General features: G+C 42.1%; 1 protein-coding gene across 3 annotated transcripts; it reads right to left on the bottom strand.

Annotated features, from left to right (window-relative positions):
• Positions 1–9,116: 9,116 nt before the first annotated feature.
• On the bottom strand, positions 9,117–49,152 carry LOC110537713 (uncharacterized). 3 transcript variants are annotated; one of them, XM_021623994.3, is made up of 13 exons: positions 48,691–49,152; positions 26,238–26,409; positions 22,992–23,172; positions 22,480–22,546; positions 18,008–18,335; positions 16,402–16,505; positions 16,194–16,242; positions 16,058–16,088; positions 15,624–15,666; positions 15,267–15,371; positions 13,009–13,078; positions 12,796–12,853; positions 9,117–12,437 (listed from the first exon to the last, which is right to left on the bottom strand). In XM_021623994.3, exons 1-13 carry the CDS (start codon positions 48,693–48,695, stop codon positions 12,400–12,402), a joined length of 1,251 nt encoding a protein of 416 aa, XP_021479669.1. In that variant the 5' UTR covers positions 48,696–49,152; the 3' UTR covers positions 9,117–12,399. The 3 variants fall into 3 exon arrangements, with proteins under 3 accessions (XP_021479669.1, XP_090048848.1, XP_021479668.1); XM_090192722.1 differs by lacking the exon at positions 48,691–49,152 and adding an exon at positions 31,766–31,873; XM_021623993.3 differs by lacking the exon at positions 48,691–49,152 and adding an exon at positions 31,611–31,792.
• Between the last annotated feature and the right edge of the window lie 20,262 nt (positions 49,153–69,414).

Here is a 69,414-nt window from a genome sequence, read left to right as displayed (position 1 = left end):
TCACTGCGTAGCGTCACGTCCAATGGCCAGTGTCCAAGCTAACGCACGCATTCATTCTATCTTGTGGATTGAAATAAAGTTTATTTTGGTTGCATATGGCCTTGACTATTCACCACTGGCTATTTTACTAAGATTTATAATAGGATGGCGCCAGAGGAAATGGTGGACGTTTTACCTGACCAATTTGACTATTTTGTGTATTTTTGGGGGGGCTTAACTTCACTTAACTTTTTTGAAAATAATGTTTCCGCCATCGTTTCCTATGACCGAAAAGAGCTTCTGGACATCAGAATAAGAACGAGTCGGACCAGGCCTAAATCCCCGACACTCGGAGGAGGAGACGGCGCTATAGAGGCCGGTGTGCAGGATAACTGACCAGACTACGTCGGAGAGTAAATAAATAGCCTCTACCCTCCAATCTATTGGTGAATGTGCTGGAGAATAAACTGGATTAGCTCCCTTCAAGACTATTCTATCAACTTGATCTGAAGACCTATTCTATCAACTTGATCTGAAGACCTATTCTATCAACTTGATCTGAAGACCTATTCTATCAACTTGATCTGAAGACCTGTAATATCCTATGTTTCTCAGAGTTGAGGCTGAACAAGGACATGGTAAATACAAATCTATACAGGACAGAACGGCTGCGTCGGGAAAGCTCAGAAGCGAGTGTGTGTGTCTCTTTGTTAACAACAACTGGTGCACAATCTCTACAATTAAGGAAGTCTCGAAGTTCTGCTCGCCTGAGCTAGAATACCTCATGATAAACTGTAGACAGCACTATTTACCAAGAGAGTTTATCTATATTTTTCTTAACTGTCTATTTACCATCACAAACTGATGCTGGCACTAAGACCACTCTCAACGAGATGCATGGGGTCATAAGCAAAAAATAAAATTCTCACCCAGAGGCGGTGCTCCTAGCATTGACTTTAACGCAGGAAATCTGAAACCTGTTTTACCTCATTTCCAAGAGCATCTCACATGTAGACTTTTCTTTCCCTCTGGTGGCACATCACCGTTACTCCACACACAGAGACACATAAAAAGCTTTCCCTCATCCTCTATTTGGCAAATCTGACCATAACTCTTGCTTACAAGCAAAAACTCAAACAGAAAGTTCCAGGGACGCACTCAATACAGGACTGTTTTGGTAGCAAAGACTGGAATATGTTCTGGGATTCATCCGATGGCATTGAGGAGTTTACCACATCAGTCTCCTGCTTCGTTGGTAAGTGCATCGCTGCCGTTGTCCCCACAGTGACCGTACTTACATATCCCAACCAGAAGCCATGGATTACAGGCAATATCTGCAATGAGCTAATGGCTAGAGCTGCCACTTTCAAGGAGCGGGACACTAATCCAGACGCTTATAAGAAATCCCGTCACGCCCTCCGACGAACTATCACAGATTACAAAGGGAACCCACCCACGAGCTATGCACGCTTTTAGGCAAGCAACACTGAACTATGCACATGAGAGCACCAGCTGTTCCAGACGACTGTGTGATCACTCTCTCCGTAGCCGATGTGTGTAATACCTTTAAACAGGTTAACATTCACAAGCCCACAGGGCCAGATGGATTACCAGGACGCCTTCTCAGAGTATGCACTGGCAAGTGTATTAACTGACATTTTCAACCTCTCCCTGACCCAGTCTGTAATACCTACTACAATGCATTCGGAAAGAATTCAGACCCCTTGACTTTTTCCACATTTTGTTACGTTACAGCCTTATTTTAAAATTGATTAAATCGTTTTTTTCCCCTCATCAATCTACACACAATACCCCATAATGACAAAGAAAAAACAGGTTTTTAGTACATTTTGCAAATGTATTACAAATAAAAAATGGAAATATCACATTTACATAAGTATTCAGACCCTTTACTCAGTACTTTGTTGAAGCACCGTTGGCACACCTGTATTTGGGGAGTTTCTCCCATTCTTCTCATCGGACCCTCTCAAGCTCTGTCAGGTTGGATGGGGAGCGTCGCTGCTCAACTATTTTCAGGTCTCTTCAGAGATGTTTGATTGTGTCACGTCCTGACCTTAGTTCCTTTTTTATGTCTCTATTTTGGTTTGGTCAGGGCGTGAGTTGGGGTGGGCATTCAGTTTTGTTCTATGTTTTGTATTTCTGTGTTTGGCCTGGTATGGTTCCCAATCAGAGGCAGCTGTCTATCGTTGTCTCTGATTGAGAACCATACTTAGGTAGCTCTTGCCCACATGGGTTTTGTGGGTAGTTGTTTCCTGTTTTGTGTTGTGTAACCTTGCAGGACTGTTTCGATTTTCGTTGTTTCACTTTTGTAATTTTGTATTCAGTGTTCAGTTGTAATAAATTTAACAGGGACACGTACCTCTCTGCATTTTGGTCCGATCTTTCCTATTCCTCGTCTGAAGAAGTCGACAATAGTTACAGATTGGGTTTAAGTCCGGGCTCTGGCTGGGCAACTCAAGGACATTCAGAGACTGGTCCCGAAGCCACTCCTGTGTTGTCTTAGCTGTGTGCTTAGGATCCTTGTCCTGTTGCAAAGTGAACCTTCGCCCCAGTCTGAGGTCCTGAGCAAGTTTTCATCAAGGATATCTCTGTACTTTGCTCCGTTCATCATTCCCTCGATCCTGACTGGTCTCCCATTACCTGCTGCTGAAAAACATCCCCAAAGCATGATGCTGCCACCATGCCTCACCGTGGGGATGGTGCCAGGTTGCCTCCAGACGTGACACTTGGCATTCAGGCCATGGAGTTCAATCTTGGTTTCATCAGACCAGAGAATCTTGTGAGTCCCCTAGGCGCCTTTTGGCAAACTCCAAGCGGGCTGTCATGTACCTTTTACTTAGGAGTGGCTTCCTTCTGGCCACTCTACCATATAGACCTGATTGGTGGAGTGCTGCAGAGATGGTTGTCCTTCTGGAAGTTTCTCCCATCTCCACAGAGGAACTCTGGAGCTCTGTCAGAGTGACCATCGGTTTCTTGGTCACATCCCTGATCAAGGCGTTTCTCCCCGATTGCTCAGTTTGGCCGGGCGGCCAGCTCTTGGAAGAGTTTTGGTGGTTGCTAACTTCTTCCATTTAAGAATGATGGAGGCCACTGTGTTCTTGTGGATCTTCAAAGCTGTAGACATTTTTTGATACCCTTCCCCAGATCTGCGCCTCGACACAATCCTGTATCGGACAAGTCCTTCGACCTTATGTCTTGGTTTTTGCTCTGTCATGCACTGTCAACTGTGGGACCTTATATAGACAGGTATGTTCCTTTCCAAATCATGTCTGTTTTTGTTTTTATTTCATTTGCAAAAAAAATTTAAACCTGTTTTTGCTTTGTCATTATGGGATATTGCTTGTAGATTGATGACATTTTGTTCATTGTTTTTGAAACCAGTGGACAGCTAGTGAAAAATGCGCTCTTGCAACATCTGCATAGGCTGATCCCAGCCTACTGAATAAAAGTGGGGCTTTTATTGCTCAATCTAATTCATGAAGATAAAAAAAAAAATCCATAGGCCTAATGGACACATGCTCAAGCTCGCACACTTTTGATTGACTTACAGGGGCAATCTGTAGTTGCTATCTATTTTAGAATGTATAAACTATATATATATATTAATGTAAAGATAATTTAACATTAGAAAGCAATAGGTTAGAAGAAGCCTACATAACCAACCCATAAAGTAAAACTTTACATCTATATATAGCCAGCAATTTAAACTTTAACATTGATTTATCCTGCAATAGATGTTGTACAATTGGTAACATATATTTTTGTATTTTTCTAATACCTCTTAAAGGGAAAATAATCTAAAAATAACTGAATGTAATCAGATTACGTTACTAAATTTGGGTAATCCAAAAGTTATTTTACTGGTTAAAAATTTGGGCAGGTATCTAGTAACTATAACTGATTACATTTAGAAAGTAACCTACCCAACCCTGAACGGAGATTTTCCGCGGTCCGGATTGAATCTATTCCTAAAGGACAGGTACAACAATATCTGTTGTATTACAACCAGACCAGGTACAACATTGAAGTTAAGATAGATAAACAAGATATGCAAAATAAACATTCTCTCACTGTCAACTATTTTATTTTCAGCAAACTGAACATGTGTAAATATTTGTATGAACATAAGATTCAACAACTGAGCCATAAACTGAACAAGTTTCACAGACATGTGACTAACAGAAATTGAATAATGTGTCCCTAAACAAAGTGGGGGTCAAACTCAAAAGTAGTCAGTATCTGGTGTGGCCACCAGCTGCATTAAGTACTGCAGTGCATCTCCTCCTCATGAACTGCATCAGATTTGCCAGTTCTCACTGTGAGATGTTACCCCACTTTTCCCCCAAGGCACCTGGAAGTTCCCAGACATTTCTGGGGGGGAATGGCCCTAGCCCTCACCCTCCGATCCAACAGGTCCCAGACGTGCTCAATGAGATTGAGATCCGGGCACTTCACTGACCATGGCAGAACACTGACATTCCTGTCTTGCAGGAAATCACGCACAGAACGAGCAGTATGGCTGGTGGCATTGTCATGCTGGAGTGTCATGTCAGGATGAGGCTGCAGGAAGGGTACCACATTAAGGAGGAGGATGTCTCACCTGTAACGCACAGTATTGAGATCGCCTGCAATGACAACAAGCTCAGACGGATGATGCTGTGACACTCCACCCCAGACCATGACGGATTATCCACCTCCAAATTGATCCCGCTCCAGAGTACAGACCTCGGTGTAACACTCATTCCTTCGACGATAAACGCAAATCCGACCAAGAAGAGCACTTTTTGCCAGTCCTGTGTCCAGTGACGTTGGGTTTGTGCCCATAGGCGACATTGTTGCCGGTGATGTCTGGTGAGGACCTGCCTTACAACAGGCCTACAAGCCCTCAGTCCAGCCTCTCTCAGCCTATTGCGGACAGTCTGAGCACTGATGGAGGGATTGTGCGTTCCTGATGTAATTTGGGCAGTTGATGTTCGGATGTACCGATCCTGCGCAGGTGTTGTTACACGTGGTCTGCCACTGCGAGGACGATCGGCTGTCCGTCCCGTCTCCCTGTCTTAGTACGGACATTGCAATTTATTGCCATGGCCACATCTGCAGTCCTCATGCCTCCTTGCAGCATGCCTAAGGCACGTTCACGCAGATGAGCAGGGACCCTGGGCATGTTTCTTTTGGTGTTTTTCAAAGTCAGTAGAAAGGCCTCTTTAGTGTCCTAAGTTTTCATAACGGTGGTTTTAATTGCCTACCGTCTGTAAGCTGTTAGTATCTTAACGACTGTTCCACAGGTGCATGTTCATTAATTGTTTATGTTTCATTGAACAAGCATGATAAACAGTGTTTAAACCCATTACAATGAAGATCTGTGAAGTTATTTGGATTTTTACGAATTATCTTTGAAAGACAGGGTTCTGAAAAAGGGACGTTTCTTTTTTTGCTGAGTTTAGCTGCAACCAACTTAGTTTTGCCTGCTTTCTGATACAGTTTGGGGTCCATTACATTCACTACCAAAGGAACAATCTATCTTGAATATGGGTGGCTCATTAGTTGTGTAATGCCATCATACCTTGTCAATAGACTGTTACAGGGTAAGGAAACCATTGTCATTTTGGAATTTGGGTGAACTCTCTCTTTAATTTATCCAACTGGACCAGCCTTCTACTGTATTAAGTTGTGGCCAAAAGTTTTGAGAATGACACAAATATTAATTTTCAAAGTCTGCTGCCTCAGTTTGTATGATGGCAATTTGCACATACTCCAGAATGTTATGAAGATCAGATGAATTGCAATTAATTGCAAAGTCCCTCTTTGCCATGCAAATGAACTGAATCCCCCAAAAAACATTTCCACTGCATTTCAGCCCTGCCACAAAGGGACGAGCTGACATCATGTCGGTGATTCTCTCGTTAACACAGGTGTGAGTGTTGACAAGGACAAGGCTGGAGATCACTCTGTCATGCTGATTGAGTTCAAATAACAGACTGGAAGCTTCAAAAGGAGGGTGGTGCTTGGAATCATTGTCCTTCCTCTGTCAACCATGGTTACCTGCAAGGAAACACGTACCATCATAATTGCTTTGCACAAAAAGGGCTTCACAGGCAAGGATATTGCTGCCAGTAAGATTTCACCTAAATCAACCATTTATCGGATCATCAAGAACTTCAAGGAGAGCGGTTCAACTGTTGTGAAGAAGGCTTTAGTGCGCCCAAGAAAGTCCAGCAAGCGCCAGGACCTTCTCCTAAAGTTGATTCAGCTGCGGGATCGGGGCACCACCAGTACAGAGCTTGCTCAGGAATGGCAGCAGGCAGGTGTGAGTTCATCTGCACACACAGTGAGGCAAGGACTTTTGGAGGATGGCCCGGTGTCAAGAAGGGGAGCAAAGAAGCCACTTCTCTCCAGGAAAAACATCAGAGACAGACTGATATTCTGCAAAAGGTACAGGGATTGGACTTCTGAAGACTGGGGTAAAGTCATTTTCTCTGATGAATCCCATTTCCAATTGTTTGGGGCATCCAGAAAAAAGCTTGTCCGGAGAAGACAAGGTGAGCGCTACCATCAGTCCTGTGTCATGCCAACAGTAAAGCATCCTGAGACCATTCATGTGTGGGGTTGCTTCTCAGCCAAGGGATTGGGCTCACTCACAATTTGGCCTAAGAATGGTACCAACACATCCTCCGAGAGCAACTTTTCCCAACCATCCAGGAACAGTTTGGTGACGAACAATGCCTTTTCCAGCATGATGGAGCACATTGCCATAAGGCAAAAGTGATAACTAAGTGGCTCGGGGAACAAAACATTGATATTTTAGGTCCATGGCTAGAAAACGCCCCAGACCTTAATCCCATTGAGAACTTGTGGTCAATCCTCAAGAGGCGGGTGGACAAACAAAACCCCACAAATTCTGACAAACCCCAAGCATTGATTATGCAAGAATGGGCTGCCATCAGTCAGGATGTGGCCCAGAAATTCATTGATTGCATGCCAGGGCAGATTGCAGAGGTCTTGAAAAAGAAGGATCAACACCGCAAATATTGACTCTTTGCATCAACTTCATATAATTGTCAATAAAAGCCTTTGACACTTTTGAAATGCTTGTAATTATACTTCAGTATTCCATAGTAACATCTGACTCCGGGATGCTGGCCTTCTAGGCAGAGTTGCAAAGAAAAATCCATATCTCAGACTGGCCAATAAAAAAATAAAAGATTAAGATGGGCAAAAGAACACAGACACTGGACAGAGGAACTCTGTCATAGTTTTGATGTCTTCACTATGATTCTAGTACAGTGTATACATACACAGTACCAGTCAAAAGTTTGGACACACCTACTCATTCAATAAAAACCCTGGAATGAGTATGTCCAGACTTTTGACTGGTACTGTATGATTTATAAAAAATATCTCCTAAATTTAGGGCAGACACTTCAAAACCTTGTTTGTTATGATTTATTTTCTGTGTGTGTTTCTATGGCCTTTAGTAGTATTTTTTGTTATACATAAAGGGGTTCTAAAATTCTAAATCAAATAGCTCAATGATCCGTAATATCTTAAAATAATTCCATATGTCAGTTTAGCACCCCCCTCCTCAACAAAGAAGCACTGGGTAAGTGCAGGCACTGGGTTGGAGGCAATACAGAGTTTGGACGGATTATCACCTGTCACGCAGCGAGGCTGCATGCTCCTCAAAAAGTGGTTGTTGCATGGAGTGAAATAACCGGAGTAGCCTGAAAAACTTGCATATAGATGCTTCCCCCCCCCATGTCCCTGCCCATTTGATAATGGACCATTCTAAATCTAAACAAATGTTACATATTAGTAAAGACAAGATTACATTTAGAATAGTGAAAATATGATCAGCTGATGAGAGAACAGCGTATATCAGTCACAACTAAAGTTGCTAAATAACTCTGGATCTAGCATATAGGACCGGTTTCAAATGATCACTTTTATGCTCAACATAACCACTTCATTTGCACACTTGCGCGGGGATGGGCAAAATATCCTATCTATTTTATTCAGTCAAGTTCAATTATATTCTTCTTACTATACAATCATATCATAATCATAATGGCACTTGTCTGCTAAATGAACAAGCCTACAGCATGGGGCATAGCCAGATAACATACAGTAGGCCAACTCATATTCTGCTCCTCTGAAAAACATTTTCTTCATATCAAAATGTTTCTTTAGACCTACCTAAAATGAATAATGTATTGAAATCAAATGTATTTATATAGCCCTTCGTACATCAGCTGATATCTCAAAGTGCTACACAGAAACCCAGGATAAAACCCCAAACAGCAAGCAATGCAGGTGTTGAAGCACGTTGGCTAGGAAAAGCTCCCTAGAAAGGCCAAAAATGGTATTCATTGTGATGGTGTATATTAAATTGATTGTTCAACTTTTTAAATGTAGATGTTCCAAAGGCGCGCATCAGGGGCTTGTGTGCATGGAGGCCTGGCGATGGTAAACGTGTTTATGTTAATGAATAATGCCAATTACCGCAACACCGGCAGTCTTTCGCATGACAACCGGCTGACAAAATTTCATGACCGCAACAGTCTCGCCACATCAACATTGTGGAGAAGAAGGCGCAACAGTGCCTCTTCAACCTCAGGCGGCTGAAGAAATTTGTCATGGCCTCCAAGTCCCTCGCACACTTCTACAGATGCGCCATTGAGAGCATTCTGTTGGGCTGCGTCACTGCTTGGTACAGCAACTGCTCCGCCCACAACCGCATGGCTCTCCAGAAGGTGGTGCTGGCACCCCAACAAATCACCGGGGGCACGTTGCCTGCGCTCCACAAAGGAAGGCCAAGAAGATCATTAAGGACCTCAGCTACCCGAGCCACAGACTGTTCACTCAGCTACCGTCCAGGTGCATCAGAGCTAAGACAGAGAGATTAAAAAACTGCTCCTATTACCAGGCCATCAGACCATTGAACAGAAATCACTAGCCCTCTACTAGGTGATGCACACACACACTCACACAAAACACTGCATATTCTTGCGGTATATAAATGGTGTGCATTCAAGTAAATATAACTGCTACTATGAAAACTGTTAAATACATCCCTAGTCTCTCCACCCACCCAAAACAACAGATGAGACAGACAATAGTTTAATACAAGAGCTGTATTTGACCAGAAAGGCAACTCCAAACAGGTGTCTTAAAGGCATTTTCTCTCACAAATTTCAGTGTAAATATCATTCTTTCCAATAGAAAATCACCCTTAATAAATCCAAAATAACAATTATAATATATCAAAAAATACATCCAAAATATGTTCCATTGTCATTACCACAGTATTTCCAATGGAAATAGAAAACCATATGCAATTTAAGTACTATTATTTTTTGCTTAATAACAAAGCTATTCGATTGTAAGTGTGTTCAGGTGACGAGGCAGAGTTGCATTAGCTAAGATTGGCGTCTCTCATGTTAGCTGCCACCGAAGTATTATTAAGTACAGTACCTTCAGAAAGTATTCACAAACCTTAACTTTTTTTCTTCACATTTTGTGTTTTAGATTATTGTCCTGCTGGAAGGTGAATTTGTCTCCCAGTGTCTGTTGGAAAGCAAACTGAACCAGATTGCCTGTACCTAGCTCGATTAAGTTTATTTTTATCCCCCCAAAAAACTAGTCCTTGCCAATACAAGCATACCCATAACATGATGCAGCCACAACCATTCTCGAACATATGAAGAGTGGTACTCAGTGATGTTGGATTTGGCCCAAACATAACACCTTGTATTCAAGACAAAAAGTTCATTTCTTTGCATTATTATTTGTGTGCCTCACTGCAAACAGAATGTATGCTTTGGAACATTTTTTATTCTGTACAGGCTTCCTTCTTTTCACTCTGTCATTTAGGTTAATATTGTGGAGTAACACTATCATTGATCCATCCTCAGTTCCCCTCCCATAACCGTCATTTAAAATCACCATTGGCCTCATTGTGAAATCCCTGAGTGGTTTCCTTCCTCTCCGGCAACTGAGTTAGGAAGGATGCCTGTATCTTTGTAGTGACTGGGTACACTATCCAAAGTGTAATTAATAACTTCACCATGCTCAATGGTATATTTTATTATACCATCTACCAATAGGTACCCTTCTTTGTGAGGCATTGGAAAACCTCAGTTTTTGTGGTTGAATCTGTGCTTGAAATTCACTACTCAACTGAAGGACCTTACAGATAATTGTATTTTTATTATACCTTTATTTAACTTGGCAAGTCAGTTACATTGGTCTGCAACTTTCTGTGGTGCTATGGCTGTTACCACAGTGACAAGATGGCTGGATAGTGGCTGTGGCAGCATATTTAATCTTTATTTAAACTAGGCAAGTCTGTTTAGAACAAATTCTTATTTACAATGACGACCTACACCGGCCATCACCTGGATGACGCTGGGCCAATTGTGCCCTGCTCTATGGGACTCCCAATCACGGCCGGATGTGATACAGCCTGGATTCGAACCAGGGACTGTAGTGACACCTCTTGAACTGAGATGCAGTGCCTTAGACCGCTGCGCTCTGTAGGGTACAGAGATCGGGTAGTCATTCAAAAATCACGTTAAACACTATTATTGCACAGAGTGAGTCTATGCAACTTACATGACTTGATAAGCAAATGTTTTTCTCCTGAACTTATTTAGCTTGACATAACAAAGGGGTTGAATACTTATTGACTCAAGACATTTTCGTTTTTCATTTTGTATTAATTTGTAAAGAAAAATTCTAAAAGCAAAATTCCACTTTTTACATTATGGGATATTGTATGTGGATCAGTGACATATCTACATTTTATCCATTTGAAATTCAGTCTGTAACGCAACAAAATGTGGAAAAAGTCAAGGGGGTGTGAATACTTTCTGAAGGCACTGTATCTTTAGAAGATCCTACACAGTCAAGTACAAGTCCCTGGACTGCACAGTGATACGTTGCAGTTGCCTGAACTGCAGCAGAATCATACCAGGTACAGTCCCCAACCTGCTCCACTCCTCTTTTCTTATGTGGCGACTAGAAGAGTAGGCAGCGTTAGGAGATTAGAAATAGAATGGACAGAACAGGCATAGGTCTCCATGTCATTGGGGAATGGATATGGTTGGCAACCTATTGGATGTGCTTCACAGGGAGATAGGAAATGTCAGGCATTAAAGTGCGTAGAAAATATTTAGTCATTCTTTAAATAGATACAATTGTTCATCTAACATCCAATCAACAATTGTTCATTGCTTTTAGAGGACAATGCCCATTCTAATAATTATGTTTCTGTGTCCAGGTGGCAAACTGTCATCATATCCCATATCGACCCCTTGCCCTATGTACTTGTGGAGATCTGAATGGATGAGACTGTCGTAAGTAATATGGTAATAGCTCCAACTTGCGCTGATTGGCTGAATGACATTTTTCCATATTGCTTACACCAATCTTCTCACATCTCTACTAGTGAGGCAGAGGTTGCAGGGGCTAGGGGTTGTTTTGGGATTGGGCCCTTTTGTCATCTATAGGTGGTCTGCTGGGGTTGTCTGTGCTACATGGAAAAGTGGGCATGGTAACTGGAATAGGACCCGGTGCAGACGGTCCTAGCTGATATGCTTCCGCTAATCACTGAGGTGAAAAAAAAACAGTTGATGTGAGGTGTAGCCAGAGCTCAGAGGACAACCAGTATAAAGTGGCCCCCGGGGTGAAGTTTCCCCTTGGTAGAGATCTAGGAACAGGTTCCCCGCCTCTAATCCTAACTTAACCATTAGTTGGGAAAATGCAAAACTGACCCAAGATCAGCACCTTACTTTTAATAGCTGTAGACAGACAGACAGAAATTTAACCAGGAGAACTCCCTTATTGTTGCGAGCTGGGATTTGTAGTTCCCTGACTGCTCCTGGGTAGTACAGAAACTACAGAGATAGGCTTCATGTGCGATTATCCTGATTCACAGTGCCCCCCTGTGGTCAACTACTGCAGTTCATTACAAAAATATACCAAAAAATGTACTTCTGCTGCAGCGACCAAAGTTAGGTTGACTTTTAAATGTGCAACTGTTGGAAATGTACTGCGTTTCGATGGTGTGGTCGATGATATTCCCTGAATTGTTTTCTCTAGTGAAGAGTAAGGCCAGAAATGGACACAGGTAAGATATGGGAGTTGACTTGGGAGGTGAGTAGAATAGAGTAAGGTAGGCAGTGATGGCGGAGCAAGAGAGGCACAGCAAAGCTCTTGAAACGAGAAAAATAACGGCAAACAGAATTTCGGAAGAGTGCCGATTGGTACAATCCTAAACGTATAGGTATGTGGTGAGTAGAACACTGAGGGAGAACAGCCTGAACAGTGCAGGAAGCGCATGATCCATCCACCCCTCCCCACCATCTTCTGTCCAGGTGCCAGTGGATATATGTTGAGAGACTATACTGGGTCTCTCCTCTGCAGCTCCTGGATAAATGCTGAAAGAGAAAGAGGGGGAATTAGCGAGAAAGAGAGAGGCTCCAAAAATCCTCACATATTGTCCGAACCTACAAATTATTTATTTTAAATACCTCATGGATTAATAATATTTTCTCAATTGTCATCATTACAAATCATATATATCAGTATGACTTATTCTGAGATATGATTTGTAATAATGAGAATTGAGAAAATAATATTAAACCAAATAAATAATGTGTGTAAAAGGTATATAAATATACTGCAGTGGCTGGAGCAAAAATGTATTGTGATTCTTATTGACTGTACTGTTAGTAACAAAAAAAGAAAACGCTAGGGAGTGCTCCTTGAATGGGACGGGCCAAATCAGGAACTTACCCCCGATAATTTCATCTTTCACTTTATGGAGCTCTTTTCTCACTTCCTCAAGGATGTCCTAAACACACAAATCAAAATAGTATTATCTGAGAATGATGCCAATAGATTGTCTTTATCCACCATTAGTAGAGGAGCAATGGCCTCCTGTTATGTCTAGTCTACATGACAGTAATCCTTTAAAGACAACATTAACAGGTCAAAGGTGGAGCTTACCTGTTTGATTCTCTCCATCTCTGTGTCTTCACTGCCTGTGCTGGCAGTGGTGTTGTTCACTGCCTTCATCCTGTCAGAAACAGATATAGACCGAGAGGAACGAGATGGGAGTGAGAGCGATGGGAGGAGGAGAAAGTGAGAGAGAGGAGCGAGAGCGATGGGAGAAGGAGAGTGATAGAGAGAGGGAAGCGAGAGCGATGGGAGAAGGAGAGCGAGAGAGAAAGAGAGCAAGAGAGAGGGGCGAGAAGGGAGTGAGAGCGATGAGAGAAGGAGAGCGAGAGAGAAAGAGAGCAAGAGAGAGGGGCGAGAAGGGAGTGAGAGCGATGGGAGAAGGAGAGCGAGAGAGAGCAAGAGAGAGGGGCGAGAAGGGAGTGAGAGCGATGGGAGGAGGAGAGCGAGAGAGAGAGGGAAGCGAGAGCGATGGGAGAAGGAGAGCGAGAGAGAGCAAGAGAGAGGGGCGAGAAGGGAGTGAGCGATGGGAGAAGGAGAGAGAGATGAGAGAGAAACAGGTAGAGAATGGGGGAAAAAAGGATTGAATCGTGGGACAAGATGGGCAGAGAGCGGGAGGTCAACAACAAAGACCGAGGATATGGAAGCTCGGTTTGGCCAAAAGTGGCGGTTTGTTACGCTCCCGAGTGGCGCGGTGGTCTAAGGCGTCACTACAGACACCTTAGTTCAAGTCAAGGCTGTATCACATCTGGCCGTGATTGGCAGTTCTATGGGGCGGTGCACAATTGGCCCAGCGTCGTCCAGGTTTGGCCGGTGTAGGCGGTAAATAAGAATTTGTTCTTAACTGACTTGCCTAGTTAAATAAAGGCTGCCACGGCTGCTATCCAGCCATCTTGTCACTGTGGTAACAGCCATAGCAGACCAATGAGGAGTGGATAACACCCCTCTGCTGGTCTTGTACAGACATAGAAACGGAAGTATTTTCAATCGTCAGTGTGGTGTGACTTTGGCTACATTACTTACAATAGTTTTTTTCCAACTATGTACTAGTACACCAGATTTAACTTATCATAGCCACTTATCTTGAGTTAATCAATTTTGCTTCCAAATCTGAGGGGGTGAGACAATTGTTTGACTTGAGAGAAGCCTCATTCCAGAAACATACCCTAACCTCTTGGCACTTGATGTTGATATGAAAGAATTGGACTGGCACTATAAACAATATGGTAGTTGCCCTACCTTACCCTCTGATAGGCTAAGATTATTTTTTTATTTACCATATTGCTTTTCCAATCCCTTCAAATCTACACCAATGCCTAGGGCAGGTGTAGGCAACTAGATTTTTGTTGGGCAAATGGTTGGGAGCCAGAAAATAATTATAATGTGTACATTGCAAATTGACCACAACCAAGCCCCAAAAGAGATTGTATTTGAAAATAAAAATGTCATACTTTGAATACATTGAGACCCAATCACATCTCTTTTTGTAATTGTGGGAATACTTGGGAACAGATTTCCTAAATAAAACTCCGTGATTTTTGGGGATTTTATTTGTTATACCAAAAATGAAAATTCCCCCCCCAAAATAATAAATATATATATATTTTTTGTGTGTGTGTGGGGGGGGGGTGGGCAAAATAAATCACTTGCGGGCTTGTTGCCGACCCCTGGACTAGGGTGTATAGAGGGTTGTTTCTGGGCTAGGCCTTGTCATTAGCAGGAGCAGGACAAACATGCTGTTGACTGAAACCATCTCTTGCTCTATTTTTGTGACCCCTTTTTTAAATCTTAACAAGACGGAAAAAGACAAAAACAGAGAACACCAAATACATGACCAGGCCTTGAGGATTGCTAGGACCTAAAGCAGAGTGTTTCTCAATCCTGGTCCTGGAGAGGTGCATATTTTAGTTTTTGCCCTTGCACTAAAATACATACAATCAATCATCATTATCAAGCCTTTGAATAGAATCCGATGTGTTAGTGCTAGGGCAAAAACTATAATGTTCAAAGCATTGTGTTGCTTAATCCCTTGGCACAAGAGGCCACACGTAGCACACAGGGCTATTGGTAGTTCCCTAGTGGGACACCCCAGGGTGAAGTTTCCCCTTGGTACAGATCTAATATCCGCTTCCTCTCCCCAATCCTAACTTCAACCATTAGTTGGGGAAATGCAAAACTGACCCAAGACCAGCGTCTAGGGGCAACTTCACCCTACACCAGTGGAGTAGCTGCGGAGAAGCTGCAGACAGACATGGAGCGCCAGCATTAGGGTCTAGGGATAAGGGTAGGGTGGGGCAAATAGGGTGTACCTGGGCAATGGGGCAGAGGATGGAGAAGGGGGGGCAGGAGGAAGAGCAGGGGTGGTGGAGGTGGGGCTGCTCTCCTGCAGCTGGGTCTTGGTGGTTGAGTTAGTCCTGTTTGAGACATGCAAGATTCTCTCAAAACACAAAACACGCTCTCTTTACAGAGGTGGGATAGAAAAATATTGAATTTGTGCCCGTCTAGTTTTGTCCTCCCATAGTACACATAAAAAACAATTATTGTAGAAAAGTAATAAACAGGGGGGGAGGTGAACTGGGCTGTGATTTCCTGCACCACAGGTACGAGAGACGAGAGTGTGGTGGTGTTAATTGTGTTGATGTTCAACTGACCAGGGAGCTCCCTACCTTGGAATGGTGGCTGATTTCTCCCACGGTCTCCTGAGGCTGTCTGTCACGGCAAAAGGAGATCATGAGAATTATGAATCAAAGAATATATATGATATTTTAGTCAATAAAAGGCCAACAAATGCTTCACAGCTCAAATCAGACAAAGGAGAGGAGAACATTCATATGAGACAAGAGATCTGGGTTGTATTCATTAGTGCACACCGCAGAAAAAAAATAAAAAATAGCAACAGAAAACAAAAATGGGTATGCACATGGGAGTTGTTTCTTGTTGGACAAGTTCAGCTAGTCCCTCCCCATTTCGGTGCATTTTTGTTCATTTGGTGGTGCCTAATGAATATTTCTTGAAAACATATGCTTTCTGGAATAGCCTCCATGTGCACGCCCACTCAAATACAGAAGGAGTGAATGAAGACTTCAGCGGATCTACTCACCACCTTGGCCTGAGGACTTTGAGGAGTCTTCCTAAAAGCATAAAATGACATTGCTTCATCCCTTTAGCACAGTGTGACTTGACTTGCAGCTTACACACACACAGATTTATTATGAAATGATTTACAATAGACTTACATTGCTGGGCACATCCTTCTTTGCGCCTGGATTATCTGACATTTTCTTCCTGTATAAAAAGACAATGAAGACAACAGCTTAGCCTCTGCAATCTTACACACGCAAAGCCATATGATCGTAAGCACACACACACACTTGACAAACACAAACACTCATCATACATGTGGGGCTGGAAGAGTGTGTAACAAAGACTAAGGCAGTGGCTCACCGTCGGGCCAGGATGGCACTCATCTCCCCCATCAGATTTCCTCCCCCACCACCACCACCTCCTCCTCCTCCCGATGGAGGGGGTGCTGCCGCACCATCATCCTCCTAAAGAGATAAACAGGCTCTTTCAAGATTCATTTTTCCCTTCCTTCTTTAAGGAAATCACTGATCTGACACACAGATTTGTGAAAGATGGAAACCATGTCTTCACCTATCTCCACTCACTTACAGACCAGTGATTACCTCAAGAAAGGGAGGAAGGAATGAAGCATTGGAAAGGTGTCCAACTCACTGAATATACAACAATGTTGTAACGAAAACAGGAACTATTCTGGATTAGTGATTAAGAAAAACTTGAACGGCTATTTAGGAAATAAGTATTCCTGGTCTCCAAAGCTTGGAAGATGTAACATAAAATTGATCAGAAATACAGACACCTCACAAGAGTCCGGGCTCTGGCTGGGCCACATTCAGAAACTTGTTCCGAAGCCACTCCTGGGTTGTCTTGGCTGTGTGCTTAGGGTTGTTGTCCTGTTGGAAGGTGAACCTTTGCCCCAGTCTGAGGTCTGGAGTGCTCTGGAGCAGGGTTCCATCAAGGATCTCTTTGTACTTTGCTCCGTTCATCTGTCCCTTGATCCTGATTTGTCTACCAGTCCCTCCTGCTGAAAAACACCCCCACAGCATGATGCTGCCAACACCATGCTTCACCGTAGGGATGATGTCAGGATTCCTCCAGACGTGACACTTGGCATTCAGGCAAACAAGTTCAATATTGGTTTCATCAGAGCAGAGAATCTTGTTTCTTATGGTCTGAGAGTCTTTAGGTGCCTTTTGGCAAACTCCAAGTGGGCTGTCACGTGCCTTTTACTGAGGAGTGGTTCTCCCATCTCCTCAGAGGAACTCTGGAGCTCTGTCAGAGTGACAATTGGGTTCTTGGTCACCTCCCTGACCAAGGCTCAGTTTGGCCGGGCAGCCAGCTCTAAGAAGAGTCTTGGTGGTTTCAAACTTCTTCCATTTAAGAATGATGGAGGCCACAGAGTTGTTGGGGACCTTCAATGCTGCAAAAAAAAATTTGGTACCCATCCCCAGATCTGTGCCTCGACACAATCCTGTCTCGGAGCTCTACGGACAATTCCTTTGACGTCATGGCTTGGTTTTTGCTCATACATGCACTGTCAACTGTGGGACCTTATATAGACAAGTGTGTGCCTTTCCAAATCATGTCCAATCAATTGAATTTACCACAGGTGGACTCCAATCAAGCTGTAGAAACATCTCAAGGACGATCATTGGAAACAGGATGCAGCGGAGCTCAATTTCGAGTCTCATAGTAAATATAAAAACTATTCAGAACCTAAGTGCAAACTTTTTCTAAAAACCTGTTTTGGCTTTGAAAATATGGAGATGGTCGTGTAGACCAGCAGAATTGAAAAAATATATATTTTAGACTAGGTTTGGAGCGATAAACTTCCGGGCCGGTAGCGCTCCATGAACAGGGTTGGAGTGCCCTGCGTTAAACACTTCTCCAAGCCTTGTGAGATCTGGTCAAAGGCGCAGTATGACTGCGATAAATGTAACCTGGAAAATGGCCATGACACTGGTCTCACCTTGGCCGATTTGCGTAGTTTGGCTCCTGCTAGGGCTGCAGCTAGTCCCCCGGGCCCTCCGAGACCTCCTCCATCGCCCCCTCCCCCCCCTCCACCAGACTGAGGTGGGGCAGGTGGGGCCCCGGATCCAGGGGGTGGTGGGGGGCCAGGTGGGGGTGGGGGGCCAGGTGGGGGTGGGGGGCCAGGTGGGGGTGGGGGGCCTGGGGGAGCTGGGGGGCCACCGGGGGCAGAGGGAGGAGCAGGCGGGGCTGCAGGGGGGATGGGTGCGGCCGGTCTCTCGTTCTCCAGCCGCTCTCTCTCCTGCTGCTCCTGCCTCTGCAGCTCCAGTCTGCGAGGGGGAGACAGAGTTCTTTATAAAATAATGTTCACAAACAAGTATAAACGCAGGGACACACAAAAGGTGAGACACAATGAGAGATCAGTCTATTGTAGGTTAGAGTGTGTTACTGTAGATTAGTGTGTATACAGTATAGTAGATTAGAATAATATGTTATTTAGCAAACACTTTATTCCAAAGTAACTAACAGTAGTGCATGCATTAATTTTCATTTAGATGGCATCAGCAGGAATTTAACCCCCTACCCTGGTGTTGCAAGCGCCCATGCTCTACCAACTGAGCCACACAGGACCTGATTGTGTTAGCGTCAGTATTAGGTTTTAGTGACACCTAACATGTTTGTTCAGACACCAGTTTATACCAGTCTGGTCTATCCCATTATCAATGACCAGGCGACACTCCCCAGTAAACCTGTATATTCAAGGTAGAGGACACCTCAAATGGAGGACACAGCGTCATCTCAAATGGTCAACTATACCTGGCTGGCTCATGTCATAGGTTAAGCAGGTCTCTTCTGGTTCCTTGCAGTGAGGAGGATTCTCAAGTCTATTACCATGTCTCTTGAATGGCTAGCTTTCAGCTGGAATATAGTCAGAGTCTCTTATATTGGTTAACGCCGGTTTGCCTGTGTTTTCCTACCTCGATTATCCTGTAATGGCTTTGTTAAAAATACCATTTAGATGCCAATATACAGACAGGTTTCAAACACATTTCTCATTTCAATAAATCTTCTTTATGTTAATAGCTCTAACACCATCCCTTCAGTGACTACATGAAGTGTAATCCCCTGTGGAACCAAATGTAAATATATGTAAGAAGTAAATATGAGTCGCAATTCAACGGCTCAGACACGAGACGTATGTGGCAGGGTCTACAGACAATCACAGATTACAAAGAGAAAACCAGCCACGTCACGGACACCGAAGTCTTGATTCCAGACAAGCTAAACACCTTTGCCAGTTTTGAGGATAACACGGTGCCACCGACGAGGCCTGCTCCCAAGGACTGTGGGCTCTCATTCTCCATGGCCGACGCGAGTAAGACATTCAAGCGTGTTAATCCTCGCAAGGCTGCTGGCCCAGACGGCATCCCTAGCCGAGTCCTCAGAGCATGTGCAGACCAGCTGGCTGGAGTGTTTACGGACATATTCAACCTCTCCCCATCCCAGTCTGCTGTCCCCACTGCTTCAACTTAACTAAATGACTATTGCCCCATAGCACTCACTTCTGTCACCATACAGTGCTTCGAGAGGCTAGTTAAGGATTATATCACTTCCACCTTACCTGACACCACTTCAATTTGCTTAGTCATAATAGATCCACAGACGATGAAATCGCCATCGCACTGACCTACCCCATCTGAACAAGGAATATCTACGTCAGAATTCTGTTCATTGACTATAGCTCAGCCTTCAACACCATAGTACCCTCCAAGCTCATTATTAAGTTTGGGGCCCTGGGTCTGAACTCCGTCCTGTGCAACTGGGTCCTGGACTTCCTGACAGGATGCCCTCAGATGGTGAAGGTAGGAAACAACATCTCCACTTCACTGATCCTCAACACAGGGGCCCCACAAGGGTGCATGCTCAGCCCTCTCCTGTACTCCCTGTTCACCCATGACAGCGTGGCCACGCATGCCTCCAACTCAAATCATCAAGATTGCAGACGACACAACAGTGGTAGTGCTGATTACCAACAATGACAAAACACCCTACAGGGAGGAGGTGAGGGCCCTGGCGTAGTGGTGCCAGGAAAATAACCTCTCCCTCAACGTCAACAAAATGAAGGGGCTGATCGTGGACTTCAGGAAACAGCAAAGGGAGCACGCCCCTATCCACATCGATGGGACCGCAGTAGAGAAGGTGGAAAGCTTCAAGTTCCTCGGCGTACACATCAATGGCGATCTGAAAATGGTACACCCACACAGACCGTGTGGTGAAGAAGGCGCAACAGGCGCAACAGCGCCTCTTCAACCTCAGGAGGCTGAAGAAATTCAGCTTGGCCCCTAAGACCCTCCGAAACCTTTACAGATGCACAATTGAGAGTATCCTGTCGGGCTGTATTAATTATTTTTTTTACCTTTATTTAACTTGGCAAGCCAATTAACAACAAATCCTTAATTTCAATGACGGCCTAGGAACAGTGGGTTAACTGCCTTGTTCAGGGGCAGAACGACAGATGTTCACCATGTCAGCTCGGGGATCCGATCTTGCAACCTTTCGGTAACTAGTCCAACGCTCTTAACGCTACCTGCCACCCCATCACCACCCCATCACCGCTTGGTACAGCCACTGCACCCCCTGCAACCACAGGGCTGACCAGAGGGTGGTGCGGTCTGCCCAACACATCACCGGAGGCACACTGCCTTCCCTCCAGGACACCTACAGCCTCCGATGTCAAGGACATCAACCACCTGAGCCCCAGTCTGTTCACCCCCCTATCATCCGGAAGACGAGGTCAGTACAGGTGCATCAAAGCCGGGACTGAGAGACTGAAAAACAGCTTCTCTCACAACCATCAGACTGTTAAATCGCCATCACTAGTCGGCTACCCCCGGCTACTCCACCCTGCACCTTAGAGGCTGCTGCCCTGTATACATAGACATGAAATCACTGGCCACTTTAATAATGGAACACCAGTCACTTTACTGATGTATACATACTGCTTTACTCATCTCATTGGTACACTACCTTTCAAAAGGTTGGGGTCACTTAGAAATGTCCTTGTTTTTGAAAAGCCCATTCCTTGTCCATTAGAATGACATCAAATTGATCAGAAATACAGTGTAGACATTGTTAATGTTGTAAATGACTATTGTAGCTGGAAACCGAATATCATTAATGGAATATCTACATAGGCGCACAGAGGCCCATTATCACCAACAATCACTCCTGTGTTCCAATGGCACGTTGTGTTAGCTAATCAAAGTTTATACTTTTAAAAGGCTAATTGATCATTAGAAAACCCTTTTGCAATTATGTTAGCACAGCTGAAAACTGTTGTGCTGATTAAAGAAGCAATAAAACTGGCCTTCTTTAGACTAGTTGAGTATCTGGAGAATCAGCATTTGTGGTTTCGATTACATGCTCAAAATGTCCAGAAACAAAGACCTCTCTTCTGAAACTCGTCAGTCTATTCTTGTTCTGAGAAATTAAGGCTATTTCATGCAAGAAATTGCCAAGAAACTGAAGATCTCGTACAACACTGTGTACTACTCCCTTCACAGAACAGCGCAAACTGGCCCTAACCAGAACAGAAAGAGGAGTGGGATGCCCCGGTGCACAACTGAGCAAGAGGACAAGTACATTAGAGTGTCTAGTTTGAGAAACAGACGCCTCAAATGTCCTCGACTGGCAGTATCATTAAATAGTACCCGCAAAACACCAGTCTCAACGTCAACAGTGAAGAGGCGACTCCGGGATGCTGGCCTTCTAGGCAGAGTTCCTCTGTCCAGTGTCTGATCATTTGGCCATCTCAATCTCAAACAATTTAATACATTTTAGAATAAGGCTGTAACGTAACAAAATGTGGAAAAAGTCTAGGGTTCTGAATACTTTCAGAATGCACTGTATATAACATTCTATTTGTTGCAAGAATTTTGTAAAATAATTATAGGGTATTGTGTGTAGATGAGTGCATTTTTAATTTATTTAATCCATTTTGAATTCAGGGTGTAACAACAAAATGTGGATTAAGTCAAGGGTAGGAATACTTTCTGAAGGCATGTTTATTCTGTTCATTACTCTTCTATCTGTAATGCTCAGAATTATAGGCATGTGAACTGATTGGGATGGATTCAGTCTACAGTCTAGTCCAATATTCTGTACTTGTTGCTGGAATTCTAGGGGGCAGCGTTTTTAGAACGGTCTATCTATACTGAGCATTGTGAGTAAAAACGTTGTGAACATCATTTACCCTAGCAAAATTTAAATAAGTATAGAGACCTATACTTAAAATACACTAATTACCTACTAAACAACAGTCAGATAGGCAATAGCCAAGTTCCCTTTCACCAGTCTTAGTAAAACAAAAAAACAACACTTGCAATACTTTCATCTCCCCTCTGCTGACAGAAACCAGACCTACTGCACCCCCCCCCCCCCCCCCCCCCCCAACTAAAATCATGTGAATGGTACCTCCTCTGTTGCTCCAGCTCCTCTGGGGAGGGTCCATTCTGGACAGGGCGAGGGAGAGAGGAGTTGCCTGAGGAGAGAAACTGACTGAGTGAGTGAGTATTTTAGCAGTTCTGTTAAAAAAACTTTACAAAATGCATCCTTCCCTTCTCCTTCTGACAATAACTAACACCATTAGATAGATTAAAGCTGGAATCCTTAATGGTGAAACTGCCAAGTCCATTTGCGATATTACAAAGAAGTTATTGCAAACAGCAACTTTTTTTCCTCTTCTCTGACATCATTGCATGCGCTATAGAACAGCAGAATATATACTGCAATTTGTTTAACCATCGACAAAAGCGGTGGGGCAGACAATGGCGCTGTTTCACCTACTGCAGATTAAATCTTTAAGCAATCCAATCCGTGATTGCAGCGAGAAACAAAAGACAAAAAGGAACCAGGACAAAAAGTACCATTTCTTTTGCAAAATGTTTTTTTTTCTTCAATATTTGATCCTATATTATAGATCCTACCCGAGTCAGTGAGTGCACTCAGCACCTCCAGGGCATGCATCATGCCGTTAGCGAAGAGAACGGCTTCCTCCTTGCTGCCGAAGTTCAGCCCCCACACCTGCCGGGCTTCCCGCCACTGGTGGAAGTTGGGTGTAGCCTGGTTGTACTTCAGCCTCTTGTCGATTGGGCAGTTGATCACCACCTAGGAGTGTCAAGCAGGAAGTAAAAAGGCAATGAGAAACTACAAGTGGAATGACAGTAGGCGTTCACTGTGAGAATGTGTGTGTGTGTGTGTGTGTGTGGAACCTAGATTGGTCTTTATAGCCTTTGAATTTCAAGATCGTTCCCCTCACATCCCTTTATGTTCATCTATTGCTATTTGTCGGATTATACATGTTGGTGCAATACGTGTATAAATCCCCTCTCTGTGGAACCAGTGACGCAGAGGTGCATTAAAAAAAAACAGGAGCCTTTAGTGAAACTGAGCTACTATGTTAGGTGAGGCGAAGTCTTGTGCTACTAGTGTGGACCCTCCATTGCCTTTCCAAAGCAACAGATATTTTGAAAAAGATGCTACGCTAGGATACGTTTAACTAAAGTAGCCTTTAGGTTAGCAGTGGTGTAAAGTAATGAATAAAAAAATCATTTGGAAGTACTACTTAAGTTGTTTTTTGGGGTATCTGTAATTTACAATTTATATTTCTGACAACTTTAATTCCTCTACATTTCTAAAGGCAATATGTACATTTGTAATAATACATTTTCCCTATTAAAGCATCTTTACTTTTACTCAAGTTTGACAACGGAGTACTTTTTCCAACACTGTACGTTAGGCTTTGTTAGGGCTCTCTAATGCTACTGTGGGTCTTCCACTACCCTAGTGTGAGAGGAAGGCATTAGCTCGAGAGCAGAGGTAGTGGCACACAGTAAACAGAAGTGAGATAGGGAAGACTGAAAGAAAGAGGAAGACAGCTGACACATGAAGCCCCAACAATACTAATGAGACTAATCTTGATGAGCAGAGATCCCTCATCAATCTAAACACAATACCCCATAATGAAGGTTACTTATATAAATAAGGTATTTCTGATAGTCAAGGGGTCTGAATACTTTTCGAAGGCACTATATAGAGTACCAGTGAAAGGTTTGGACAAACATACTCATTCAAGAGTTAGAATAATAGTGAAGACAACAACCTATGAAATAACACATATGGAATCATGTAGCAACACAAAAAGTGTTAAACAAATCTAAATCTATTTTATATTTGAGATTCTTCAAAGTACAGACCCTTTGCCTTGACATCTTTGCACACTCTTGGCATTCTCTCAACCAGCTTCATGAGGTAGTCACCTGGAATGCATTTCAATTAACAGGTGTTCTTTATTAAAAGTTAATTTGTGGAATGTCTTTCCTTAATGAGTTTGAGCCAATCAGTTGTCTTGTGACAAGGTAGGGGTGGTATACTGAAGACAGCCCTATTTGGTGAAAGACCAAGTCCATATTATGGCAAGAACAGCTCAAATAAGCAAAGAGAAACAACAGTCCATCATTACTCTAAGACATGAAGGTCAGTCAATGCGGAAAATTTCAAGAACTATGATGAACTACTGGCACTCATGAGGAGCGCCACAGGAAAGGAAGACCCAGAGTTACCTCTTCTGCAGAGGATAAGTTCATTAGCGTTACCAGTCTCAGAAATTGCAGCCAAAATAAATGGACACAAATAAAAAGCCAATACTAAATTACACCAATAATAAGAAGAGACTTGCTTGGGTCACTGGACATTAGTCCAGTGGAAATCTGTCCTTTGGTCTGATGAGTCCAAATGTGAGATTTTTTTTGGGTTCCAACTGCCATGTCTTAGTGAGAAGCAGAGAAGGTGACAAGATGATTTCCGCATGTGTGGTTCCCACCGTGAAGCATGGAGGAGGTTGTGTGATGGTGCTTTGCTGGTGACATGGCCAGTGATTTATTTAGAATTCAAGGCATATTTAACCAGCATTGCTCCCACAGCATTCTGCAGCGATATGCCATCCCATCTGGTTTGCACTTAGTTGGACTATCATTTGTTTTTCCAAGAGGACAATGACCTAAAACACCTCCAGACTGTGTAAGGGCTATTTGACCAAGAAGGAGAGTGATGGAGCACTGCATCAGATGACCTGGCCTCTATAATCCCCCGACCTTAACCAAATTGAGAAGGTTCACGATGAGTTGGACCGCAGAGTGAACGAAAAGCAGCCAACAAGTGCCCAGCATATGTGGGAACTCCTTCAAGACTATTGGAAAAGCATTCCAGCTGAAGCTGGTTGAGAGAATGCCAAGCCTGTGCAAAGCTGTCATCAAGGCTAGGGGGGCTGCTTTGAAAAATATGAAATATATTTGGATTTGTTTAACACTTTATGGGTTACTAAATGATGCCATATGTGTTATTTCATAGTTTGTAGAATAATAGTGAAGAAATCAATGTAGAAAATAGTCAAAATAAAGAAACTCTGGAATGAGTAGGCGTGTCCAAACTTTTGACTGGTACTGCATATACACACACACTGTATTAGTGGTGGTCACCAATATGGAATGTCCATATCGATATCAGTTGCATTTTTCCATTTGATATCATATGGGAATGTACCCCCTTCTGTGACGTATACTGTAAAATGCGTTTGATCTTCATTAGCCAACATATTAGTCGGGTCGCGACTGATCTTGATGAGACACCGTAGTTGTTGCAGCGTGGTTAAACGTGGTCTACCGGTTGGATGTACTGCCAAATTCTCTAAAATGATGTTTGAGGTAGCTTATGGAAGAGAAATTAACATTAAATTCTCTGGCAACAGCTCTGGTGGACATTCCTGCAGTCAGCATGCCAATTGCATGCTCCCTCAAAACATGAGACATCTGTGGCATTGTGTTGTGTGACAAAACTGCACATTTTTGAGTGGCCTTTTTTAGTCCCCAGCACTCGGTGCACTTGTGTAATGATCATGCTGTTTAATGAGCTTATTGATATGCAACACCTGTCAGGTGGATGGATTATCTTGGCAAAGGAGAAATGCTCACTAACAGGGATGTAAACAAATTTGTGCACAACATTTGAAAGAAATATGTTTTTTGTGCGTATGGAAAATTTCTGGAATACTTTATTTCAGCTCATGAAAAATGAGACCAACAATACATGTTGCGTTTATATTTTGCTCTGTCGATTATTAGACAGTGCATCTTAGGAATCTCTTTGTTCATGGTGTGTGTGTGTACACTAGTTACCTGCTGGTCACCCTGCATCTTGCGTCCCACCACTCGGAATGTGTTGGCTACGGGATTGTGGTAGATCTGGACCCTGCTGAAGGCCTGGCCCCCCTCACCCGCCGGCACCCAGCGCTTGTTACCATCATCATACTGCATGACCGTGGCTCGCACCTGGCAGATACTGGACTCACTGAGAAAGCAAGAGAGAAGAGAGGGAGGGAGTTGAGAGAGAAACAGGGAGAGTGAGAAGGGGAAGAAAGAGGGTCCGGGAGGCAGAGGAGGAGAGTTAATTCCCTGTTTGAGATGACTGAATTAACACTAACAAGATAGTCCCCATTACCCCACGAGGAGTGCAATGCACAACTGTGGACATTGCTTTGTTGTTCACGTTGCTTTATGGCACAAAGATGAGGAAATTCGAGATGGCTAAAAGAGATATGCATTACACAAAGCAATAATTTTAAAAATAGAGATATGCTCACTTCTGCCTTTTTAGCACCCTTTTTTTCCTATGAAAAATAAATGTGACCAGAAGTAACACGTTACCCAAATAACTGAAGCTGAGGGAAATTAGTTGAGTGGGATGAGCTCTAGTCAAACGCGACACCACTAGGTCTATTACAGTGACTGTATTTGCCCTACATCGACAGTCACCAGTCAAATTCAACGTGACCGCTGAGTCACCGTAACTAGGCTTCTCCAAAACTGCGCTCTGATGCCACTGATGGTCATTAGTACTACTTGCTAGCGGCCAGTCGCTAATGGCCTGGTACTCAGTGCTCTATTGTCCCTCTAATCACTCTGACAGCAACGCAAATGGAATCAAAAATCAAATCAAACACTTCATGAGAGCCCTGGCATTCGGGCATTTGAGCGGAATAGGACACCCTGCTGCGCAGCGAGAGCCGGCTCCTCATAGCTGGTTCCCCATGTTGAGCAACAGTTATAGTCCTCTATAGGCCATGCAATTTCCTGAAACAGAGTTTTGATGACCTCTTAAAAAAAGAGGATCCCATCAGCTTTCTATAGGCTAGGCCTACTATATTTAATTCTCAACTTTCTTCAAATTAAGCACATTGCTTCGTGTTACAACCGGAGTAGATAGCCTGGCTGGCATGAAAATGAACCGCAGGAAAATAATCATCCATTCTCTATTCAAGTGCAAACGAATGACATGTATTTACCCCCTGCCCCTGTATAACACCCCCCCCCCCCCCCACCCCCACACACACATTTTTTTGCGGCTTTTTCAACTCAGTCAAATGCATCGTGGAGCCTAGCCCAATGTTTTGATAAGGTTCTTAATAATACTAGTGGCCAATTAATTCTACCCGTAATCTATAAACCGTAATCTACAGGCCTAGGACCCCTGAAACAGGGTACGAGAGCCCATAGCCTACAGAGTGAAACTTGTTCTTATTAGCCGAGTCATTGCTCAATCGCGTGTGAAAGAGTTGACTGGCCACTATTTAAAAGAGGATCCCAGCTTTCTAGTTCTGCTATATTTGTATATTCTTACAATTAACCACATTATTCTGCTTTACAACTGGTGCAGCCTTCCTGGCATATTAAAAATTTAACTGCAGGTAACCTCCATTCACTATTTGAGTGCAGACTGAAAAATAATTCCACACAAACTGTATTATCTTAGACTATAGGTAAAGACCAGATTCAATTGAGAATATTCTGAAAATATTATCAAGTGCTTGTCAAATTGTGAATGAGACACTGATGAAGTGTGTGCAGCCTGCACAAGAAACCGAGCAGAGCTCATGCCTTACATGCAACTTTTTTCAAATCATCATTCGAGTTGCATCATGCAGCCTTAGAACCCTAAGGTTTGTATCACAACTAAAGTTGCAACGAAATTAAAGCATATAGGAGGACCTTTCAAATGATCACTTTGTTAACAGCTCAACACCGCACTCCCTCGGAAATCGTTTGGGAAAAATATCCAAACACTGCATTCCACAGTAAAAATCTCATACCAAACGGACAAGCATGGTGGTGGTAGTGTGATGGTTTTGGGATGCTTTGCTGCCTCAAGACCTGGATGACTTGCCTTAATAGAAGGAACCATGAATTCTGCTCTGTATCAGATAATTCTACAGGAGAATGTCAGGCCATCCGTCTGTGAGCTGAACCACAGCTGGGTCATGCAGCAAGACAATAATCCAAAACACACAATCAAGTCTACATGAAGATGTCTAAAAGGTAAAAAATTTGACATTTTGGAATGGTTAAGTCAAAGTCCAGACCTAATCCCAATTGAGATGTTGTAGCAGGACTTGAATTATGCAGTTTTCATGCTTGAAAACCCACAAATGTCGCTGAGTTAAAGCAGTTCTGCGTGCAAAAGTGGGCCAACATTCCTCCACAGTGATGTGAGGGACTTATAAATCAACTACATGAAACATTTGGTTGCAGTCTTTGCAGCTAAAAGGTGGCACAATCAGTTTGAGAGTATGTGTGCAATTACTTTTTCCACACAGGGGGAATTGGGTGTTGTGTAACTTTGGTAATTCTATCAATAAAGCATCATTTTTTTCTGTTATTTGCAAACTCAGGTTCAGTTTATCAAACATTAGTGTTTGGTTCAAGATCTGATAACTTCCCATATCAAACATTTGCAAAAATAGAGAAATCCAAAAGACAAATACTTTTTCACGGCAACACATTTGGAAAGTATTCAGACCCCTCAGATCAGTCAGTCTAAAATTGTTCAAGCCAGTCAGTTCAACTGTACAAAGGAAAATATGTTTACACTCCTAGCCCAGCATTGTTTTCTACAAAGTATTCAGATCATTTGACTTTTCCCAAATTTTGTTACATTACAGCCTTATTCTAAAATTGATTACATTTTATTTTTCCCTCATCTACAGTTGAAGTTTACATACACCTTAGCCAAATACAACGCAGTTTCACAATTCCTGACATTTAATCCTAGTAAAAATTCCTCGTCTTAGGTCAGTTAGGATCACCACATTATTTTAAGAATGTGAAATGAAAGAAATAAAAGCTGAACAAATTATTCTGACATCACATTCCCAGTGGGTCAGAAGTTTACATACACTCAATAAGTATTTGGTAGCATTGCATTGAAATTGTCAGAATTATCAGAAGCTTCTAAAGCCATCACATTTTCTGGAATTTTGTGATAGTGACTTAATCTGTCTGTAAACAATTTTTGGAAAAATTACTTGAGTCATGCACAAAGTAGATGTCCTAACCGACTTGTCAAAACTATAGTTCGTTAACACGAAATGTGTTACTTCAACTATATCTACACACAATACCCCATAATGACAAAGCGAAAACAATGTTTTTTTAAAATGTTGAAAAATGTATTACAAATAAAACGGAAATATCACATTTACATAAGTATTCAGAGCCTTTACTCAGTACTTTGTTGAAGCACTTTTGGCAGAGATTAGAGCCTTGAGTTTTCTTGGGTGAGACTCTACAAGCTTGGCACACCAGTATTTAGTGAGTTTCTCCCATTTCTCTCTCTGCAGATCCTCTCAAGCTCTGCCAGGTTGGATGGGGAGCGTCGCTGCACAGTTATTTTCAGGTCTCTCCAGATGTTAGATTGGGTTCAAATCCGGGCTCTGGCTTGGCCACACAAGGACTTGTCCCGAAGCCATTCCTGCATTGTCTTGGCTCTGTGCTTAGGGTTGTTGTTCTGTTGGAAGGTGAATCTTCACCCCAGTCTGAGGTCCTGAGCGCTCTGGAGCAGGTTCATCAAGGATCTCTTTGTAGTTTGCTCCGTTCATCTTTCCCTCGATCCTGACTTGTATCCCAGGCCTTCTGCTGAAAAACATCCCCACAGCATGATGCTCCCACCACCATGCTTCATCGAAGGGATAGTGCCAGGCAAACTCCAAGTGGAGTTTGGAAACGTGGAGTTTCCAAGTGGCAAACTCCAAGTGGGTTGTCATGTGCCTTTTACTGAAGAGTGGTTTCCGTCTGGCCACTCTACCATAAAGGCCTGATTGGTGGAGTGCTGCAGAGATGGACGTCCTTCTGGAAGTTTCTCCCATCTCCACAGAGGAACTCTGGAGCTCCGTCAGAGTGACCATTGGGTTCTTGGTCACCTCTCTGACCATGGGTCTTCTCCCCCGATTGCTCAGTTTGGCCGGGCGGCCAGCTCTAAGAAAAGTCTTGGTAGTTCCAAACTTCTTCCATTTAAGAATGATGGAGGCCACTGTCTTTTTGGGGAACTTCAATGCTGCAGAAATGTTTTGGTACCCTTCCCCAGATCTGTGGCTTGACACAATCCTGTCTCGGAGCTCTACGGACAATTCCTTTTGACCTCATGGCTTGGTTTTTGCTCTGACATGCATGGACAGCTGTGGGACCTTATATAGACAGGTTTGTGCCTTTCCAAATCATGTCCAATCAATTGAATTTACCACAGGTGCAGTTGTAGAATGCAGTTGTAGAAACATCAAGGATGATCAATGGAAACGGGGTGCACCTGAGCTCAATTTCGATTCTCATAGCAAAAGGTCTGAATACCTGTTTGTATTGGTTATGATAAATAGATATATATTACACACACACACACACACACACACACATTCTAGTCTGACAATCCTCATTCTGATATTCCAATTTTTCTGGATGGTGTGTATTTTTTAAAATTGTATTTTAATGCTAGGTATTAGTGCACTGTTGGAGCTAGAAACACAAGCATTTTCGATATCGGCACCTGCGATATCGGCAAATTTGTCTACGCAACCAATAAACCTTGATTTGATTCAAAGGTGTCGCATGCGGCGTTGCCAAGGTAACACTTGAGACGGTAAGTCTCAGCCGCTTCCGCATCCTCTGCGGTGTCGGTGGTGTGAGAAGTGAAACATTCTCAGAGTTCCTTACTCGGGGCATCAGAGCCCTGACCACTTCCTGCTCTCACAAACTGCTGCCTAATATGGTTGGCTAAGTGCAAATTTACACACACACACACACACACACACACACGGGTGCAGGCGTAACATGCACGCTTCGCACGGACACACACACACGGACATACGCCCCAAATCACACACATAAAAAGCATGCAAACAGGCATTTAAATCCACCTCAATTAGGAGAGCCTTTCTGTCGTCTACTAATCTACTTTATCTGACAAGCATTTTGGTGAGTTCGGGTGATCAAAAACAAATCATGACATAAACCCAAATTCTGCCATGTTCTTTAACAAAAAAAAAATCATGACATGACAGCATAACTGTTTCAAAGTCACCCTTTTCCCTAAAAGGCTACCTGAAAAACAACAAGGTGACACGAGTATGCAACTGTAACACACAGTCAGATATACAAGGGTTGAAGACTAGAAGCAGTATTTGATGCTCAGATCTGCCTATAATGTGTGTGTCTGCCTCTACTCACCCCATTTTCCCTTTCTTCACCAACTCTTACTCTAGCACAATCCCTCCATCTGTTACTTGCTATCACTTTCAATTGCTTTATGCACCCGCTCTCTTTCTGTCACCCCTCCCCACATCCGTCTATATCTCTACATTGTTTCACAGCAACCTCCTCACCTCAGTCGCTCTCAGTTCTTAGGTGTTATCATTGTTTCCACTCCCACAGTCAGTTTCCTCCTCCATTTCAAAATGTTCACACCTCCCCCTCTCTCCTTTCACTCTCACCTCTCCCAACTTTTCGCTCTCTCTCCCTCTCCCTCTTTGTTTCTAGGAGTTGAGCCTTATCTGGGGTTGAGTTTGTTTACAGAACCCATGGTGCCTTCGGACTGTGTTCTCTCACTGCAGTCCACAGACTCTCTCTGTGTGTGCACAGTAAAAGGACAGTTAATTTAACTTTAATTTAAGAAAATGTTACTTTGCCACAAAACATTTGGTCCCAGTCCAAAGTATGTTATAGACTCCAGCAGCATACCACTCTGGATCCCACGACTGGCCTTCCTCTGAAGCTAAGCAGGGTTGGTCCTGGTTGGTCCCTAGATGGGAGACCAGATGCTGCTGGAGGTGGTGTAGGAGGCACTCTTTCCTCTGGTCTAAAAAAATAATAATATCCCATTGCCCTGTGTAGGGTTCCATTTTTTGGATGGGACGTTAAACGGGTGTCCTGATGCTCTGTGGCCACTAAAGATCCAATGGCACTTATTGTAAGAGTAGGAGTGTTAACCCAGGTGTCCTGGCTAAATTCCCAATCTGACCATCATGGCCACAGAATCATCCCCAGCTTCCAATTGGCTCTTTCCTCTTCTCTGTAACTATTCCCCAGGTTGTTGCTGTAAATGAGAATGTGTTCTCAGTCAACGCAGTCAAAACAAACAAAAAAGTAGACCAAATTTGATATGATCCTATAAACTTCATGTTGGTGCTCATGGGTCTTTTTTTACATGGACATGACCCTTTGTAGAGGTTCCCAGGGGTGTGTTTCATTAGTCTGAAGGTTTCCTTTCATTATTTCCTTCCTTTCATTTGCATTTCAGAAAGCTGGATTATAAATACTTGGTTTGTGTTTGTTATGCACTAAAACGGAAGAGAATGGACTGAAACAGGGAGGGACTACTATATCCAATAAGAAATGCTAATTTTAGTTATCTGCTGCAAGACATTTTAAAATGTATTCCGTTGCGTACCCTATTTAACAAGTTGACCCTGGTAGGGCATCCATCATATTGCATTTACGCCTCTCCAATACTTTCAGTGCTGATGGAGAGGAGACGAGGAAATGAATCCACTTTAAATTATTGAGGCTCACCCCAGAAAGATTAACCAGAAAAGGCATTGTATTAGCCGACTCACACCCTGACTCACTCTAGACAGGTCCCTGAACGGTTTGTGCTGCATAGCCAACTCCTATAGTCAACTATGAATGTGACCTGGGTGACAGTGTTCTAGCCACAGACTTTGACTCACTTTGAAAACAGACACAAATACATGCAGAGCGTAATAAAAAACTCCCACCTTCAACCAACACATTCTTTCTGTATACAACTATAAATGTATAGCGAGTAATACAGTTGCTAGTTGCTAGCTCACCTCGCTAGCTACCAGTTTAAAGACTATCGCTATAAAAACAAAAACCACACGCAATTGACATGGCACGCAATCATTGGTTGATGTCTGAGCAGGGGAAGGCGACCAAGACCTGTCAGCTGCAGGTGGCTCTCAGAGCTAATGAACCCTGATACAGACGAGAGTTACAGTATTTGTGATAGTCTTGCCCTACAGGTCAGGGCTAACACGGTGCAATTGCACAGACACACACAAAGTGAAGACATCAAAATAAGCAGAAGCATAGAACATTGGCAAATTTTAAAATAGACTTTCTGTGAATGCAAGCGCCTCACACCATCATGCCCTTGCTAGTGGCTACAGGAAACATGGGTGTAAATAAAAATGTCCTCTTGCGGTCGGGTGTGTGACCACAGAGTCCCTTAATAGATCACAAAAAAACATCTGAAAACCTACCGCTTCAAAGAGTACCTTGATTAGTACCTGAACCCCCCACCCCCCAAAAAACTATACCTTCATTGTACTAGCACTGACTTTGCTGAAAGCGACTTTGTGGGAACTGTACTTACTATGACTGATATGTGGTTGTCTCACCTAGTTGCCTTAAGATGGATGCACTAACTGTAAGTCACTCTGGATAAGAGCGTCTGCTAAATGACTAAAATGTCAATGTAAATGTGTGTCCATAATACTGTATAGTGGTATTAGTGACTGTCTGTCTGTAGTACTGCTGGTGTGTATGAGAGAGACACCAGTCCTGAGGAGGCATGAGTGACAACTATGCTTACCGGTAATAACCACCGTCACATACTGAAAGACAACTAGACACTGTCACCGCTCTTTGACAGCCACATACTGAAAGACAGCTATAAGTAACGTTAATGTGCTGACATCTCTCACAATCAGCCTCACATTCCTCATCCTTCCCCATCTGTCTGTTCTCCACACATACAGCTACTTCAGTTTATGAAGCCTTTATTAAAAAGGTAAAGTGATCGTTTCAAGTCATATGTCTCTCAACCTCTGTTTCCCCTTTGTACTTCTTTCCTTTTAAGTCCCCCCCACACTTGAAAACAGCAGATGCAAACTTTGAACCAGTACAGATGATTTACTAAATCTGACAAGTTTACGCCTAGACTTAACTATTTAAAATTAAGCATGCTTTTTAGTCCAGGACTAAATCTGTGTCCAGGAAACAGTCCCTATGCGAGGATACCCACTTCTCAGACAGAGTTGGTCATGATGTTATCATCCATTCACCATTTTATCAATTGAAAACTCCATCAGTTGAGTTTCATTTACTGGCAGATTTTCCAATTACTGAGAAAGAAAAAAAAATCTGACATGGGCTGCCTGTCTAAATGCAGCCTATTTGTCCTATTCTTCAGTCTTGTCTGGGATATTTATTTTAGTTGTCCAAGGTTGGGGAGTACATGTAATCCATTACATGTAATCCATTAAAAAAAACGAACTAATCCTTTACCAGAAAAGATATTGTAATCAAATTACAGATACTTTTGAAAAACTAGATTGCTTTGAGGATAAAAAAAAAAGTACAACCAAGATGGAGGACGGAACACAGCAGTGTAGATCACCTCAAGATAAAAACGTAATATTCAATGTCGGTAAGTTAGACTAAATATTAGCACTTCAAACTGGTGTGTAGTTACAGTGCCTTGCGAAAGTATTCGGCCCCCTTGAACTTTGCGACCTTTTGCCACATTTCAGGCTTCAAACATAAAGATATAAAACTGTATTTTTTTTGTGAAGAATCAACAACAAGTGGGACACAATCATGAAGTGGAACGACATTTATTGGATATTTCAAACTTTTTTAACAAATCAAAAACTGAAAAATTGGGCGTGCAAAATTATTCAGCCCCCTTAAGTTAATACTTTGTAGCGCCACCTTTTGCTGCGATTACAGCTGTAAGTCGCTTGGGGTATGTCTCTATCAGTTTTGCACATCGAGAGACTGAAAGTTTTTATCCCATTCCTCCTTGCAAAACAGCTTGAGCTCAGTGAGGTGGGATGGAGAGCATTTGTGAACAACAGTTTTCAGTTCTTTCCACAGATTCTCGATTGGATTCAGGTCTGGACTTTGACTTGGCCATTCTAACACCTGGATATGTTTATTTTTGAACCATTCCATTGTAGATTTTGCTTTATGTTTTGGATCATTGTCTTGTTGGAAGACAAATCTCCGTCCCAGTCTCAGGTCTTTTGCAGACTCCATCAGGTTTTCTTCCAGAATGGTCCTGTAATTTGGCTCCATCCATCTTCCCCATCTTCCCTGTCCCTGCTGAAGAAAAGCAGGCCCAAACCATGATGCTGCCACCACCATGGTTGACAGTGGGGATGGTGTGTTCAGCTGTGTTGCTTTTACGCCAAACATAACGTTTTGCATTGTTGCCAAAAAGTTCAATTTTGGTTTCATCTGACCAGAGCACCTTCTTCCACATGTTTGGTGTGTGGCTTGTGACAAACTTTAAATGACACTTTTTATGGATATCTTTAAGAAATGGCTTTCTTCTTGCCACTCTTCCATAAAGGCCAGATTTGTGCAATATACGACTGATTGTTGTCCTATGGACAGAGTCTCCCACCTCAGCTGTAGATCTCTGCAGTTCTTCCAGAGTGATCATGGGCCTCTTGGCTGCATTTCTGATCAGTCTTCTCCTTGTATGAGCTGAAAGTTTAGAGGGACGGCCAGGTCTTGGTAGATTTGCAGTGGTCTGATACTCCTTCCATTTCAATATTATCGCTTGCACAGTGCTCCTTGGGATGTTTAAAGCTTGGGAAATCTTTTTGTATCCAAATCCGGCTTTAAACTTCTTCACAACAGTATCTCGGACCTGCCTGGTGTGTTCCTTGTTCTTCATGATGCTCTCTGCGCTTTTAACGGACCTCTGAGACTATCACAGTGCAGGTGCATTTATACGGAGACTTGATTACACACAGGTGGATTGTATTTATCATCATTAGTCATTTAGGTCAACATTGGATCATTCAGAGATCCTCACTGAACTTCTGGAGAGAGTTTGCTCCACTGAAAGTAAAGGGGCTGAATAATTTTGCATGCCCAATTTTTCAGTTTTTGAATTGTTAAAGAAGTTTGAAATATCCAATAAATGTCGTTCCACTTCATGATTGTGTCCCACTTGTTGTAGATTCTTCACAAAAAAATACAGTTTTATATCTTTATGTTTGAAGCCTGAAATGTGGGAAAAGGTCGCAAAGTTCAAGGGGGCAAGGCACTGTACCTTCAATCTGGAAAACACCTCAAAACAGAGAAATTTAGCAACAAATATTACGAAAACAAGCAACACCCAAGCATGACGGAGAGTAAAACAGGGGAACCAATCTCAAAACGAAAACGTGACTCTTCTACAGACACAATTTAATATTTTCACCGCCGGGAATGGTAAAGGTCTAAACCGATCTGTTAAAGTCAATAAATGACAAACTTTGCATACTTGAACTAGTCAGTAAAGATATAAAAAAGAGTTTAAGGCAAGCCTCGAGATGAGTGACGAAATAGCTGCGACATTGGAGAAAGACAAAAACAAGTTAAAATTGACAGTCAATAAGATTGAAACCGAAGTTAATGAACTTAAAAAGGAGAGCACCGTTCTGAGAGAAGACTTACTTGACATACAGACTATGTCCATGAGAGAGAATCTGGTACTTATAGGTATCCAAGAGAAAGAATGAGAAGTTCCTCAAGGTGTAGTTAGAGAGTTCCTCACAGTGCTTCAGATCCCACGCGAAGCTGTCGTTAAAATCCAACTTGAACGTGTACACCGTTTCGGACAGAGAGGGCAGAGGTATGAACGCCCAATCGTTGCCAAATTTGCTTGCTTTAACAATGAAATAATGGTTAAACGCCTGGGGAAAAGACTTGCTGGCACAAAAACAGGCAAGAATGATTGGTTCCCAAAGGAAATTGAAGAACGGCGCAAAGTTCTGTATCCAATCTTCAAGGAAAATAGATTGAAAGGGAAACACGTAGCTCTCGTAGTCGATAAACTGTATATTGATAACCAAATGTTCAGAGACACAAAGACTACTCTAAAAATTGCAAAGTTCTCATAGAGGCAAATAATGAAACACACAAAACACAGTAATAATACAAAATAAATAGATAGAAAAGCAATCTTCAAATATAACTAATTGGATCACAAGAAGGTACTAATTCAACATTGTGGAGATAAAAACACAGCAGACAGAAGACATAGAAGGCACATTATGTGGGTATGCTGTCACACTTCAACATCCAGAGAGGGGGCATATTATTGTGGCCTCGGTGGCACAAAATCATCAAAGGTTTGACTGCACGGAGATGCTTGGGAATATGGTCACAACGGGGGACCATGTGTGGGTGTTTCAGGGGAAGTTAATCACCCAATGGTTCATCAAATCTCCCCATTTCTGCCCATTTTTGCAGGCCTACTCACACAGCTGCAACTGTATATGCATTCGTAAATCAAGACCTTTCTTGAGTTGGGCTCTGGAATGGTGCAACTGTTGAGCATCTGAGTGTACGGTTGTTTGTGGGGGAAAGGGGTTGAGTGTGTATGAGTGGTTGTGTGTGTGTGTGTGTGTGTGCGTGCGTGTCCCACAACTACTGCGAGGGAGTAAAACATGTTAGGGACAATGTAGGATGAATCACAATTGTTTTCTAAAATAATAATTGCTTGCCAAAATGTAATTTTTGTAATGGCAATATTGGTAAGAGGTAACAATCCTTTGCATAAACTGCCTACATTACTACAAATATTAAATTGCTCATTAAGATATATAAATATTAGAGGTTGACCGATTATGATTTTTCAACGCTGATTGGAAGACCAAAAAAAGCCGATACATTTTTAAAAAATCGGCAGATTTAATTGGTATTTGTAATAATGACAATTACAACAATACTGAATGAACACTTATTTTAACTTAATATAATACATCAATAAAATCAATTAAGCCTCAAGTAAATAATGGTTTAAATAATTGGTTTAAATAATGCAAAAACAAAGTGTTGGAGAAGAAGGTAAAAGTGCAATATGTGCCATGTAAGAAAGCTAACGTTTAAGTTCCTTGCTCAGAACATGAGAACATATGAAAGCTGGTGGTTCCTTTTAACATGAGTCTTCAATATTCCCAGGTAAGAAGTTTTAGGTTGAAGTTATTATAGGACTATTTCGCTCTATACCATTTGTATTTCATATACCTTTGACTATTGGATGTTCTTATAGGCACTTTTGTATTGCCAGTGTAACAGTATAGCTTCCGTCCCTCTCCTCGCCCCTACCTGGGCTCGAACCAGGAACACATCGACAACAGCCAACCTCGAAGCAGCGTTACCCATGCAGAGCAAGGGGAACAACCACTCCAAGTCTCAGAGCGAGTGACGTTTGAAACGCTATTAGCACGCACCCTGCTAACTAGCTAGCCATTTCACACCGTTTACACCAGCCTAATCTCGGGAGTTGATAGGCTTGAAGTCATAAACAGCTCAATGCTTGAAGCATTGCGAAGAGCTACTGGCAAAACGCACTAAAGTGCTGTTTGAATGAATGCTTACGAGCCTGCTGGTGCCTACCATCGCTCAGTCAGACTGCTCGATCAAATCATAGACTTAATTATAATATAATAACACACAGAAATACGAGCCTTAGGTCATTAATATGGTTGAATCCGGAAACTTTCATCTCGAAAACAAGACGTTTATTCTTTCATTGAAATACGGAACCGTTCCGTATTTTATCTAACGGGTGGCATCCATAAGTCTAAATATTCCTGTTACATTGTACAACCTTCAATGTTATGTCATAATTACGTAACATTCTGGCAAATTAGGTGGCCCAAACTGTTGCATATACCAATGAACGCAAGAGAAGTGACACAATTTCACTTGGTTAATATTGCCTGCTAACCTGGATTTCTTTTAGCTAAATATGCAGTTTAAAAATGTATACTTCTGTGTATTGATTTTAAGAAAGGCATTGATGTTTATGTACACATTGGAGCAACGACAGTCCTTTTTCGCAAATACGCACCGCATCGATTATATGCAACGCAGGACACGCTAGATAAACTAGTAATATCTTCAACCATGTGTAGTTAACTAGTGATTATGATTGATTGATTGTTTTTGATAAGATAAGTTTAATGCTAGCTAGCAACTTACCTTGGCTTACTGCATTTGATTAACAGGCAGGCTCCTCGTGAGGCAGGTGGTTAGAGCGTTGGACTAGTTAACTGTAAGGTTGCAAGATTGAATCCCCGAGCTGACAAGGTAAAAATCTGTCGTTCTACCCCTGAACAAGACAGTTAACCCACCATTCCTAGGCCGTCATTGAAAATAAGAATGTGTTCTTAACTGACCTGCCTAGTTAAATAAATATTAAATAATGGTGTAATATTATTATTATTATTTATTTTTTTAATTGGCCAAATCGGTGTCCAAAAATACTGATTTCCGATTGTTATGAAAACTTGAAATTGTCCCTAATTAAATCGTCCATTCAGATTAATCGGTTGACCTCTAATAAATATATATAAATAATACAAATCGAGGTCGATGGAAATGCTTTTGGTGGTTGTTCTGCGGGTGTCATTGGGTGCTCTTTTCGAAGGATGGGTCCCAGTGTCTCAGGGGCCTTGGGATCCGGGGGTCTGCCAGTCATTGAGATGACAACCCAACTCGGGATGGGGAGGGGTTTTAGTGGGTGGAATAGTGGGGACCAATTGGAGGTTTACTTAGTAGCAATAGACACTGAATCATGTTACGTTTACAAACATATTATGATAAATAGAATTTAAACTTGTGTCTCATTATGGTAATTGGTGTAATAACTATAGCCAGTTATAACTGTAATGGCTTAGCAGATGATTAGAAAAAATTATCAGACTTACCTGGTTGAAAGAGAAGGAATATAATATCTATTGTTTCAAGGAAACTCATTCAACAATTTTAGATGCAGTTTTGTTTAAAAAGGACTGGGGGGGGGGGGGGGGGGGGGGTTTGAAATCAATTTCTCCCGTGGGCAAAGGAATTCAAAAAAGGGTGATCATATTAATTAACAGTGTGCTAATTGTCCAAACAGATTCTCAAGGTAGATGGATGATTTTCACTGGACCATAAACAGATATGGGTCATTAACCTTTACGGACCAAATAATGATGATCCACGCTTCTTTGCAAAACTATATATATATATATATAATAATTTTTCAGCCCTACAAGCAACACAATACTTGATTATTATTGTGGGAGAATATAATACGGTTTTAAATACCTCTATGGATCATAAAGGAAATCACAGTACAAATGATCAACCTCAGGTACTTAAGGAAATCATGAATGTCATGGATATATTGGAATTATTGGATATATGGAGGCTTAAATACCCTGACCTAGTGAGAGATACATGGCGGAGGCTTAATCAAGCTAGTAGTCTTGATTACTTTCTTATGTCATTCTCTCTGGCACCAAAAGTTTTTTTTTTTTTTTTTAAGTGTTGATAGGGGACAGAATGCGGTCGGACCATCACATAATTGGCATATATAAACTCAGAAAAAAAATAAACGTCCCCTTCTCAGGATCCTGTCTTTCAAAGATAATTTGTAAAATAACTTCACAGATCTTCATTGTAACGGGTTTAAACACTGTTTCCCATGCTTGTTCAATGAACCCTAAACAATTAATGAACATGCACCTGTGGAACGGTCATTAAGACACTAACAGCTTACAGATGGTCGGCAATTAAGGTCACATTTATGAAAACTTAGGACATTAAAGAGGCCTTTCTACTGAAAACACCAAAAGAAAGATGCCCAGCGTCCCTGCTCATCTGCGTGAACATGCCTTAGGCATGCTGCAAGGAGGCATGAGGACTGCAGATGTGGACGCCTAAGACAGGATGGACAGCTGATTGTCCTCGCAGTGGCAGGCCACGTGTAACAACACCTGCACAGGATCGGTACATCCGAACATCACACCTGTGGGACAGGTACAGGATGGCAACAACAACTGCCCGAGTTAAACCAGGAACGCACAATCCCTCCATCAGTGCTCAGACTGTCCACAATAGGCTGGACTGAGGGCTTGTAGGTTTGTTGTAAGGCAGGTCCACATCACCGGCAACAACGTCGCCTATGGGCACAAACCCACCGTCGCTGGACTAGAAAGGACTGGCAAAAGTGCTCTTCACTGACGAGTCACGGTTTTGACTCAACAGGGGAGATGGTCGGATTTGCATTTATCGTCAAAGGAATGAGTGTTATACCGAGGCCTGTACTCTGGAGCGGGATCGATTTGGAGGTGGAGGGTCCGTCATGGTCTAGGGCGGTGTGTCACAGCATCATCGGACTGAGCTTGTTGTCATTGCAGGCAATCTCAACGCTGTGCGTAACAGGGAAGGCATCCTCCTCTCTCATGTGGTACCCTTCCTGCAGGCTCATCCTGACATGACCCTCCAGTATGACAATGCCACCAGCAATACTGCTCGTTCTGTGTGTGATTTCCTGCAAGGCAGGAATGTCAGTGTTCTGCTATAGCCACCGAAGAGCCTGCATCTCATTCCCATTGAGCAAGCCTGGGACATGTTAGATCGGAGCGTGAGTGCTAGGGCTATTCCTCCCAGAAATGTCCGGGAACTTGCAGGTGCCTTGGTTGAAGAGTGGGGTAACATCTCACAGCAAGAATTGGCAAATCTGGTGCAGTCCAAGAGGAGGAAATGCACTGCAGTACTTAATGCACCTGGTGGCCACACCAGATACTGACTGTTACTTTTGATTTAGACCCCCCTTTGTTCAGGGCCACATTATTCAATTTCTGTTAGTTACATGTCTGTGGAATTTGCTCAGTTTATGTCTCAGTTGTTGAATCTTGTTTTGTTCATACACATATTTACACATGTTAAGTTTGCTGATAATAAACGCAGTTGACAGTGAGAGGACGCTTCTTTTTTTTGCCGAGTTTATAGTACTTTTACATAATTTCCACATGGGCGAGGATATTGGAAATTTAATCAAAGCCTACTAGATGATAACTTGTTTTTAACTAGGACAGAAAAATGTATAACTTACTTTTTCCGACATAACATAGGTACAGCAGATCCCCTTATTGTATGGGACACTTTTAAATGTGCCTTTAGAGGCCATGCAATTCAGTACTCATCTATAAAACAAAAGCAATTTAGGTCAAAAGAGTCCATATTAACAGTACAGATACATAGCAATAAAAACTGTACCATAGAGGTTCAGAGTAAGTTAGAGGAAAAACAAAAAGAAATGGAAGAACTTATTCAAGAAAGAACCAGTGTAATATATTATCCAAAAAAAGCGAACTGGTTGGAATATGGGGAAAAAAATGCACCAAATTCTTTTTCAATCTTCAACATAGAAATGCTACCAAAAATGTTTTACTGAAACTTGTTACAAATGATGGAGTCACTCATTATTCACCGAACGATACTTTGAAAGAGGAAGTAAAGAAGTTTAAGCATGTTGTTTTTGTTTCAGTCTCCATCTCCACTAACTGAAGCTAATTATATGGATTTGTTTCCTATTAATAATGTAAAATTAACATGTGTACAGAAAGACTCATGTGATGGCCAAATTACAGAGAAGGAACTTCTTGATTCAATTAAAGCATTTAAGTCCAGGAAAACTCCAGGGCTGGATGGCATACCAGTGGAGGTATAGCAAACTTATTTTTATATACTCAGAGGACCATTATTAGCATGTTTTAACCACTCCTATATAAATGGTAGATTATCGGACACGTAACAAGAAAGTCTGATTTCATTATTACTGAAAATAGGATCCAAGTGGTATATACACTGCTCAAAAAATAAAGGGAACACTAAAATAACACATCCTAGATCTGAATGAATGAAATATTCTTATTAAATACTTTTTTCTTTACATAGTTGAATGTGCTGACAACAAAAAAACACACAAATGATCAATGGAAATCAAATGTATCAACCCATGGAGGTCTGGATTTGGAGTCACACTGAAAATGAAAGTGGAAAACCACACTACAGGCTGATCCAACTTTGATGTAATGCCCTTAAAACAAGTCAAAATGAGGCTTAGTAGGGTGTGTGTCCTCCACGTGCCTGTATGACCTCCCTACAATGCCTGGGCATGCTCCTGGTGAGGTAGTGGATGGTCTCCTGAGGTATCTCCTCCCAGACTTGGACTAAAGCATCCGCCAACTCCTGGACAGTCTGTGGTGCAACGTGGCGTTGGTGGATGGAGCGAGACATGATGTCCCAGATGTGCTCAATTGGATTCAGGTCTGGGGAACGGGCGGGCCAGTCCATAGCATCAATGCCTTCCTCTTGCAGGAACTGCTAAAAAACACTACAGCCACATGAGGTCTAGCATTGTCTTGCATTAGGAGGAACCCAGAGCCAACCGCACCAGCATATGGTCTCACAAGGGGTCTGAGGATCTCATCTCGGTACCTAATGGCAGTCAGGCTACCTCTGGCGAGCACATGGAGGGCTGTGCGGCCCCCCAAAGAAATGCCACCCCACATCATGACTGACCCACCGCCAAACCGGTCATGCTGGAGGATGTTGCAGGCAGCAGAACGTTCTCCACGGCATCTCCAGACTGTCACATGTGCTCAGTGTGAACCTGCTTTCATCTGTGAAGTGCACAGGGCGCCAGTGGCGAATTTGCCAATCTTGGTGTTCTCTGGTAAATGCCAAACATCCTGCACGGTATTGGGCTGTAAGCACAACCCCCACCTGTGGACGTCGGACCCTCATACCACCCTCATGGAGTCTGTTTCTGACGGTTTGAGCAGACATGCACATTTGTGGCCTGCTGGAGGTCATTTTGCAGGGCTCTGGCAGTGCTCCTCCTGCTCCTCCTTGCACAAAGGCAGAGGTAGCGGTCCTGCTGCTGAGTTGTTGCCCTCCTACGGCCTCCTCCACGTCTCCTGATGTACTGGCCTGTCTCCTGGTAGCGCCTCTATGTTCTGGACACTACGCTGACAGACACAGCAAACCTTCTTGCCACAGCTCATATTGATGTGCCATCCTGGATGAGCTGCACTACCTGAGCCACTTGTGTGGGTTGTAGACTCCGTCTCATGCTACCACTAGAGTGAAAGCACCGCCAGCATTCAAAAGTGACCAAAACATCAGCCAGGAAGCATAGGAACTGAGAAGTGGTCTGTGGTCACAAACTGCAGAACCACTCCTTTATTGGGGGTGTCTTGCTAATTGCCTATAATTTCCACCTGTTGTCTATTCCATTTCCACAAGGAGTCGTATACAAGTTAATACTATAGCCAATTGGTTAGATTACTAACGTTAGCCGTCTGACTTTATTAGTCAGCTAATTTTCACACCATAAACTCAATTTTTTTATCAGTTAAGTTGGCTAATGTTGCTCAACATTTCTCTGGCTAGCTAACGGATACTTCGATCCAGCTAGCAAGATACTTAGCAATGCTAACAATACTTGTTCCACCACACTTTCTCCCTCACCTCAAACTTTTCAAATGCCAGTTGTTTTTTGGTTATAGCTCATGAAGTAAGCTTCATCACCTTCTCACCCCTATCTCCTTGGTCAGGCTTTTCACCTACCTCTGTTATTGTTCAGGGGACACGTTGCTGTAACTGGCAAACTGACTTTATACTCTCCCGCTGTCTTTCCAGAGCTCGCGCTGATGCTGTAACTAGAAAATTGGTTGTCCCTTCTCTCTTCAGTCGCATGCTGCATCCTGTTGTTTCGTGAACGATTGGCTGAGCCTTGGATCCAAACGCGCATCACTCGTTCGCATACAGCCAGTAGTGATCCAAAGCCCCACCCCTGTCTCAGTCACAGGTCATAGGTTCTCCAACAGGATAATGACCCAAAACACACAGCTAAAAGCACTCAAGAATGGATACGAACAAAACATTTTACTATTCTGAAATGGCCTTCTATGAGTCCTGATCTGAATCCTATCAAACATCTATGGAAAGAGCTGAAACTTGCAATCTGGAGAAGGCACCCATCAAACCTGAGACAGCTGGAGCAGTTTGCTCAGTTTGCTCAGGAAGAGTGGGCCAAACCACCTGTTAACAGGTGCAGAAGTATCATTGAGAGCTACAGAAAACGTTTGATTGCAGTGATTGCCTTTAAAGGTTGTGCAACAAAATATTAGGTTATGGGTCCCATCATTCTTGTCCATGCCATTTTCAATTGTTTTATTATTTACAATATTATGTTGAATAAAAAAATCTAATCAATGTTTGATTTATATTAAATATGGAATAAACTATGGTGGACACCAATTACTTTTGTCAGTTAAGTTATCTCAGAGAAAATGGTGCATTCTTCATTTTTTATGGTGGGGTGCCAACAAATTTGACCACATGTGTGTGTGTGATTGTATCTCACATAGGCGTGAAGAGGAGTATTTTTTTATAGGGCAAGGCAACTCTAACCAACATCTCGTCTCATACTTTTTCCAACCTACACTGTGAATATTTAAATGATGTATTCAATATAGTCAAGAAAAATAAACTAATAACACACAAATTATTGTAAGTACACTATTTTTGTCTATTGTTGTGACTTAGATGAAGATCAGATCAAATTTGATGATCAATTTATGCAGAAATCCAGGTAATTCCAAAGGGTTCACATACTTTTTCTTACCACTGTAGATATTCCATTAAAAATCTGCCATTTCCAGCTACAATAGTCATTTACAACATTAACAATGTGTACACTGTATTTCTGATCAATTTGATGTTATTTTAAAATGGACAATTTTTCCTGGATCTTCTGTCAAAAACAAGGACATTTCTAAGTGACCTCAAACTTTTGAATGGTAGTGTGTATACACTACCAGTGAAAGGTTTGGAAACAACTACTCATTCAAGGGTTTCTTTATTTTGACTCTTTTCTACATTGTAGAATAATATTGAAGACATCAAAACTATGAAATAACACACATTGAATCCTGTAGTAACCAAAAAAAGTGTTAAAACAAATCCAATTTGAGATTCTTCAAAGTAGCCACCCTTTGCCTTGACAGCTTAGCACACTCTTGGCATTCTCTCAACCAGCTTCATGAGGTAGTCACCTGGAATGGAATGCATTTCATTAACAGGTGTTCCTTGTTAATAATAGTTCATTTGTGGAATTTATTTCCTTCTTAATGTGTTTGAGCCAATCAGTTGTGTTGTGACAAGGTAGGGGTGGTATACAGAAGATAGCCCTATTTTGTAAATATTATGGCAAAAGAAGTAAGCTAAGAAAAACAAAAGTCCATCATTACTTAAAAACATGCAGGTCCGTCAATCCGGGAAACTTAAAGAACTTTGAAAGTTTCTTCAAGTGCAATCACAAAAACCATAAAGTCCTGTGATGAAACTGTCTCTCACGAGGACCCGCCACAGGAAAGGAAGACCAAGAGTTACCTCTGCTGCAGAGGATCAGTTCATTAGAGTTACCAACCTCAGAAATTGCAGCCCCAATAAATGCTTCACAGAGTTCAAGTAACATACACATCTCAACTTCAACTGTTCAGAGGAGAATGTGTTAATCAAGCCTTCATGGGGAAATTGCTGCAAAGAAACCACTACTAAAGGACACCAATAAGAAGAAGAGACTTGCTTGGGCCAAGAAACACGAGCAATGGACATTAGACCGGTGGAAATCTGTCCTTTGGTCTGATGAGTCCAAATTTGATATGTTTGGTTCCAACCACCGTGACTTTGAGATACAGAGTAGGTTAACAGATGATCTCCTCATGTGTGGTTCCCAATGTGAAGCATGGAGGGAGTGGTGTGATGGTGCTTTGCTGGTAACACTGTCAGTGATTTATTTAGAATTCAAGGTACACTTAACCATCATCACTACCACAGCATTCTGCAGCAATACGCCATCCCATCTGGTTTGGGCTTAGTGGGACTATCATTTGTTTTTCAACAGGACAATGACCCAACGCACCTCCAGGCTGTGTAAGGTCTATTTGACCAAGAAGGACAGTGATGGAGTGCTGCATCAGATGACCTATTCTCCACAATCCCCTGACCTCAACCCAATTGAGATGGTTTGGGATGAGTTGGACCGCAGAGTGAAGGAAAAGCAGCCAACAAGTGCTCAGCATATGTGGGAACTCCTTCAAGACTGTTGGAAAAGCATTTGAGGTGAAGCCGGAATGCCAAGAGTGTGCAAAGCTGTCATCAAGGCAAAGGGTGGCTATTTGAAAAATATCAAACATATGTGGATTTGTTTTTAATTTTTTGGGGTTACTACATGATTCCATATGTGTTATTTCATTGTTTATGTCTTCACTATTATTCTACAATGTAGAATAATAGTAAAAATAAAGAAAAACCCTTGAATGAGTAGGTGTTTTAAAACATTTGATCGGTAGAGTGTATGTATATATATATATAGGATTTTTTTTTTTTATCCCAGCCCCTGTCCCCGCAAGAGACCTTTTGGTAGGCAGTCATTATACATAATAATTTGTTCTTAACTGACTTGCCTAGTTTAATAAAGGTTAAATAAATTAAACAAATAAAAAATAAGAAAAGCAATTACACCTAACCTGCAGTAGGCCTACTACACCGTTATATTGTGTTATGCTACATAAATGGTTCCCAATCTTTTTCAGTTACTGCACCACTAACTGAATTTTGCTCTGCCCAGAGTATCCCTGAAGTATTCAGTCGTGCAGTAAACCTATGGTCTCATGAGTCTTCTCAGGTACCCCCTGTGGATAGGCCAAGTACCCCCATGTGTCCTAATACCTTCTCAGTGTCAAGAACTTCGGTTATTTTTAATCAGAATTAAAAAAGCTTTAAATGTAAAAGCTTTCTTTTTGCCCATACCTAGCCTGGAAGTGGGAATGTAGGCCACTATTTTGCAATTAAAACTAAACTGCATGGGTCTACTGTAACTAATTGGTGTTGGAAAATGTTTACTCGAAACCTCAACATCTGCCAATATTGCTACGCTACTCTATTAGGTCTATAAATAGTCTGAACAATCGGGTTTTGGCAATTGTAGTGTATTTGAATTCTGAACAGCAGAGCAGTTCTATCCTAGCCAGTAGAATAAACCAAATTATAAAAAAGGTTCGGAGAAATCTATTTATATATAAACGAAATGTTATTCCATGTCTACATTCAAAACCTAGTCATCTGAATATGGTAAATACATCAGAGCATGGCCATGTTTTATCGACAGCTATAAAACACAGGTAGTCTACATTCGCACTATTTTACACACAAGTGCATAGCCCAACCATAAATCATGTTCGTAGGCTCTTTGTCGTGAATTTCGTTATTTCGAGAGAAAAAAAAAACTATGACAAACGTTAATCTACCCTTGTTCCAATTTAAATAAAGAATCAGGACAATTAACACCAATGTTTAAAGAGCGACATTGTAACGTAGCATATTGAAACAAAAACAAGCAATTAGACAAAACAGATTTTCCACGGACTTAATTTACCTCATTGTTTGGCGGGACTGCAAATCCTCTCTCCCAAGCTAGATATTTGGTTTTGGATGAGTAGCCGGAGTAGAAAATAGAAGACATACGATATAACGATGGTAAAAATGTGATACACACATATATCAATCTAGCCACCCTATGACTGCACAAATAGGCGAAATAGACACCGGCACACCACGACAATTTCCTGGTTCAAGGGAGGAGGAGGTTGAATATAATTGTTGGTGCTTTCAAGATAACGGGGAACTCGGAAAAAATCATGACGTCAGTGATTTGCAGGCAGCGGTGTAAAGTACTTGTGAAATATATTATTTTTTAAAGTAAGTTAAGACGACGGCCTACCCCGGCCAAACACAGACGACGCTGGGTCAATTGTGCGCTGAACTATGGGACTCCCAATCACGACTGGATGTGATTCAGCCCGGATTCGAACGAGATACTGTGGTGTCGCCACTTGCAGTGAGATGCAGTGCCTTTGACCGCAGCGCCACTCGGGAGACCAAAACACTTGTTCCCATACCAGGAGTCGAACCCAGGCTGCCTGGGTGAAAACCAGGAATATGGGACACATTCTACACCTTCAAATATACTTTAAAGTAGGCCTACTACTTCAACAGTTTTTGGGGTATTTGTACTTTACTATTTATATTTTTTGACAACTTTTACTTTTACTACACTACATTCCTAAAGAAAATAATGTACTTTTTACTCCATACGTTTTCCCTGACACCCAAAAGTACTGTTTTATGCTTAGCAGGACAGGAAAATTGTCAAATTCCCGCACTTATCAATATAACATCCCAGATCATCCCTACTGTCTCTGATCTGGCGGACTCACTAAACACAAATACTTCGTTTGTAAATTGTCTGAGTGTTGGAGTGTGCCCCCTGGCTGTCCGTAAAATTAAAAAACAAGAAGCCGTCTGGTTTGCTTAATCTAATCAAATGGTTACCCAGACTATTTGCATGCCCCCCCTTCTACACTGCTGCTACTCTGTTATTATCTATGCATAGTCACTTTAATAACTCTACCTATACATATTACCTCAATTACCATGACACCGCTGCCCCTGCAAATTGACTCTGTACCGGTACCCCCTGTATATAGCCTCGCCTATTGTTATATTACTGCTGCTCTTTAATTATTTGTTACTTTTATCTCTTACTTTTTTAGGTATTTTCTTAAAACTGCATTGTCGGTTAAGGGCTTGTACAGTGCCTTGCAAAAGTATTCGGCCCCCTTGAACTTTGCGACCTTTTGCCACATTTCAGGCTTCAAACATAAAGATATAAAACTGTATTTTTTTGTGAAGAATCAACAACAAGTGGGACACAATCATGAAGTGGAACGACATTTATTGGATATTTCAAACTTTTTTAACAAATCAAAACTGAAAAATTGGGCGTGAGTTCCACTGGCTTTGCTCATCTGTACAGGACACCCCTGTCAACCCTCCATACACAGCATTCTGCACCTTCAACCAAAAACTACTGTTAGAATAGTCAATTACAGTACAGAACACTAGTTTACATGGTGTTCACAGGTGACTAGTTTACACAGATCCCTTTTAACTAATAGGTTTAGGTTATTGGTAATTTCCTATTTGACTGTAAATCTCACCTTGATTCTGTACCTACCTCACTGTACCTACCTCAGAACCGTGTGTGCATGTTGTAATAGTTATTAGTTATTAGTTCTGGTCAGTGATATGGTATCATCACAATTAGCGAGCTAGTTAACATCAAACGTATCAGTCATAGAAAGGGCAAGTTATGATAAACAAAAAGCCAGCAAGCTAGCTACCTTCCATAGTATTGCAGGGGTTCAAACTATAGAACCCAGTTCCTACATTTGAACATAAATATGGCTTTTTATCAAAAACTATGCTACATTCTATATTTTCGACCCTCAGGATGACAAATCAGAGCAAGATTACTGAATGGAAGTACATTATTTACCTTCAGAGGTGAATGTTTCAAACCAGTTGCCGTGATAAATGTTTTGTTGTTGTGCACGCTCCTCAAACAATAGCATGTTATTTTGTCACTGTAATAGCTACTGTAAATTGGACAGTCCAGTTAGATTAGATTAACAATCATTTAAGCTTTCTACCCTTATAAGACATGTCTATGTCCTATGAAATGTTACTTGTTACTTACAACATCATGTTAATCAGATTAGCGCACGTTAGCGCAACTGTCCCGTGGGGGGGGGGGGGGGGGGGGGGGGGATCTCGTAGAGGTTAAATAAGGTGAATAGGACCTCGAACAAATAATACATGAGACCAAAGACATCCAAAATCCATCAGATTAGGAGTTTTTAATAAAGTCAGCAACGCTGATATCAAATTAAATGTTTTGAAGAAAAAAAGTTATCACATATAGCACGTGTCAAACTCATTCCAAGGAGGGCTAAGTGTCTGCGGGATTTTTTTGGACTTGAATGATTAATTAAGGTCACTGATTAGTAAGGAACTCTCCTCAGCTAGTTGTCTAGGTCATAATTGAAAGGAAAAAAAAAAAAAAAACAGCAGACACTAGGATCTCCATTGAATGAGTTTGACAAAAGCCGGACACATGCTCTCCAAACAAAGACAAGGAAGAAATTAACAGTAAACTGGTTAAATGTAATTAAATAAAACAAATGTCCTTTATCACAAGTGTGAGTGCAGTTTGTGGCGTGTATTCATGGATACCAAGGGAAGCCAGGCTTCCCCCCCAAAAATTGAATAATATATATTTTTTAAATAAAATAATATATCTTTCATCTCTGTGTTTCATAGTTTTCCTTCAATTTGCAAGAGGCTGAATCTATCTCGCAGGAGAAAGCATCCAAATGAGCGAAATAGCGCCACTCTGTCCCTCTACATGTAGGCCATCTATCTGATGCTGTCTGGTCCAAACGAGTATGACATTGTTGATGCCTGTACCAATGAACGCAAGAGAAGCCAGTGATCATTTGGCCTCAATAAAAAAAAGTATAAAAAAATGTGCCAATGAGTGTTGAGCTAAACTGAGCGAGCTCAACAGTGAATGGTCCTGGCGCACCAAAAAAAAGTGTAAAGGGAAGCCAGCTTGGATTTTGGTGTCACTCCTAACAAATCGCATTGAGAGCATACAGTACGTCAGTGACAGAAACAACTTGAATTGTTGCATCTCATTGTGTTGTTGTCCTCAGGTCGCTAACTAGCTAAAATTGGCCCTTTCCTAAATTAGCCAAGAATGGAGATAGGGATTTGGAATTGTAGTTTTACTTAATTCTCCGTACTGGCCAATGGCTATAACGGCGATTCTGATCCAACCATTAATTCATACATTGTTATGCCCCTGGCCTGAGAGGATGGAAGTTCAATATGTAGCTAGATGTAGAAGGCTAATCTTAACTAGCTAACGTTTATTCTGCCACTGTGTCTTCTTATGATCTCGGCCTTTAGGACTATATATCATGGTCACAAGGCATATGAATCAACAGGTTATAGAGCAAACAATGTAATTATCACAACACATAGGCTGTAAAATGGCTTGGTGGTAGGTGGGGGCTTGGCTTCCACTACTGGTGAGTTCTCCAAACAACATTTCCACTTGGAGTGAGAATGATATGAATGTATATTATATTTAATGAATTATAAACATTTTCATAACCAAACATTCTAAATTAATGGGGGAATATGATAGGATTAACAGTAATTTAACTCATGAATACAGTACCAGTAAAAGTTTGGACTCATTCAAGGGTTTTTCTTTATTTTTACTATTTTCTACAATGTATAATAATAGTGAAGACATTAAAACTATGAAATAACACATATAGAATCATGTAGTAACCAAAAAGGTGTTAAACAAATCAAAATAAATGTTATATTTGAGATTCTTCAAAGTAGCCACCCTTTGCCTTGATGATAGCTTTGCACACTCTTGGCATTCTCTCAACCAGCTTCATGAGGTGCCCTGGAATGCATTTCAATTAAAAGTTCATTTGTGGAATTTCTTTCCTTCTTAATGCATTTGCGCCAAACACTTGTGCTGTGACAAGGTAGAGATGGTATACAGAAGATATCCCAACTTGGTAAAATACCAAGTTCATATTATGGCAAGAACAGCTCAAATAAGCAAAGAGAAATGACAGTTCATCATTACTTTAAAACCTCTTGGTGTTAGGGGGCAGCATTTTCATTTTTGAAAAAAAAACGTTCCCGTTTTAAACGGGATATTTTGTCAGGAAAAGATGCTAGAATATGCATATAATGAACAGCTTTGGATAGAAAACACTCTAACGTTTCCAAAACTGTGAAGATATTGTCTGTGAGTATAACAGAACTGATGTTGCAGGCGAAAGCCTGAGAAAAATCCAATCCGGAAGTGCCCCAGGTTTTGAAAGCGCTGCGTTCCAATGACTCCCTATTCAGCTGTGAATGTACCATCAACGAGCTTACGCTTTCTACGTTTTCCCCAAGGTGTCTACTGCATTGTGACGCAGTTTTACGCATTTCTGTTGAAGAATAGCCGTAGGCGGCCACATTGCGTAAGTGGTCACATGGCGGCTCCGAGAGAGATTCTCGCGTAAAATACAGAGGTAGCCATTACTCCAATCGGTCCTAGTGAAAAACGAATTGTCCCGACGGATATATTATCGAATAGATATTATAAAAAAATTCTAAACAACGTTTGCCATGTTTCTGTATATTATGGAGCTAATTTTGAATATTTTTCGGTGTTGTGGTGACCACAATTTCCAGGCGATTTCTCAGCCAAACGTGAAGAACAAACAGAGCTATTTCGCCTACAAAAATAATATTTTGGGAAAAAATTAACTTTGGCTGTCTACCTGGGAGTCTCGTGAGTGAAAACATCCGAAGTTCATCAAAGGTAAACGATTTAATTTGATTGCTTTTCTGATTTCCGTGACAAGGTTGCCTGCTGCTATCAAGGCATAATGCTATGCTAGGCTATGATAAACTTACACAAATGCTTGTCTAGCGTTGGCTGTAAAGCATATTTTGAAAATCTGAGATGACAGGGTGATTAACAAAAGGCTAAGCTGTGTTCCAATATATTTCACTTGTGATTTTCATGAACAGGAATATTTTCTAGGGAGATTTATGTCCGTTGCGTTATGCTAATTAGTGTCAGATGATGACAACGGTCCCGTTCACGGGATGGGGTGTCACTACAGGTTAAGACATGAAGGTCAGTCAATCCGGAACATTTGAAGAACTTTGAAATTTGCTTCAAGTGCAGTAGCAAAATCCACCAAGCGCTGTGATGAAACTGGCTCTCATGAGGACCGCCACAGGAAAGAAAGACCCAGAGTTACCTCTGCTGCAGAGAATAAGTTCATTAGAGTTACCAACCTCAGAAATTGCAGCCCTAATAAATGCTTCACAGAGTTCAAGTAACAGAAATCTCAACACAACTCTTCAGAGTTGCATGAATCAGGCCTTCATGGTTGAATTGCTGCAAAGAAACCATTACTAAAGGACACCAATAAGAAGAAGAGACTTGCTTGGCGAAGAAACACGAGCAATGGACATTAGACCGGTGAAAATCTGTAATTTGGTCTGATGAGTCCAAATTTGAGATTTTTGGTTCCAACCACCGTGTCTTTGCGAGACACAGAGTAGGTGAACGAATGATCTCCGCAGGTGTGGTTCCCTCCGTGAAGCATGGAGGAGGAGGTGTGATGGTGTGTGGGGTGCTTTGCTGGTGACACTGTCTGTGATTTTTTTTCAAATTCAAGGCATACTTAACCAGCATGGCTACCACAGCATTCTGCAGAGATACGCCATCCCATCTGGTTTGCGCTTAGTGGGACTTTTTTAGTTTTTCAACAGGACAATGATCCAACACATCTCCAGGGGGTAAAATGGCTATTTGACTAAGAAGGTGAGTGATGGAGTGCTGCATCAGATGATCTGGCCTCTACAAGCACCCAACCTCAACCCAATCGAGATGGTTTTGGATGAGTTGGACCGCAGAGTGAAGGAAAAGCAGCCAACAATGTGGGAGCAATGTGGGAGCAGCATATGTGGGAACTCCTTCAAGACTGTTGGAAAAGCATTCCCGGTGAAGCTGGTTGAGAGAATGCTAAGAGTGTGGCTACTTTGAAGAATCTAAAATATTGTTTTTACCCCCTTTTTCATGGTATCAAATTGTTAGTAGTTACTATCTTGTCTCATCTCTACAACTCTCGTACGAGAGAGACAAAGGTCGAGAGCCATGCACCCTCCCCATCCAACCAAGCCGCACTGCTTCTTTGACACAGCGCGCATCCAACCCGGACGCCAGCCGCACCAACGTGTCGGAGGAAACACTGTGCACCTAGCGACCCGGTCAGTGTGCACTGTGACCGGCCCGCCACAGGAGTCACCAGTGCACGATGAGACAAGGGTATCCCTACCGGCCAAACCCTCCCTACCCGGACGAAGCTAGGCCAATTGTACATCACCCCATGGACCCCCCGGTTGCGACCGGCTTCGACCGAGCCTGGGCTCGAATCCAGAGTCTCTGGTGGCACAGCGATGCAGTGCCTTAGACCACTGTGCCACCCGGGAGGCCACGATGTAAAATATATTTTGATTTGTTTCACATTTTTTGAGTTACTACATGATTCCATATGTGTTATTTTATAGTTTTTATGTCTTCACTATTATTCTACAATTGTAGAAAATAGTAAAGAATTAAGAAAACCTTGAATGAGTAGGCGTGTCCAAATCTTTGAGTAGGCGTGTCCAAATCTTTGACTGGTAGACAAGGTTTTAAAAAGGTAGTGGTAATACTTCATTTAGTAAAGACATTTGTAGGTGGCTTAATTAACCCTGCCCCATGGCACAATTTACCCTATACCCGGCTCAGTTCTGATCTTGTTCATTTAAACACAACAAAGGTATTATTGCATGTTGACTAACCAATCGCAGTGAAATTAGATTAAATCTAGTCATCATGATCAGTTTCATACATTTCACTCAGGTACACTTAGTAGATTGGCTTGATAGCGGCATTGACGCTGTTGGTTGGCTAGCAAGCACAATTTGTCATTACACATTGTTCACTTTTGGGAAAACTGGTCCAGCCACTTGATAGCTAGCTATCGTTAGTTCAAATAAAGCAAAATGATGCACTAATATGAAGGTGCAATTGTAAGCTATTTAAGTATAAACCCACCATAGTGATGTCGGTAAAGAAGCTATGAATAAAGTCCTCATCTATGAATTCTGTCCCAGGCAGAGGGTTATTGGTTGAACGTGGACTTGCATTGGACAGTCCTTGCACTTTGAAACCCATGCCCACCGTGACTTATAGCTTCGCCCACCGGATGAAATGGGTGAAAAGAGTTTGCCCTGAAAGCAAAGTTGTCAGCTAGAGATGACGTGTCTACCTTGATGCTAATTAGCATTTTCTAATCAGAGTAAATAGAGCCAATATATTAATAGAAATCACCTTGTCCGAGAGAGATTTAAACAGTTATCAAAACCTCATGGCAGGGAAAGCCTACATGAAAGACAGACCTTGTTTGAAGTGGTTCTAAATTCCCCTATGTGAAAAATGAATGGTGAAAAAAACGATTGGAGGTATTTGCGTGTTTGACTGCTAGATTTTATGGGTATTATGACATGTCCACTGTGGGGCTCTATTGAAGACTGAATGGGGTAGTGGGGCAAGCTTTGTAAATCCCCATCACAATCCCTCCTCTGTCCACACCGCTCTACTCGACTACTGAGTTGCCACTAGTTACCACATCTACAAAATGAAAATTGGTTTTATTGTAAAAAATAGCGGAAATTGTAGGAGAAGGGTTAAGGCTTAAGCATAAGGTTAGCAGGGCGATTAAGGTAAGGTTTAAAATAAGATTTTAAGAATACATTTTTTAGAAATAAATTGAGGTGAAATTTAGCTATAATTCCGACTTGTGGATGTGGTAACTAGTGACGACCCGACTACTGGGACGTATTCATTATGTAGACAACTTTTTTTTTTTTGAAAGGTTTATTGGCAGACTACAACGCATAAGGTGTAACCTTATGCTGCAACCTTCTCTATGGGGTAGTAAAATGTATACTGCCTTATACTACACTACTTATTTTAAAATCACAAAGTTAAATCTGATCCCTACACAGGCTCAGGAGCCTCGGATGGTGGCACTTCTTCCATCGTCATGAATTCTTTCAGACCCAGAAACTTTTCTGCAGCAGCTTAGCAGTACAATTAATAACAGCGCCACAATAAATGCCACAAAATCCACCTTTTTCCACACTAAGCGTGTCCAGACCTCTTGCCTGACAAACATTCACTAATGGCTGGGGTGTTGCCACTACCATAACATCAACACTAGCGTCACTTGCTTTTATAATTATTTTGATTGCCTCCACGTAGGAGCTTATGAACCGCCCTTACTTTTGCAACCTTGACCTCCTTCACCCTTACAGGGCACTCCAAGAACTCTGGATCATGATCCCCACCACAGTTGCAACTGACATTCTTCATGCCGATCTTCAATGTACTCCAATCTTCTGTAAACATTTGCAATATGGTCACATTCTTTACAGTTATTTCTTTGTAGTGGTTTGTGTACAAATGCTCTTACTGCTAACTTTACATAACCTAACATAACATGCTCTTTATCAAAAAACAATAGAACCAACAGACTTTCTTCCTTTTCTCCATTCACCATGCGGTTTAGGCAACGGGCACCAACCACATCTTGGATTCTCTTGAAGTATTCAATCTCTATCTCCATCGACACCCTGGTTAAGATTTTCTTTAACATTTGCAATAAGGCCAACTCCTTCACAGTTTCTGCATTGTAGTGGTTTGTGGACAAATGCTCTTACTGCACACTTTTCCTGCTTTATTTTGTGCCCTCTGCTTCTGGAGCGTATTCTTCTCTGTCTCAATTGTCTCAACTAAGTGAAATGACTGACAACACTGTAGCCAATCCTATGTCCAGCCAGTCTCAGCTAGCCAGGCGCAACTAGCGAAAATCCACTAAAAGCCACCAATGGGAATGCGAGACAGTCTCAACTAACTGTATCCAACCACAATCGCCAGTTTGACGTGTGGTCCAATCGTATTCACCCTTTGACTTAAGCCCCGGCCCCAACTCGAATAAAATTAAAATAAAAACAGCAACCAAGACACTTTCCCCACATCGGATCATTGTTTACGTCACACGGAGAGAGAGTTACAGAGGAAGTATCTATTATAAGCTTGCATGTAATCGATTGTAATTTTATTGCTACATATGTGAAGTTGTTAGAATGGAAAAGTGAATTGTAAACATTATTATACTGTGCGACCCCTGGTGTCACTACCTATGATCATAGGACAGAACAGATCAGATCAGTTAGCACTGAGGTGTGAAGTGAGAGGTGTCAATTCCCTTGAGCCCAACAATGGCAGGAGAGTTTCACAGCGTCCCCCACCCTAATGCAGAGGCCTTTGAAGCCCCCTCCATCGGTGCAGAGGTCATTAAAATACAGTACCCCCTGGATTCATGTCTATTTTTAACTGATATACAGCCAGGACTCTTCAATTGTAAATTACCCCAATAAGAAACAATATTGTTACTTTGATCACATCAGAAGATATCCTCCTCGCAGTCTCCAAAATACAACAGCCACAGGCAACTTTTTTTGGACATCGTAAAGGACCATTCGCAAAAACTGAAGAGATATAGCTAGATAACGACCTCCTTTTCCATGTGGAAAAAACAGTGGACAGAGACTTGCTAGCTACGTTAGCTAGCTAGCTGAGATTTTCTACAAGAAATCTGCCTCCCGAAAAAAAAGCTTCTCTCAAGTGGGTGTGACACCTACTCCCATTGCTTGTTGCACTACTGCTTGGATCCTACCTGGTGATCTGTTCATCGTCTGCCCTGGCCTATCTCCTCTGTCTAGTACAGGTACCCCCGCCACACTCCCCCCTCTCTCCCAAGCTTTCACTCGCCTCCAGCACAAACGCACTGTTGAGGCGAGTGACTCTGAACTTACAATGGCTAGCCCCAAGTCAATTGATCAATTGAAAGTGTGGGTTCACAGCTCAAATCCAAATGTGTTACATCACTGAGTCGTGGTTAAGACAGAGTGTTTTGAACACTGATGTTAACCTTTCTGGTTCTAACCTTTTTCAGGTGGTGGAGTGGCAATCTTTACCAAAGAACACCTTCAGTGCTCGGTTGTCTCCACCAAGTCTCTCCCCAAACAATTAGATTTTCTGGTTTTAAGCATTACACTTTCAAATAACTCTTTGTTGACTGTTACTGGGTGTTATCGTCCATCATCAGCACCAGCCTGTGTCCTAAATGCCCAAATCCCTCTCCTGGCCCCTTACACTAAGCCGGAATATGTCCTGCTAGGTGACCTAAACTGGGACATGCTTAAACTACCAGACCAAGTCCTAAAGCAATGGGACTCCCTAAATCTTTCTCAGATTATTACCAATCCCACAAGGTATGACTAATAAACACCCAGAAAAGGCTACTCTCCTTGACGTTATTCTCACAAATAATTCTGAGTGGTATCAGTCTGGTGTTTTCTGTAATGACCTTAGCGACGACTGTTTTACAGTCTGTGTTCGTAATGGCTGCTCAGTGAAATGACCTGTCCTGATTGTCATAGATGCTTGCTAAAAAAAACTTGAATGAGCAAGCTTTCCTTCATGACCTGGCCTCTGTAAATTGGTATAGAATCAGCTTGATCCCCTCTGTCGAAGTCACTCGGACCTTCTTTTTTTATATTTTCAGTGGTATTGTTAACAAACACGCCCCCATAAAGAAATGGTAATTAAAAACAGGTTCAGCCCCTGGTTCAACCGTTGATCTGCCAGAGTTACTCCACCTCAAGAATTCCATTTGGCGAAAGGCTCGGCACACGCATACTCAGGCGGACTGCTCTCGTTTATGCAAATGAGAAATAAGTGCACTCAGGCTATCCGGAAGGCCAAAGTTAGTTACTTTAAGGAGCAGTTCTCTCTCTGTGGGTCCAATCCCAAGAAGTTCTGGAAAACGGATAAAGACCTGGAGAATAAACCCTCCTCCTCACAGCTGCTCATGTCCCTTAATGTTGATGATGTGGTAGTTACTGACAAGGAGCACATGACTGAGCTCTTTAATCACCACTTCATTAAGTCAGGATTCCTCCTTTCTTCTTTAAGGTTGCTGTCTCTATCACCACCAAGCTTATCTCTGACTTTTTTAACCTGTCTCTTCTCTCTGGGGAGGTTCCCATTGCTTGGAAGGCAGCCACGGTGCGTCCTTTATTTTTTATTTTATTTAACCTTTATTTAACTAGGCAAGTCAGTAAAGAACAAATTCTTATTTACAATGACGACCTATCAGGGAACAGTGGGTTAACTGCCTTGTTCAGGGGCAAAACAAACAGATTTTTACCATATTAGCTCAGGGATTCAATCCAGCAACCTTTTAGTTACTGGCCCAACCTTACAGTTACTGGCCTCTAACCACTATTCTACCTGCCGCCCCAAATTTAAAGGGGGAGATCTAGCTGATCCCAACTGTTATGGGCCAATTCCTATTTTTTTCACATTCTGACCTTAGTTACTTTGTTTTGTCTTTTGTTTTAGTATGGTCAGGACGTGAGTTGGGTGTGTTGTCTATGTTAGTTTTTCTATGATTTTCTATTTCTGTGTTTGGCCTGGTATGGTTCTCAATCAGAGGCAGCTGTCAATCGTTGTCCCTGATTGAGAACCATATTTAGGTAGCCTGTTTTCGATTGTGTTTTGTGGGTGGTTGTTTTCAGTCTTTGTGTGTCGACACCAGACAGAACTGTTCCGGTTGTTTCTTTGTTATTCAGTGTTCAGTTTGCTTTATTAAAAAGATGAACACGTACCACACTACGCATTGGTCCTCACCTTATTCTCCTTCATCCAACAGCCGTTACAATTTTGTCCTGTTTATCAACTGTCTATAGTATTCTCTCTGGTATGCAATCTGCTTTCCGCTCAAGTTACGGATGTGTCACTGCAACCTTAAGCGTCCTAAATTATGTTCCATTGCCCTTGATTCTAAGCAATTTTGTGCTGCTATTTTTATTGACTTGGCCAAAGCTTTTGATACGGTAGACCATACCATTCTTATGGGTCGGCAAAGGAGTATTGGTGTCTCTGAGGGGTCTTTGGACTTGTTTGCTAACAACTTCTCTCAAAGACTGCATGGTATAAAATCAGAACATCTGCTGTATCAGCCACTGGCTGTCACCAAGGGAGTACCCCAAGGCTCGATACTAGGCCCCACGCTCTTCTCAATTTACATCAACAACATTGCTCAGGCAGTAGGAAGCTCTCTCATCCATTTATACGCAGATGATACAGTCTTATACTCAGCTGGCCACTCCCTGGATTTTGTGTTAAACACTCTACAACAAAGCTTTATTTGTGTCCAACAAGCTTTCTTTGCCCTTAAACCTTGTTCCGATCACCTCCAAAACAAATGTCATGTGGTTTGGTAAGAAGAATGCCCCTCCGATGTGATTACTACCTCTGAGGGTTTAGAGCTTGAGGTAGTCACCTCATACAAGTACTTGGGAGTATGGCTAGACAGTACACTGTTCTTCTCTCAGCACATATCAAACCTGCAGGCTAAGGTTAAATATAGACTTGGTTTCCTCTATTGTAATCGCTCCTCTTTCACCCCAGCTGCCAAATTAACCGTGATTCAGATGACCCTCCTAACCATGCTAGATTACAGACACGTAATTTATAGATCAGCAGATAAGGTTGCTCTCGAGCGGCTACATGATCTTTACCATTCAGCCATAAGATTTGGCACCAATGCTCCTTATAGGACACATCACTGCCCTCTATACTCCTCTGTATACCCATCGCATGACCCACTGGATGATGCTTATTTATAAAACCCTCTTAGGCCTCACTCCCTCCTATCTGAGATACCTACTGCAGCCCTCATCCTCCACATACAACACCCGTTCTGTCAGTCACATGCTGTTAAAGGTCCTCAATGCACACACATCCCTGGGTCGCTCCTTTTTTCAGTTCGCTGTAGCTAGAGACTGGAATGAGCTGCAAAAAACACTCAAACTGGACAGTTTTATCTCCATCTCTTCATTCAAAGGCTCAATCATGGCTGATTTGCGTGATGTATTGTTGTCTCTACCTTCTCGTCCTTTGTGCTGTTGTCTGTGCACAATAATGTTTGTACCATGTTTTGTGCCGCTACCATGTTGTTGTCATGTGCTGCTGCCATGCTATGTTGCTGTCTTTGGTCTCTTTATGTAGTGTTGTGGTGTGTCTCTTGTCGTGATGTGTGTTTTGTCCTATATTTTTAATCCCAGCACCCGTCTCCGTAGGAGGCCTTTTGCCTTTTGGTAGGCCGTCATTGTAAACAATAATTTGTTCTTAAGTTTTTAAAATGTATTCTATTCCACCTTTATTTAACCAGGTAGGCTAGTTGAGAACAAGTTCTCATTTGCAACTGCGACCTGGCCAAGATAAAGCAAAGCAGTTCGACACAAACAACAACACAGAGTTACACAAATAAAATAAAATAAACAAACCTACAATCAATAATACAGTAGAAAAGTCTATATACAGCATGTGCAAATGAGGTAGGATAAGGGAGGTAAGGCAATAAATAGGTCATGGTGGCAAAGTATTTACAATATAGCAATATAAAACTGGAATGGTAGATGTGCAGAAGATGAATGTGCAAGTAGAAATACTGGGGTGCAAAGAAGCAAGATAAATAAATAAATATAGTATGGGGATGAGGTAGATTGGTTGGGCTATTTACAGATGTGCTATGTACAGGTACAGTGATCTGTGGGCTGCTCTGACAGCTGGTGCTTAAAGCTAGTGAGGGAGGTAAGAGTCTCCAGCTTTAGTGATTTTTGCAGTTCGTTCCAGTCATTGGTAGCAGAGAACTGGAAGGAGAGGCGGCCAAAGGAAGAATTGGCTTTGGGGGTGACCAGTGTGATATACCTGCTGGAGCACGTGCTACGGGTGGGTGCTGCTATGGTGACCAGTGAGCTGAGATAAGGCAGGGCTTTACCTAGCAGAGACTTGTAGATGACCTGGAGCCAGTGGGTTTGGAGACAAGTATGAAGCGAGGGCCAGCCAATGAAAGCGTACAGGTCGCAGTGGTGGGTAATATATGGGGCTTTGGTGACAAAACGGACGACACTGTGATAGACTGCATACAATTTGTTGAGTTGAGTGTTGTGTGTTAAGTGACTTGCCTAGTTAAAAAAAGGTTAAATCAAATTAAATCAAAAGACACCAGAGATCACACAGTATAATAATGTTTACAATTGATGCACATACTAGCATTGGTTTTGGAATCGTTAGCTACCGGTAGAATCAGCCACCATGTGTCTGTATTTTCAATAATATTTGTACAATCGTAGCTATTTTAATGAATACTACCACTTAAATATGTGCTTTGTTGTATGCTATAACACGTCTGCATAGTTGTAAAATCGTGTGCATGTGATGCAGGCTACAGTAGTACAGTATAGTAACGTTAGCATGCTACTGGACAGTAGTTTATTTTCGGTTCCAGTCTATAGCTTTATTCAACATGTATGTAGCAGTATCAGTCATGTATTAACTCATACATGTATTATGTGAAAATTTGCCTTGCATTTCAATCTACACATGCATATTGGTGTGCAATGTATTGCAATGTTAGGGAGGCTATTCAATTCCCTTGACATTCTGCAAGCATGAATACTTTACAATAATTGAAGATATGCATTGTGTTAATCTTACTATTTCCCATGTAGATCTGACTTGCATTGAATGTTACACAACTTTACATGCATGCTTTCCATAAATGCAGTGTGTACTTTGCATAGATGAAAACCGTTCCATGAAGACATTCCCTTCCTGTATCTATCATGTAGGCCTATGCATTTTCCGATTGGGAAGTTAACATTTCACACTTTCTGGCCCAAAATCAAATCAAAATACAATTTCCAAGCCTGGAGTCACATATGGGCAAAAGAGACGGAAGACTGTGTAGCCATGAATGAGATTGTTCTAGTGCAGACAACTGCCTATGACTATGCTCTGCAACAGTGTCAAATCTATTGTAACAACAATGGTTTCAGTTTTGACATTTGAGGCTTTCATATCCTTCCACGGACACCTTCACGTCATTGTTCTACTTCCTGTTTACTGAGAAATTGTAATGTATGCATGGGTGCTTCAAAAATGGGAAATATTTAATGAAATTACATTCGCCCAATGATTAGGCAATATATTGACAGTGTAAAAGATAAGTTGTAAATGTAATATTACTTGACATACCTAATGGAGTCAGTGACCTTGAAGTTGATGGTCAAGTGATTTTAGGTTGACTAAAATCACTTAACATGTAATACGTGGATATGAGACATTTTCAAAACAACCTTTTGCTGCACTGCTCACCAAGCCTAACAATAGTAGGAAACCCAACATCCTCAGTGAAATCATGCAGAGGAGCCTACCACTAGAGGGCATTGAAATATCATTCTGTACATACAGTAGGAGTGCTGTAGCCCAGTGGTTCCCAGCAAGAGGTACTAGGACTCATGGGAATATTTGGCCTATCCACAGGGTGTCCTTGAGAAGACTCATGAGACCATAGGCCTACTGGTGAGACCATCACGGCTCTCTCCGGATACACTTTACCCATCCATACATGCAGCTGGGTTCTCAGTACATCGTACAGACAAGAAGAAAGAACTCTCCGGGAAGTAGAAAGACGGTGGTGTATGTTTCATGATTAACTACTCATGGTGTGATTGTAATAACATACAGAAACTCAAGTCCTTTCATTCTCCCGACCTAGAATACCTCACAATCAAATGCCGAACGTATTATCTCAAGAGAATTCTCTTCGGTTATGGTCACAGGTGTGAATATTCCCCCTCAAGCCGATACCACGACGGCCCTCAAGGAACTACACTGGACTTTGTGCAGACTGGAAACCACATATCCTGAGGCAGCATTTATTGTAGTTGGGGATTTTAGCAAAGCAAGTTTGAGGAAAAGGATAGCGAAGTTCTATCAACACACTGACTGTACTCGTGCTGGAAATCGCTCAACCACTGTGTTACGAATCCCTTTTGGCCCGACAGTCTAGGGGGGATGGTAGTGAGACCCGTAACATAACTCATGTAAATTATAATTGTGACAAAGTGAGTGTGAACGAAATAACCACGACAACCAAAATAATACCGTCAAACTCAGGGTTTATTTATAAACACACGGTAATGGGGGGAGCAGGAAAAGGGGCTGAGCTGGACCCAAGGAAAGAAACAATAAGTACACAAAAACACCCCTAAGCTAGACTAGCCTACTTTAACAACAGTTAACTAACCAAAAATACAGTGGGTGGTCCGCCCAGTTCTAACTAGTGTATTTAACAAAGTTCACCTACGGGTAGTGTATGCCCATGGGCAACTTGTCTTGGTTTCCCCTTTTCCCACCAGCAAACACCATAAGCAAAAACAATACTCACAGGAGATGACAAAGTGATTTGGAGGTGCTCAAACAAAAGAAAAGGTTAATTAATACACAGAGAGCAAGTCAAACACTGAGGTCTACATACATGGCATTTACAGAGAGAGATTGGGCTACTGAAATCTATGAAGAACAGAGCTCTACCAACATTACATTTAACACAGAGATTGAGCTCCTGAGCAAACAAATGATGGGGTTTTTAAACCATGGGGAAGGACCTGTGATAGGGTAGGAAACAGTAGGAGGTGTGTCTTCTGATTGATGGGTTGATTGTTGACTGATTGGGGAGTGATGATTTTCACCTGTGAGGGGAGACAGAGAGAAAAGAAACACACACACAAAGGATACACACACAGGATACTCGTATCCGTAACACACTGCTACACTCCCCCTTCCAGGATGCCTACAAGGCCCTCCGCCCTCCCTTCGGCAAATCAGATCACAACTCCATTTTGCTCCTTCCTTAATATAGGCAGAAACTCAAACAGGAAGTACCCGTGCTAAGGTCTACCTTCTTGCCCTTTGTACTGTTGTCAGTGCCCAATAATGTTTGTACCATGTTTTGTGCTGCTACCATATTGTGTTGCTACCATGCTGTGTTGTCATGTGTTGCTGCCTTGCTATGTTGTTGTCTTAGGTCTTTCTTTATGTAGTGTTGTGTTGTCTCTCGTCGTGATGCGTGTTTTGTCCTATATTTATATCTTATTTAATTATCATTTTTTAAATCCCAGCCCCAGTTCCCGCAGAAGTTTTGAGAGGCATGTTAAGGATCATGTCACCTCTACCTTACCTGACACCCTAGACCCACTTCAGTTTGCATACCGCCCCAATAGATCCACAGACGATGCAATCACCATTGCACTGCACACTGTTCTATCCCACCTGGAATACCTACAGTTGAAGTAGGAAGTTTACATACACTTAGGTTGGAGTCATTAAAACTCGTTGTTCAACCACTCCACAAATTCCTTGTTAAACTTCTTAAGGCTAGGGGGCAGTATCCTGAATTTCCGGATGACTGACGTACCCAAAGTAAACTGCCTGTTACTCAGACCCAAAAGCTATGATATGTATATAATTGGTAGAATTGGATAGAAAACACTCTGAAATTTCTAAAACTGTTAAAATAATGTCTGTGAGTATAATACGGCAGGCAAAAACCAGAGGTAAATCCATCCACAGGCCTTTTTAATGCTAGCCTATGGGATATACAAAAAAATTGCTTCCAGATTGCAGTTCCTATGGTTTACACTAGATGTCAACGTCTTTAGACAGGGTTTCAGGCTTGTTTCTTGAAAAAGAACAAGTAGTAGTTTATCCAAGGTGTTCTCATCAGGAAAGGTAGACTTTTGGCACGTGTGAACGAGGACGCGCTCTTCGTTATTTTCCTTTTCTATTGAACACCGTTCTTTCCATCTGAAATATTATTGTTTATTTACATATTAGAGTACCTGAGGATTGATTAGAAACATTGTTTAACTTGTTTGGACGAAGTTTACCGGTAGCTTTTTGGATTCCTTTGTATGCATGTTGAAGGAGTGGATTACTGAAATCAATGGCACCAACTAAACAGATTTTTGGATATAAAGAAGTACTTTATCAAACTTTAATTGTGTAGCTGGGACCCTTGGGATTGCAAACAGAGGAAGATCTTCAAATGTAAGTGATTTATTTTATCGCTATTTGTGAGTTTTGTGAAGCCGGTGCTGGTTGAAAAAGTATTTTGATGTGGGGCGCTGTCCTCAGGCTTAAGGACAACAAAGTCAGATTAACAAGACGTTAAGCTTTTAAATGATGTAAGACACTTGTGTGTTCATGAATGTTTTAAATTTTTAAATTTAAATTTAAATTTAAATTTGGCGCGCCCCAACTTCACCGGATGTTGTCGATTTTGATCCCGCTGGCGGGATCCGATCCCTAAGAGGTTTTAACAAACTGTAGTTTTGGCAAGTCGGTTAGGACAACAATTGTTTACAGACAGATTATTTCATTTATAATTCACTATCACCAATGGGTCAGAAGTTTACATACACTAAATTGACTGTGCCTTTAAACAGCTTGGAAAATTCCAGAAAATTAAGTCATGGCTATAAAAGCTTCTGATAGGCTACTTGACATCATTTGAGTCAATTGGAGGTGTACCTGTGGATGTATTTCAAGGCCTACCTTCAAACCCAGTGCCTCTTTGCTTGACCTAATGGGAGAATCATAAGAAATCAGCCAAGACCGAAAAAAAATTGTAAACCTCCACAAGTCTGGTTCATCCTTGGGAGCAATGTCCAAACCCTGAAGGTACCACGTTCATCTGTGCAAAAATAGTATGCAAGTATAAACACCATGGGACCATGCAGACGTCATACTGCTCAGGAAAGAGACGCGCTCTGTCTCCAAGAGATGAACGTACTTTGCGAAAAGTGCAAATCAATCCCAGAACAACAGCAAAGGACCTTCTGAAGATGCTGGAGGAACCTGGTACAAAAGTATCTATATCCACAGTAAAACGAGTCCTATATCGACATAACCTGAAAGGCCGCTCAGCAAGGAAGAAGCCACTGCTCCAAAACCACCATGAAAAAGCCAGACTATGGTTTGCAACTGCACATGGGGACAAAGATCATACTTTTTGGAGAAATGTCCTCTGGTCTGATGAAAGAAAAATATAATCGTTTGGCCATAATGACCATCGTTATGTTTGGAGGAAAAAGGGGGAGGCTTGCAACACCATCCCAACCATGAAGCACGGGGGTGTCAGCATCATGTAGTGGGGGTGCTTTGCTGCAGGGGGGACTGGTGAACTTCACAAAATAGATGGCATCATCAGGAATTAAAATTATGTGGATATATTGACGCAACATCTCAAGACATCAGTCAGGATGTTAAAGCTTGGTCGCAAATGGGTCTTCCAAATGGACAATGACCCCAAGCATACTTCCAAAGTTGTGTCAAAATGGCTTAAGGACAACAAAGTCAAGGTATTGGAGTGGCCATAACAAAGCCATGAACTCAATCCTATAGAAAATTTGTGGGCAGAACTGAAAAAAAGCGTGTGTGAGCAAGGAGGCCTTAAAACCTGACTCAGTTACACCAGCTCTGTCAGGAGGAATGGGCCAAAATTACCCCAGCTTATTGTGGGAAACGTTTGATCCAAGTTAAACAATTGAAAGGCAATGCTACCAAATACTAATTGAGTATATGTAAACTTCTGACCCACTGGGAAATAACTAACTCGCTCTACTATTATTCTGACATTTCACATTCTTAAAATAAAGTGGTGATCCTACCTGCCCTAAGACAGGGAATTTTTACTCTGATTAAATGTCAGGAATTGTGAAAAACTGAGTTTAAATGTATTTGGCTAAGGTGTATTTAAACTTCCGACTTCAACTGTTATGGTGAGTGAATGAGGACCCAAAAGCGAACTAACTTAAACAGAGCTTCTTTAATAACCAAACATAGGTAGGCTCAGATAGACCGGCAGATTCCGACAGGACAGGACAAGGTTACAGCAAACATGACGATAGTCTGGCTCAGGCATGAAACACAACAAACAAGAATCCGACAAGGACAGGAGCAGAAACAGAGAGAGATATAGGGACCTAATCAGAGGGAAAAAGGGAACAGGTGGGGAACGGGGTGAATGGGTAGTTAGAGGAGACAAGGGACAGCTGGGGGAAAGCGGGGGAGAAAAGGTAACCTAACACGACCAGCAGAGGGAGACAGGGTGAAGGGAAAGGACAGAGACAAGACAACATGACAGTACATGACAGTACCCCCCCACTCACCGAGCGCCTCCTGGCGCACTCGAGGAGGAAACCTGGCGGCAACGGAGGAAATCATCAATCAGCGCACGGTCCAGCACGTCCCGAGAGGGAACCCAACTCCTCTCCTCAGGACCGTACCCCTCCCAGTCAACTAGGTACTGATGACTACGGCCCCGAGGACGCATGTCCAAGATTTTACGGACCCTGTAGATAGGTGCGCCCTCGACAAGGATGGGGGGGGGGGGGGAAGACGAGCGGGGGCGCGAAGAACGGGCTTAACACAGGAGACATGGAAGACCGGGTGGACGCGACGAAGATATCGCGGAAGAAGAAGTCGCACTGCGACAGGATTAATGACCTGAGAGATACGGAATGGACCAATGAACCGCGGGGTCAACTTGCGAGAAGCCGTCTTAAGGGGAAGGTTCTGAGTGGAGAGCCAAACTCTCTGACCGCGACAATATCTAGGGCTCTTCGTTCTACG

This window comes from Oncorhynchus mykiss, chromosome 12, assembly GCF_057628025.1.
Source record: "Oncorhynchus mykiss isolate SJ-2025 chromosome 12, ASM5762802v1, whole genome shotgun sequence".
NCBI classification, from domain to species: Eukaryota; Metazoa; Chordata; class Actinopteri; order Salmoniformes; family Salmonidae; genus Oncorhynchus; species Oncorhynchus mykiss.
Note: the sequence above shows the minus strand (reverse complement) of the source record. Positions and strands in the feature narration are given on the sequence as shown.

What these genes read in the sequence shown, in the direction of transcription:
- LOC110537713 (XM_021623994.3), bottom strand. An exon ending in AGATGCAGGGTGACCAGCAG is followed by an intron (nt 23,173 to 26,237) that starts GTAACTAGTGTA and finishes TGACACTCCTAG; the next exon opens with GTGGTGATCAACTGCCCAAT. An exon ending in AAATCAGCCACCATTCCAAG is followed by an intron (nt 15,372 to 15,623) that starts GTAGGGAGCTCC and finishes TGTCTCAAACAG; the next exon opens with GACTAACTCAACCACCAAGA.